Source organism: Oxyura jamaicensis, chromosome 2 (genome assembly GCF_011077185.1).
Source record: "Oxyura jamaicensis isolate SHBP4307 breed ruddy duck chromosome 2, BPBGC_Ojam_1.0, whole genome shotgun sequence".
Classification (NCBI taxonomy): Eukaryota; Metazoa; Chordata; class Aves; order Anseriformes; family Anatidae; genus Oxyura; species Oxyura jamaicensis.
In genome coordinates, this window is record NC_048894.1 from 69,479,291 (window position 1) to 69,550,738 (window position 71,448).

At 43.0% G+C, this 71,448-nt stretch overlaps 1 protein-coding gene and 1 long non-coding RNA gene across 2 annotated transcripts; one reads left to right on the forward strand and one right to left on the reverse strand.

The window, feature by feature from the left end:
* The first annotated feature begins 4,071 nt into the window (after positions 1 to 4,071).
* Positions 4,072 to 17,209, forward strand: LOC118162558. Its single transcript, XR_004748510.1, has 3 exons — positions 4,072 to 4,217; positions 4,473 to 4,615; positions 15,443 to 17,209. It is a non-coding gene; the product is annotated as an uncharacterized LOC118162558 (long non-coding RNA).
* An 864-nt stretch (positions 17,210 to 18,073) lies between these two features.
* On the reverse strand, positions 18,074 to 44,546 carry LY86 (lymphocyte antigen 86). The gene is made up of 5 exons (XM_035318776.1): positions 44,216 to 44,546; positions 29,773 to 29,859; positions 28,679 to 28,807; positions 21,943 to 21,995; positions 18,074 to 18,831 (listed from the first exon to the last, which is right to left on the reverse strand). Exons 1-5 carry the CDS (start codon positions 44,334 to 44,336, stop codon positions 18,736 to 18,738), a joined length of 486 nt encoding a protein of 161 aa, XP_035174667.1. The 5' UTR covers positions 44,337 to 44,546; the 3' UTR covers positions 18,074 to 18,735.
* Between the last annotated feature and the right edge of the window lie 26,902 nt (positions 44,547 to 71,448).

The window sequence follows — 71,448 nt, forward strand, 5'->3', positions numbered from 1 at the left end:
TTCTCCATCTCCTCTCTCACTGCCTGAACTGAGAATGATGTGCTGCAGATCAACCCAATCTGCAGAAAGCTGCAATCCTGATGTGGAGCCATCTGCATTGTCTTCAATGGCAGGGGAATGCTGGGTAGCTTTTTAAGATCAGATAATAGCTGGGTGCAAGACAACCTGAAGTCTGAACATACTTAGTAAGCAATGTTCCTGACTAATGTAGGCAGCAGTTGGTTTAATAGCAATCCACATCTGGTAGCCAAGGCACTATGGGATGTGCTTGGATCAGGTTTGGGCATGCACCAGGTGAAAAACTGCTCTGTTAGGCGAGTTGCTTTTTGTAAGCTGCCATTACAGGTCAGTGCAACACTGAGCCATGTGTGAGGTTTTATAGGTCACACTTCTGTAACCGTGAATTGGCACCCATGGGGTTTTCAGGTGGTCTTTCCGTATCTAGTATCACTCATCAGCTTCTACATTCCCCAGTCTGTTTCTGCACAGCCAAGAGCATGTGCAGCTGTTCATTTCATTTGACAAATCCTGCACCTCATATTCCAGGATAAGTCAACATACTTAAAATTTCTGTTTTGGGTAGAACAGTGAAGCCAGTAAGTGGCAGTGTAGCTTTTACCCCAGTAGTTGCACTGATTTTAAAAATTTTTTACAGCTATGCAGCTTCATTCCTTAAAACATTCCTGAGGATGCAATGTGCCAGACAAACTAATCTGAACGTCCGCAGAAGTCTGTGACACTTGAAAGCGGTTGTATGATTTTATATTGTTTCAGTTTAATCATGTATCAAGCAAGCATGTTCTGTAGGGAAAGTTACCCTTGTACCCCAAATGCTGTACTGCATTATTAGAGCAGGCATCTCTTAAGGTAGAGGTTTGAGCTAAAAATAAGCCACTCAGTCCAAGTGGCCACATAAGGTTGTGCTATGCTACATAGCTTATCTGGTAGCAGTGACTTCAGAGGAACTGTGTTGAAGAATGCAAGAAGAAAATATGGTCCCAGGCTCTGATCTCAGAAGCTCACGTAGGCCCCACAAGTGTATAAAGCAAGCATTTATGCTTGTTTGGTATAGCACTTTATCTTCTTTGCACAGAATATGCCTCAGAAGAATGAGAATCCGGTCAAGTACAGACTAATCCTGGACCTGAACATGATGGCTGAAGAGTTGCTGGACTGGATCCTACAGGCCTTGTTAAAAAAAAAAAAAAAAAAAAAAAAAAGGACAAACCCAACAGTCCTGCTGACACAGGTTGCATTTTTGCTTGAGGGAGACCTACAAGGTTTGACACTTGGTGAATGAAAAGTGAAATAGTTGGGGTGAGTTTCCCATTTTCTTAAAATAAACATGCCAACACTCCCATCAAAAACAATGCTCTGAACAGAACCAGTTTGTCTTCGTCTCTTAGTCAGGACCCACCAGAGAGAATTCTGTCGAATCTTGCCAAGATGCTGGTGGCTGCAATAAACTGGATATAAACAGGGCAAAGGGATGGCCCACAGGACTTCCCTTGCCCCTACCAGTGGAAAGGGATGGGTGAGATTTCCCTGCTGTTCAGCTGCTGGTTAACAGAAGAAGCTGTTTTCTATTTGGGCTTGCACTGGTTGAGCAGCTCCGTCTGCAGCTGTATCGTGTTACACACTGTTATGCAACCCCATCCTCTCTTGCAAACAATGACAGGAGCAACCTAAATCATGAAACATAAAGACTATAATTAAAGAGGGGAAAGTGCTTATTTTGCATTTGGATACCCACAGCCAATTCAGATTAGCTGAACTAGCAAATCTCTTGGCACAGGCTTAATGAGGATAACATTTGCACTGGACTAAATGATGGTTGTTTTACCCCACTGTCAGCCAAGACAGTAGTGTAACCTGACTAATGCTGTCATGGCTTGGACAGTTCTCTCTCTTCTTGACAGACAGTGAGATTTACACCAGGAACAGGAGCCTTAAAGTCAAAGGCTCTGCCTCAGGTTTCACGACTGCTAACACGCAGGGGAGCCCTGGTCCAGGATGATGCTTCAGGTCCATTTCTTATGAAGGGATGTTTGCTGGTCCACAAATCTGACAGCATCAGCTAACACCTGGAGCAGTAACTCCATGATGGGTGTACCCCTGCACTCTGGTTGGGAAGTTTGTGCATCCATACAGCTTGTTGCTACATTTGGCTGTGAAAAGTGGAAGCCCCCAGCCAGGAATTCTGAATTTGAAGGGTGTGTGACTGTGCAAACCCCTTAAAGCTTCAGAAAGGAAAATGTTCCTGAGTCCCCTACCTCCTTCCTCCCACCTCTTATGGAAGAAAAAAGTCATAGATTTTAAGATCTGATATTTCAGATTTTTCTTGCTGGAGGTCTTCCTTGGGGAACTTAGATTAGTATCTTACTCAGGCATTAATGGAACAGCAGCTGTTTAATGTTAAACAAAGAGAGATTTTCGTCCAACTGATTGCTAGATATTTGAGTTAAATAAGAAGTAATTAAGAATAAAGGCCCCGCTTCCCTTTTTGCATGCAGTTTTCACACTTGTGAGCATCTCCATGGGACTCATTTCAGTTTTCTGATTTGTGCGACAGTCGTTTGGACTGCATAAGTTCTGAGTAATATGAAAAAAAAAAAAAGAAGTAAATGTTATCATGTGCTTTGGTGGCACATGAAACTATATAACTGTGGGATCTTCAGTTGACCCCAAGGATAGCCAGTGGGGGGGGAAATAGCCTAAGTGTAAAATGTAAAATATAGGGAAGATGATTCAGCACAATTTTGATGCTGGCAGTTCCACCCATCTCTTTTAATCATACATCTTCCCCTTTTCCTGCTGTAATCGTTTTCTGCATGTAGTGAGAATTATTTTGCAGATCACTGAATGCCAGAAATGATGCAAGTTACACTGTCCCAGTATCAGTGACACCCACATCTTGCTAATTTATATTGGATATGAAGATAATTACCCGTGACTTTAGGCAAGTAGGACAGCAGCTTAGTTTATGGAGAGTTCTGCAAAATACTGATGATAAAACACTGCAGCATCTGTACCACTGGTGACTTTCTTGTCCCACTGCTGTTGAAAGCCTTGTATTATCCCTTGCCACAGCCATCCCATCACAGCCAAAAGCTTATCTATCTGAAGGGTCAGGCAGCTCCTCAAATAGGAAGACGTTGCACGATATTGAATAACAGCTCTGTTTCTACATACACATACATTTTTCACAGTTAATCCCTCATTCATTTTCCTCACTCTCTGAGAGGAAAAGTTCAGGCACTTTAGCCTTGAAAACAGCTCTTTGCTGCCCAGACAGTTAGCTAGATTTGAGATGCAACAGGTTATTCTGCAGAGGCATCGCTAGGGCTGGGGGCTGTGTATAAGAGGGTGCAGTATCACATTTTGCTGACTGCAGCATCAGTCAGACACGAGATCCTGCCTGTGCCAACACAGTGAGCTAGTTCTCCAGCCCAGATGTACCTACAGCCCAGCTTTCCCTCCAGGTCCCACAGCCACCTCCCCCTGGGTTTTGGGGAACCTCCCCCATTTCTGTGCACATTATGGGACAACAACCACAGCACCCCAGGACCAGCCTAGTCCTGCTCCTGCTCAGCTTTGCCATAGGCTTTGGGTGGGAACCGTGATGATTTTACATGCTAACATGCCCTTAATTGCATCTGCTCTTAGATGCCTCCTCCCCCTAGCTTGGCTGAGCTCAGAGCACTGGGTTCATCCTGTGCCTGAACGTATAGCAGGTGACTGGTTTACGTGCTGGTAGAGATGAGGCATAATTTCAAGGCTACAGGGCACAACTGAGCCTGGGCAGGCGGTTTGCCTGGGGAGGCAGGGGGGACTTGCAAAGCGAAGCTAATGGGGTTAACCCAGCGCTCCCTTGCCTTTAGGGCTGTCCCGGCTTGCTCACCTTGCTCACCTGCTTTTAGTCAAGTGATGAAGAAGCAGCTGGTACAAATCACCATTTTCATTACCGTTACATTTGGCCCTGGTGGAGGCAAGAAGCAAATTTTGAGTTGGGGTCAGGGTAGCTTTTGTCCATCCTTTAGAAAGGGGGGAAGTGGAAGACAGGATGGCTGGAAATGCTGCTCCTAGTGCAAATTCCTCTTCTCTCTCCCTCTCATGGAGAGATGAGCTGATATACTGTTTGTCTTCAGGAGCTTCTTCTCTCCTCTTGTAGCTTTTCTCAACCTGAGGGTACTATTTCCAGATAAATTCTTAAAAAAGTATGTTTGCTTTTAATTCTATAACTATGGGCTTAAGTTCAAAGACTACTGTGTGTTTTGTTTTCTTATTTTTTATCCAATTAAAAAAAAAACCAAAAAACCATAAAGGCTGCTCAGAAACATTCAGAGCTAAGCTGATGGTCAGAATGAGGATGTGGTTCTCTGCGATGCTGCAAGGAGGGTAGGGAGCAGCAGTTGCCTATGGAACACCAAAAAAGTGAGGGTGTTTTGTTTATTGTTTCTCTTCTTTACTAGTTGCTGGTGTCTCCACTGCAACAATCCTGGGGAAGGTATTTCTACGGCTCGCAGTGCCTTTTTGCATGGAGGAGCAGTTGTGTATTTGATACGTCTTCAGAAGTCACGTATTTACAAAGTCAGATGCTGACATCAAACACTTAGTAACTTAAGAAGATGGAATTGTATGTTATGCTGGTGTATCCTTCTCTTTTCCTCCATGTCTTCCCTTCCTCTAGATTACAAGTCTGTTTTCTACTTTAACTCTCTACTGCCAAAAGTCATTTAAAGTAGGTTGTTCTCTTTTTCAGCTTTCTTTGACTCCAGTCAAAGAGTTAATCTATTCTACATATGTTAAATACAGAGGTTCTCTTCTGGCTCAAGTGCTGCTTTGCAGAAGTCTGTCCTTCCCTCCCTTCTCCCTCCTCCTCTTTTTTTTTTTTTTTTTGAATCAAATTTATGGTTGCCTCTCCACAGAGCCTGACAGTTTATTTTACTATTATTTTAAGTAAAAAATATAACTGCCGTGGTGTCCCACTTCCTGGATGACATTGGCAACCTTATGTGTGGCTACTGACATTTCAAGAGAACCATCTTGTACGGGCAGGCTGCGTTTGGCTAAATTTAGCAAGCCACGGATCAAGTGGCAAGTATGTTCCACCCTGGAACCTATTTTAGGTAGGGACTCGGCATAGGCACCAAGAGGTTAAAAAGTTGTGTGGGGGAGGAGAAAAAAAAAAAAGACAAGAAGCAAAATATTTTGCAAGAATCGTTGCTATGTTCTAAGCTTCAGCTTGCGAACGCTGAGGCTCTGAATCACGTTCACTGGGGAAACAGCTGCAGCTGTTTAAGATGCTACTGCTCCTCAGCTGTCTGTTACCTTCTTTTTGCAGGCTGGGGCCTTAGCACAAACCTTCTTCAGCAGCTTAGGCTCAATGCACCGGGTTCTAACCTGAAATAAATTAGAAACAGGCAAAGGCTCCTTTCCCCAGCATTATGTGGGAGGGCAGCATCCCATCCCAGGAGGGCTGGGGTGGGCACAGACATTGCAGGCAGCCACAGCAAGGTTTTGTAACAGGTCTGGAAAACTGCATTTATGTGCGCTGAGAGTCCTGACTGTGCTCTGGTGTCCCAGATACTGAAATATGCTTCTACAGTTCATCTGTGACTGGGTTAGTTAAAATTGTTTTGGAAAATTGACTTGGCTAAATCACAGAGAAACCATGGTGTGGACACGCTGGTCTGTAATTAATTGATGAGCGCTAACCAGATAAAAACCGGTTGTCAGCTCGCGTAAGTGCATTCATATGGGCTTGTGCGTGTTTAGCCAAGCAGTTCAAACCCTGTTTTTATCTGAGTGCTTCTAGACCCAGTTTACTCCCTCCTGTAAGAGCGTACGTTTTCAAAAAGAAGGTGGGAGGCTCTCCCAACACAGAGCTGCACATCTGTGTGCCCATCCTCTCCCTGCTGCCAGGGCTGCCCAGAGATGGGAGATGCAGAGCAGACTGCTTCCCTGGGAGCCTTGCCAGTGACTGACTCAAGGCAAAGTATCCTGGGGACTGGCTGTAATGGATAAGAGCCACACCCGCGCTGGTTAAATAGCACACCTGGTGCCGTCTGCTCCGGCAGCAATTGGGAAAGACGCTTGGTGTTTCCTGGCATAGCCCCCTGACAGCGTGCCCGTGGCTCACCTGGGCTCAGCCTCAAGCAGTCCTACGAGCTTGCACAGCTTCGAGGTCTCGTGTTGCCCCAGCCTGCGCGGGTGGGGAGCTGGCACGGCCCCTCTCCTTCCCTGCCGGAGAAGGGAGATGGGTGAAACTCGGCTGGGGGCAGCTGAGTCACTTGCTCCTGGGGCAGCTTGCTGCTTCTCACTTCAGGATCCAGACAGATGTGAGCAATGGGAAGGGACAGCTGGCTTCTGGAGGGGATGCTGGGCTGGGAATGCAGAAGTGTAAGAAATTCCCAGCTGTGCCTCAGTTTCCCTTGGAAACAAAGTAGGGCTAATAACTACTCTATCACAAAGTTCCAGGTCTGGAATATTGAATGTTACTTAAGGGAGTATTCATGGGACTATCATTTGTTTTGTGGTTTTATTACCAGCAATAGCACTTACTAAAATGGAAACAATCTGGGGATCTAGCAGACTTCTCATCACATAGTTTGCTTTCTTTCACGGAGCTCCAGTCAATTGGTGAACTAGTTCAGGGTTTTCTATGCCAGCTGTTAGTGCAGTGTGAAAATAAGCACTGTGAAGATTTTGAAATGTTTTGGTATTGGAGTCACAGGAAAAAGAAGAGGGTGTTCCCCACTTTTTTGTTACGATGCACTAAACAGGCCCTCATTACTAAATGCTAACACAGTTTTTGACCAGCCTGAAAGGCATCCTGGCAATGGGGAAACTGGTGCAGTAAGTGTTTTTGGTGCCCAGTGTTTAGGAGAGATGCTTTTCTAAGCATTCAGTACTCTTATTTGTCACAAAAAAGCATGGCAGCACTCAGCTCAAAAAATAAAACTTTTAATTCTTGACAAAAGCTGCTGTGTTTAGCCATATTCATAATCCTAAAGTTGGGGGGAGGAGGGGAAATAGCCCTGAAAGGAAGTGTGCCTCTTCCTCCTGCTCCTGTCTCCTACCCTCCCTGTGGGGGGGAAGCCCAGGTATTCCTCCCAAACCTCTCAGGAAAAGCAGAAAACCAACTTGATAAGGATGATTTTAAGCTAAGCGAAAGATGGCAGAATTCAACTCCTGAAAATGTCACCTTGGTCTTATCTAGGGAGACCCAGGTAGGAGTACAGTCTTGAGATCAGACTCATTCTCCCCCATTTTAATTTCTATGAATGTGAGCTGAAGAAGAAGGGGCTGTTTGAGTCCCTGCTTTCAGGACTCAGCAGTGTTAAAGAGAAAGCAATACTTCAAGACTGCTGGGAAAGAGAAGGAATTTAATTCCCACCTTAATCAGTGAAATGGGCTCTTTCCTATTGATTTTGGTGAGTGCTGCAGTAGACGCTAATAAACTGGAGTGAAATTGCAAATAGACTAAACCTTGCTGAGACAGGTGGTAGAGAAGGTATCTGCTGCACATTTACGATATGAATGAGGAAAAGGTCTCCAATGGAAATCAAGAGGTGCAAATACTTGAGCCCCAGGTCCAACAACACACTCCTGACTGGTGGCATGGGCTTCTGCTGGCTATTGACTTTTCAAATATGCAAGGACTGAGAAGAGTCAGTGAAATTATGGTGCACTTTTAATGATGGAGGGAGGCTGTCCTAATGTTTAATTGCTGCTGAACATGCCAACTCTCCTTTTGCCTTTCTTCCTTGTCCATGACTCTGAAACAAACCAGAGGGAAGCAAAAATTAACCCTGTGCCTCTCACACCCCCAACAGTATTTTTTTTTTTTTTTTTCCTATAGCAGGATCAGCTTGCTCAACCCGCTTGCTTTGGGATGGCAGGGATGATTGTGCTGGCCTGAGGGAGAAGCACAGCTGTGGATGGGGCTTGTGGGAAGGTAAGAGGCACCACGCTAAGGGTGATTCTCAGGAAAAAGTCTGCTGAACATTGTGTTGGCAGCTGAAGCCATTAATGAACAGGCTATGCATCTGCTGTGGGGTATAGGCAGCTGCATTAATGTGCGGTGTTGACAATTCTGCTGGCACACTGTCCTGTTAATGGAGGTGGCTGGGGTGCAGGTACCTGTCATGGTCAGCTCTCCCCTCTGCAGGGGAGGTCACCAAAGCTGGCAGCACCTGTGAGTCCCATAGCAGGAGTAGTCAGAGCTGCTGTCAAGGTCTGAAGAGGCTTTCAAACAGAGTATGAGCTTCAAAAAGGGACATGAGAATGTGAGCAAATATGTCGCTTTGCGTTGTTTGATCTTTGTGCTCGTGGGAGGGGGGAGAAAAAAGGAATTTATGCATTCTTTGTGAGGGATGGAGGGAACACCTTATTCAGCTACCAAAACGGCTTGTAACGGAAACTTGCCGCTCCCTACATTTTTGGCTGGCTGCTGAGGTCAGATGGGATAACAGCAGTGCTGTGTTGGAGTTAGCATTTGTCCTAGTTACTGAGGAGAGAGCTCTCTGTCTTCTTGACATAGGTTGAAGTCGTCTCCCTCTATGGACACATGATATTTGAGTTATTACTGTGTGAGGAGATATTTATCACTGAGATGTTGAAGTGCTAGGAGGGTGGCTTTGTTACAAATCAAGAGGATTGTTTAACTGGAAGCTTTCTATTTTCACGCCGCTTGCATTGTGTTGATGTGTGACCCTAGATACTGCAACAAGCAAAGGCCCAGCAGGACAGTTCATAAAGCTCATAGCTTGATCATTGCTTTGTGTTTCTTCTTTTCCTTTGGAGGGACCTTCAGAGCCCACCACTCCTACCCTGCAGGTGATGGCAGAGGCAGTGCCTGGGGCACATTTTTTTATTTCATGATGGCCTTTCCTGTAAGAGTCCAGGTGTGAGCCCTTGTTATGGGAGAGGAGGAGCTGCCAGGTCCTCAGGAAAACTGCTAATTGGGCTGGTTGCCAGTGCTTGTGGGTAGCTCCCCTACTAAATTCAAGGAACTCGCAGAAAATGGCTTGCTCATGAGCCATTGCTCATAGCCCAGGACCCCTCTCCTGATAGCCTTGGTGGGAAGCAGGGTAGATGCAGGCTAGCTTGCATGTTTGCAGCACAGGTAATGTTTCTGAGAGGTGTTGAGCAAATTGCATGTACACAAGTTAGTTCTTCCACCTGGGCATGCTGTGTTATGTTCAGGGAGGATCAGATGTGTAGCACTTGCATATGGTGAGAAGAACTTGTGGCCTGTCTGGCTAGAAATTTGGACGCCACTGTCCTGGAGCACATAGTTTGCAAAGCCTCATTTGCTGGTAGTTTCTGCAACTGTGGTAGAGAAGGGCCAAGTTTCAGGGAGAAAAAAAATGGCCATGAGAACTTTTAAATCACTAAAAAAAGACACAGGCACTGCAATCTTAGCTATGACTCATCTGGGCTGAGACAGTCTGATGAGCAGTTGTAGACCTCCTTGCTCAAGGGGAGCAGTACTCATTTGTGAACTTGCTGAAGTCCTGAAAGCAGAATTGGTGTAGGTGAGTGGTTCCCATGCTGAGCCTCTGACCACTGATTTCCCTCCAACCACTGCCAGATGCAGCTTAGGGAGAGCTAGCAGGTCATGGCTGGCTAGTTTCTTCCCACCTGTTGCTTCCACTGCTGCCGAGCAAGTCTAAGAAGTTAAAATCCAGCAGATGTTTCCTTGTGGTTATCTTTTTTTCCTGAAAACAACTAAGGAAATAGTTGCAAGAGCATCAGTGATTCCTGGGTGATAGGCTTTTGCACTGTTCTAAATGTTGCAAAGGGACTGGGGAGGGTCTGCAAGGAAAGCTGTTGCCTGCGTTACTGATGTGAGTGGAGATAACTTCAGGATGTTTCAGCCAAGTTTTTTCCACTTTGTACTTTATTCCAAATTCACTGAGAGTCAAAGCACTGCTGTGAACTGCAGTAGCTTGTTCAGTCACCTCCACAAGCCATGTTCCTGTGGGGCCTTGCTGGGACATGAAATTGCCAACAGGAGTTTTGTTAAGTCTTGCAGCGCTGCTACCTCCTCCCTGGAGATTATGGACCCGTCGAGTCCCAGCAGGAGCAAGTATGTCCCCTCGGCTCAGCAAGTCTTGGTGCAAACTGCTGAGAGAAGGTAGGTTTATGCCATTTCCCTGCCTGGGAGCCTGAGTGGCTGGCACAGGGCAGGTGAGCTGCTGTGGAGGACTGTAGCTGTCCCCTGCCACCACTGCTATTTGCTCAGGGAGCAGGAGCTGGGGTGCTGAGCTGTGATAACGCCTCCCTCGTGATAAAGCGCTCTTGTTGTTTGCCTGCTCGTTCAGAGCCAGGTAGGTGTTCTGCCTCACAGTGCATTGAGGGTGTAGGCTGTTCAAAATAAATTAATTAAAAGGGACTTTGAATGGGCTGGGGCCAGGTGCCAAAGGGTTAAAACAGAACAGTTCTGGTAGTTGCTGGAGGCAGAGAATTGTATAACATCACCTTATAGAGAGTAAACATCTCAGCCAGTCCTTTACAGTTCTGATGTGAGAGAGAAACACTCATGCGATCATAAAGCCATCGTCTGTTTTAGGGAGTCTATATTCTTAATTCAGCTGAGCTTTTTGCGATGGTCTATCGCCATCCTCAAGGCAGGAAAAAAAATGACTGGGGAGGAGGTGGGAGCGAAAACAGACGACTTGTGGCAAGCCTCAGTAGTTTAACAGTGCCACCTCCTGGATGGCCGTGAGAGGCAGGGATGTCCCTTGCTCGGCGACAGGCTTTGCACTGACGTGTCCCACACCGAGGAGCTACCAGCAGAAGACACCGGGTCCCGCACAGCGAGTCGGGGTTCCTGCAGCATCTTGCTAAGTGCAGCGTGGGGCTGCAGGGGGATAATCAGCTGCTGTTTACGCCTAGGTGGCACAGCAGCTAGAGACAGTCTTCGGAGTACAAAGGTGGCTGGCCAAGGCAGGATAGTTCCACTTCATGCAAAAATATCCACAAGACTTTGATACTTTTTCATCTGTAGGGGATCTGCCCTGATCTTACCTCCCTCCAAGGGATGGAGGGCTCAGATCATAAAACATCTTGTTTCATGGGGAGGGGGCAGGGGAGGTCCTCTTTGGTAAGATCAGATCAGTTTGTCTGATACCAATATTTAAACATTATTTATGATTAATTATCAAAAACTGGTAATTAAATGTACCAGGCAGGAAGCTATTTTAAAATGAAAAGCCTGTTCCTATAACACTGGTCCAGGAAGTTTTGACATCAAAGTATTTTTTTTTTTTTTGTTAATTTCTCATGAAGGAGGTGACCCTCTGGATTTTTTCAGCATAACAGTGTTTTCTAACATGCTCTTCCCAACAAGCTGTAGGGACAAGTTCAGCTCACAACTGAGGAAAAAGTGTAAGGGTTTACTGGTGTGAAGGGGTTACCCACTGTCTTGTCCTTTAGGCTCCTAACTTCCCCATTAACACAAATTAATCCAGGGCCTGTGCTCAGTGCAACTACAAATGCCTCCTGTGCCAGGATGGTATTAGGGCAGCGTGACCCCTCCTCGATGGGACATCAGCTCGCCTGTGGGGCTTGGGGCAGTGAGGAAAAGGCCATCCCTGGGAAGCCAGCAGGACATGGCCCCAGCTATGGAGGAAATCTCTGTCTGGGAGCTTTGCTCTGCTGCTGATGCTGTGTCTGTGAGCAGCCAAGGCAGATGTTCAGGCTCAGGGTGGATTTTCTGGGGTACACCAGCTGCTTCAGCATACTCTCACGAGCACCTAGAGATGGTTAGGACATTATGGACAGTATCTTCCCTCTTGAAAGAGATGGTTTATCCTTGCAGAGGCTCTCACTTATGCATATATCAAAGCATCTGTCTGATTTTTCCATCTATTGTACCACTTTGGCAGTGTTCCCTCCCTTCCTCCTCACTTTTGTCCATCCTACAGTGTTTTCTGTGGTGCAGTCACTATGTAGGAAACAGGAATGAGCAACCTGGAATGGCAGAAACTTCTTGAAATTACTTTGTCAGAAAAGCCTGGTAATGTGATAGAGCCTCCTGAATGGCACTTCAGCCTGCAGCAGGGCAATAGAGAAACCTCAGTAGTGCTTTAATCGAAAGGAATGCTGCGGCTGGGACTTTGACCCTTCAGCTGCGCGGAAGGATTTGTGGTAGGAAGCAGGCCAGGGAACTAACTGAGCCTGAAATAAGCAAATAAAGCCACAGCACAACTCCTGTGTGTTGACAGGACCAGGAGCTCCTTCAGCCAGTTCTGCTGCTGAAGGACTCATAGCAGCAGAATACAACTCAAGTGTTGGACTTCCTTCAAATTAGATTGAATCTTCCTACCAGCCCTTTCTGTTGTGTGGCCACCAGTCTGTCTAGGAGGCCCCTCCACTTATTTCATTTTTAGACAGCATTCTATCCCGACAAACTGCCTTGCTAAGTCTGGCTGCTTCATTTTAGATTGAGCAGAAGATGTTCACACCTTAATATTCTTCTGTTGTTAGCTCTGTCTCATCAGTGTTTGGGGTTTCATTTTAAGTAGGAGGTTTAAAAAAACAAAAACAAAAAACAACAACAACAAAACCAAATACAAACCAAAGACAAAACAAACAGAACCAGACAGGAAAAACACAGAAAATCTGCAGAGAATATGCTTCATAATCCTGGTGGAGATCTCAGTTGTATGAAGGTCTGCCCGAAGAGATTGGCTTGACTGCAATCACAATGCAGAAAATTTTCCCTGTACTGCCTCACAGATGGAGTGGAGGACTGGACGTGAAGTGTCGTGCTTTTGTGTGTATGCCACAGAGTACTCAGGTGTGGTTAAAGTCTGAGGTACTTCAGAGTCTACTTGAAAAAAAGCTTATTACCTTAGTTGTTTCTGGGATATGCATCCATGTTGCTCTTTCTGGCTGGCCAGCAAATGCCAGTGTCAGAGCGGTTTGCTATTCAGACAAGATTATGAGACTTGTGTGAGCAAGCAGCAGTGGTGTGGGGGAGAAAAACGCTGCAATGTTGTTTCCTTGCCATGTTCTGCAACTGCAGAAGCAAAACTCATCTTAGCAGTGGCTTCAGGCCTGCTTGTTTGTTTGTACTCATCATCCAGAAGGTAACAATGCATTTATAAACACGTCTTCTGTTGTGTATTTACCTTTAGAGGTGTTGATGAAAGAATTAGGGATGGAAAATATTGTGTATTCCTGATCTGGATCTGCAGTTCCCTAACATCCAGGGAGAACAAACTAAGCAATGAATAATAAATACAAGCTCTGGGGCAAAACTGTTTTCCATTCATAAAATTCAGTAATGACTGAGTAGTAATTTCTAAGCATGCTGAAAAGCAACAGGAACTCCATTTTGGGACCAGAAAGCTTCTGATGGCTTCTTCAGCTTTTGCTATGCCACAGTTAATAGGTAAATTGGTTCAACTTTGATTTTTATCTAGAGACAACAAAGATGTCTCCAGCTGACTGATGCAACTTGGTTTAGTTCCCAACCTGAGTAGTTTGAACTTGAAAAAATAAGGGAAAAACAAAACCCTTTTTTCCTTTGATTTTTCTCTTGGCTTTCAGAATGGGAAAGCCAAATGGGTTAGCGGGAGCATAACTTGAATAAGTCAAGTAGAGAGAACAGATGAAAGTTGTAGCATTGTGTTCTGGGCTGAATTAAAGGCTATTGCGCAGACCCTGACATTTCTGAGATGATGGGGTGGTGATTGGCATCTTGTGATCTGATGTGGTCCTGCAGATACCCATGGGGTTCTCTGGGGCAACAGGCATAATGCTTCTTGGAGGGAGGTAAAGCACCATCATGTGATTTGGGTACTTTAGGATTTGGGTATTTCAGTAAAGGGCATCTTGAGCATTCAGTAGGAAAACCTGATTGTGACTTGCTCTCCTCCTGCCCTGGAACAGCCTGTTGCTTTTCTAACTGTCACGTGGCTAAAGGAGGTGAAGTTTTGCAAGGGACAAGAGAGCACCCTGGATCAAAGTATCTCATTTTTCAAGGTAAGGCTGCATCAAACTGGAGAAACAAATCAGCATGGTGAAGAACAATCCGTGCATTTTATCACTCTGACCTCAGCTGTAAAACTTGCCATAAGAAAGCTAATAAAATGGGAGCCACACAAGCAAACAGAGGGCACGGGATTATCAGCAAACATTTATTTTGGCTCTGGTGGAGCCACTCTCCTGATCAAAGAGGCTGGAGTTTGGACCTCTTGAGTTGTTCCCTGCTTGGTTTGGGAGTGCCTTGCTCCTGCAGCGATGGCATCAGTATGCTCTGTGCAGCTGAGTGGAAGAGGGAAGATATGGTAGGGAGAAGGAAGCTGCGTGTGAGGCTGTTGTACTGCAGTGTGAGACAACAGTAGCTTATTTTAGCTTTGCCAGCCACTGCCTGGGTTAGGAAAACAACCTAAGGCTTATTGTTTAACTATATAGTACAGGCATTATCGTAGGGCCAACAGGGGATGCTTTACCCTCTTGCAGACTCATGCCTGGCAGACTGAGAAGCTCTGCAACCCTTATCAAAATATGCCGCTGGCAGAAATCCCCCAGAGCCTCAGGCAGGGCTCTTTGAGAGCCTCTCCTTCTGTTCAGTCTCTTTGTTCAGACTTTGCCCCAACTGGAGATGCTTGAATCCCTCTTAGCAATGTCTCCTGGCTGATGCTAACTGCTCCTCTGTGATCCTTTCAGGCTCCTTGGTTGGTGTCCTGTGTGCATGGATGGGAGGGGGAGCTCTCAGTGGGTTGATGTGGTGCTCAGTCTCACTTATTGGGGAGCTGCTGACATGGGTGAAAAACACCATAATGGTATGGAAAGAGAGGATGGAGGAAAGTCTTAAGGCTTCACGAGCAGGATCTTTCTATGCAAATATTTTGTTTCACTGTATAGGTTTAAGAGAACAAAGGCAGCTTTATTTCTGACTTCTGTTGCTGTTTTTCTCACTATTTTTATTCCTTCTGTATCTTTTTCCTTGCATGCTGTTGGGGAAATTGTTTTAGACACTGATGTGCTTGAGATCAGGTCTAGTTTAAGGCCACACTCTCATATGTTTAAATCAGAGAGTGCTGAGAGACAAATGGGGGAGCTGGGCTGAGGATATCCGCTCACGTGTTGGCTTTTCTCACTGGGCCAGGACAGCCCTGGAGAACCATGTAGTCCCTGTCTCAAAGAGAGCAGGGGAGTGCCAAGGTAAGAGTTAATCCTGCAAGTGTTAGTCTGTAGAGGATTGCCTCATAATACACATTTATACAATTCTTATTTTTAAATGGCTCTGTGTTACCTAGCCAGAGCTAGGTCAGGGTAATAATATTCTGGGGGGGCCTTCTTGGAGGTGTAGGTATTGGGGGAGAAAGCTACAGCAATCTGGAAGGCTGTCAGAGCATAGAGAGAAACCTCTTTGTCCCAGGGGACTTCATGTGACTTTCTGTCCTCTTATCTTCCACAGCCAGCCTTCGTCATTTGAGGAAGATGCTGCATCCATCACATGAGGTTTTCCTGTTCAAGGCTGGTTGAACACTGACACGTGCTCCACGTCTGGCAGAGGGCTTTCCTGGAGGGGGAATCCTATCCTACTGCTGTGCAGGAAGGGGGGTTTCTGCAGTGTACAGCCACGTAATGAGACTGGGTGGGCGAGAGCTGGAGTTATAGGTAGACCTTTCTGCTCACCTATAGGTACACTGTCTTAGAGTGCTGGGTGCTCTGTTCATGTCTGACAACCTTGAACTTTGCCTGCTATGATGCTCTGGCAAGTACAAGCATGGCTGAAGTCTCTGACAAGGCTGTGCATGACTTGTGGAAACACTGGTAGCTGTTTCACCTAGGCTTTAGCAGATTATTGAATGTACTTGCATGCTGATCATTGCGTTTGCCCGAGCCTTGTGGGAGCTCCTGGGGCCCAGGATCCTGTCCTATCCCTCTCACTGAGGCATTTGTGAGTCCTTGTAGGAAGGCTAATTCAGAAGAATCCACTAAAAAGACAGGTCCATATTCCAGAAGGTCCTTTGTCATAGTTCATTGCATGAGAAAAAAGATAGGTTTGCTTTACCTTCCCTGTGTCCTCAAGGAGAGCCGGCTAGAAGTACTCAGGTGCTTGTTTCTGCAAAACTCAGCTGCCTCCTTGCTTGGGCTGCAAACCCCTGGAGGATATTCATCTCACCCTGGCAGAGCTGAGCTATATTCAGAGTCTGGATGTTGCTGCAGTGCCCTTATTAAGCTTTTTGAGGCTATTTCAGAAAAGGTAACTGCAGTGACTGTCAAGTGTGTTTGAATTCAGGTGTGACACTGTGACTACAGGACAGCAAGGAGTTCATTAGCTTTTCTGGGATCAGGGAAGATGTGCCCTATTTTTTTTGCTGCTTGACTATGCACAATGGTTGCTGATGAGAAACAAGAATTCAAGGAAGAAGCTGAGGCTGGAGGGGCAAACATTGTTCAGCTGGTGCCAGAAGCAAGGCTCTGTAATGGGTTTGAGTAATTCAGGCAGCAAAGGGTCAGTGATGGAAGATCTCAGGGGCAGAAGTCTGATGCTTCCAACTTGAAATTACCAGTTTCTGGGCAGCTGAGACCTCCTGCTTCTGCTGCAGTTGCTTCAAGGGGGCACCATGTGGAGGCAAAAGCTGGCTTGTTTGCTGTGTTTGGCTAGGCTTGCCTGGAGTGTACAGAACATGGCAAATTTGACTAAGAGGTACTTGGCTATTATGGGATCTTTTTTTTTTTATTATTATTATTATTATTTTTTTTAAGTATAAGTGATTAAACTAGTGCAGGTTTGTTTTCCATCTGGTGAATCTTTCATCAGATAAAAGACCAAGAGGCTTGGTGGCTGGCATTTGGGTTTTTCTCATGCTTTTGTTCTGGAGTTTCAGTAGAAGGGAGCTGAGCAAGCAGACTCTTGTGCGAGTACTACTGTTAATGCAGCTTTGTTCATTTCATCTTAAGGTCTGTTTCTTCTGATATGGGAATGGGGAGAGGTGAACCTAAACTACTGAGGTAAAGAGAAACTGAGCTTGTATCTGTGTTGTGGTACAGTTTTATTAGTTATGAGAACCTAAAACATAGCAACTGTGGTGACTTGGACAAACTGCTTCTAAAGCAGCATCAGTGTATTAGAGTTGAATCCTGATCTGGGAAGTGGTGGACAAAGCTGAGATGGGAACTTCCAGCATTTCTTTTCCCTCTCCAAATCTGGCTTTAATAAAACTGGGCTGAAACCACAGTACGTTGTGCTCTCTTATCCCATATTGTGGTGCTTGCTGGTTCATGTTTAGCAGAGGTAAGTCTGCCTAACACAAGTTAGGCCTCAAGGACTTGCTCACCTTTGGGATGGCAGGTGAGAGTTTCATTGTGCAGGAGGGAAGCAAGGGACTATCCATTGCCCAGCAGTTTTTGGCTGCTCTGCAGTGTTGGTTATCTGTGAAGCAGGGATGCTCTTGCTGCTCAGGAATTTGTTTGTGCTGCAAGTATGTGAGTGTGTAGGACAGAGACCATGTGTGTCAGAGCTCCTGTGTGGCCAGCTGTGAGCCACAGCCCCTGCTGCCCTTGGCGATCCATGCCAAGGTGAGGAATGCAGCACCATGCTCATTACTTCATGAACCTGCATTCAGCTCCAGCACCCTCCTGCGGCTCTGATTCATGTCCCTACCTCTCAAAATGAACATTCAAACCCACTCCTGATCCTTCTCCTCCTCTTCCAGTCCCCCAAACAGGTTTCCAGGTCCACGCTCTCCAACCCAAGCTCCTGAGCCCAGGTGTTTTCCCTGTGCTTGGCTATCTACCTACCCATCAGCTATGCCAGCTGCAGAGGCTCTTGAAATGAGAAGTTTGGGGGTGTGCTGCAGCTGGTAGCACAAGTTGTGTTTACTTCTCATATTGCTCTTTGCTCAAAGCAAAGACAGTCTGTACTCTGCTGACATAGAATGCGTATCAGCATAACTCATGTTTCATATTAAAAAAAATAAAATAAAATAATGTGCTCATTCAGATTATTTCCTTCAATATTCTCCCTTGGTTGCTCTTTCCCTCCTAAGTTTGTGGGTATCTTTTTCCCCTTTTAAGTTTCGGAATGATACCAGAATCATGAAGAAAATTTTCTTTTATTACAAATTCATCAAAAAGCAAGACAAGCACATAGATTAGAAGTAGAACAATTTGCTTATCACCGAAATATTAACAAACAAACAAATTCAGGTGGAGTCCTGAAGCCTGAAGTAATATCAATACCATGACTGGACACGGAGTGCTGAGAAGAAGCATGTTCATCGTGTTTTTGTTCTGTAGTTATAACAAAATCTATACAACCAGAGGCTACAGACAGGCCTCAGGGAAGACTGAAAGCATTGAGGGGTGTAACTACATAATACATATGAAAATCTTCTTTAGCCTGTGTTAGAAATGGATACCTCCATAGCTTACTGCAAAAACTGTTTTGGCTCTCGACTGTTCTGCCTCATCCTATTTTCATCCTGAGATGAGAATGTTGGTATCAAATACTTTCTATTTGCAGCTGTATGTATTAAAAGAAAAAAGTGGGCTACAGTGTGCATTTAGAGATAAAATTACCACTAGAGGGTCTACTGACTTCTTGAAAGCAGTGAATTATAAAGAGGAACAGCATCAGAACCACCATATGGGAATTATTTCCTTCAAAATCATTGCAGCATGCAAGCAATTCAATTGGCTTGAATAGTTTTGGTAATCTGTAGCTTTAATGAAATTGGTCTGGGTATGTTATTTTAGTTGCTAATAATAATCTAAATAATTTTTCACAGTAAAATCAGCACAAGCAACAGCGACGTGATCTTCATTAGTCAGCCTTGCTGAAATAGTGTACTCTCCCTGTATGAAACAAACACAAAGCAAGGGATTAGTCCACAAGTAGTAAATAATTGCTTCAGTTTCTATGAGCGAGTCCTCTTCCTAGAAACAAAATAGTACTTTTCCCATCAAGTTCCTCTGAAACCTCTCCTGTACAAATGTTTCAGAGCTGGTAAAGGAGTTGCCCATATTTTCTGCCAAAATATGCTCATCAGAAATATCAATGCTGACAACACAAGTTCAAAATTAAAACAATGGGGGAACAAAATGTTTTGATGTATAAAAATTCCTTTTGAATCTGTATTGCTTCTCATGTTTCTTGTGAGCAAGCACGATATGGCCTGTAACTGGAAGGGGAAGAGGTGCTCAGTTGTCTGTCCGGTCCTTCTTTCTTTGATCTTGTTTACCATGTACACTGTTATTGATGCATATGAATTTCTATAAAAGATGGCATCTTGGGGATGTGTGTATAGATGAGTCAATCTGTGATGAACTCCTATACAGTTAAACAAGTGGTAGTTTAACTTCAAATTGTGCAGTTAAACACTAGTATCTTCTTTTTAGGGACAGAACTTGTATTGTTGAAGGGCAAAAATCTCAACGTTAAATGTGCCATGGCTTTTTTGTGTTGGTCATAACTGCTCTCCCCAGGAGTCTGGAGAAGGAGAAGCAGTGGGCAGGGAGGTGTCAAGGCTGGCCTAAGAGATTCAGAAGAGGTGAATGAAATTTCATCCTCTTGAAAAAAAGGACTTCTTTACTGTGAGCGTGGCAGAGCACTGGAACAGGTTGCATGGAGAGTGTGTGGAGTCTCCTTCTCTGGAGATATTCAAAACCCACCTGGATGTGATCCTGTGCAATGTGCTTCAGGTGACCCTGCTTGAGCAGGTGGATCAGCCTGAGATGTGATGTCCAAAGGCCCCTTTCAACCTCAACTGTTCTGTGACTCTGGGTTGCTAGTATTGTGGCATTTCTGTTTCCTCTGGAGTTTGTAAGGGAGTAAAACCTGGGGTAGGCAGACCAGTAGAAGTGGAGAACTTGGCATCAGTGGCCTCCTGGCCTTGAACCATAGAAAGTTCTTGCCCTGCTCAGGACTTTTCTGGTTGTGAAGCAGAAGGAGGCATATCTAGAATTAATTGTGCTTCTTGCCATTCTCCTTTTACCATGGGATTTCAAAGGCAATATCTGTCCTCTTTCCTCACAGAGAGTATCAAGCTAAGTGTAACATCCAAATTTAGAGAGAGGCCCAATGGCAACATGCTCATGAGAATATAGCCTTGTTGTAATTGCTGTACAGATTGTCTAAATGTCCCTTGGGCTGGTCAGATGAGACTTCTCTGTAATGAGCAGAAGCTGATTGCTGCATGGAAGAATGGCATTATTTGCCTGATCAATTAATTAACAGTGAAGGCTTCCTTTTCCCTTTCTCACAAGCATGTTAATTCTCCAGAAGTTTATAGTTTTATTCATGGAAGTGAGTTTTTAATAACTAATTTCCATTGCTCATTAGTGACTAGATTTTTTTCATTCTCCAGAATAATAATTTCCTTATGGGTAAAAATTGTTATTAAAACAAGATAGTGAAGAGTCTTAATGTCTCTGGCTCCAAATTCAGCTAATTTGCCCATAACTGGAGTTCTGCTGCTCTATGTGAATGTTTCCAAGGCTTTCTCCTTGTCTGGAGACCTGTGTCTAAGTTTCTTTAGAGCCTTTACTACAGAAGTGTCATCAGTATGTTAGCAAAGCTGCTCTTGGAGCAGGTTGTTGAGTGATACAAGCTTGGGTATTCTTCTGTGTGGTGGTGGTGGGAACACACATTAGGCATTACTTGACGTGGTATCTCTAGGCATGGCATTTAGGGAAGCAGACTTGTAAGGATGGGATAACAGCCTGTGTAAGGGAGCCCAGATCTCTGTAGGAGAGCCTGGAAAGTGAAGGCTGTGGTTGCTGCAATCAATGGCGGAAGGCTGAGATGTTAGCTGCTGTTATGGAGGATCGATCTCCCCAAACCCAGCTATCCTTCTTCTAACCTGTACAGGACCTGGCAAGCTTAGCTCTCCAGGACTTGTGTCCTTGTTCTCTATCCCTGTTCTGATCCTGTCATCTTTTCTTGTGCCTGGACCAATCCAGTGCTGCAATCCAGTGCTGATTAGGCCCCAGATCCTCATTTTTGAGGCTGAGGCATAAGTTTTTACATCACCTGTTGAAGAACTGAGAACTGGTGTACTTCTCTATGCCAGTAAATCTAAGGGGTGTTTGACTGTCCATTTGAACTGCAGTGGTGACTGTGGCCCCTTCTTCCCCATGTACTCAAACAGATCTCTTAACAATCCCTATCTTACCTTCTCCCCTTCAATCCAGTCTTTTCAGGCATATGGCTAGAAATCATTTGTTATTGACTCATAAAACACAGCTTCAAGTTGTGCCTGGTTACGACAGACCACATTTCTTTCAGCATTTAAAACCTATCTAGCTTTGCAATGTGATTTGGTTGAGGTTTAGGAAGGAAACCTAGCTGAGTGTGAAGAAGACTGCTTGTAAAGAGCATCTGTAATGGACAACCAAGCAACTCAGTAAGAGCAGTGCCTAGGCACTGCCTGCTTTCTCACCTGTCTAAGAAATTCATCTCTTATCCTCTGGCCTTGTGGAATCTTAAAGTATTCTTGGTCTCATAATTTGTACTTTTATTTGCAACTTAGAAGAAATCTGTTTCTACCTAAAACTATATATGTACAGTGAAATGCATGCAATTGCAATAGTTATCCAAATTGCCTTTATAGTCCGTGAGGATGAATGAGACTCTCCAAATTATTCAGCCCACTAAGGAGTGAGTTGAACTGCAGCTTTGGTCTCAGGAGTCACTTGAAGCTGCATTGTTTGTTGCCAGTTTAAGATAAATAGATAGTGCTGGTAGAAGGGATCTGCTATTTGAAGAAAGCCTGGCTGTCTCTGCATAATGGTGTCTTTGTTGCTTTTTAAACAAAGCCCCTTAATTTCACGTCGACAAAGATTAGCCATGATGCAGAGTGCCAGCTGGGGAAGCTTGGAATATGCTGCTGTTTTTGCTTACGGTCAGAGGACTACACCTCATCCATAAAGCCCTTCTGCTTCAGAGCACAGCTGTGGCAATCTTACCTGTGGGATTTCTTTGATCCCCAATGTGACAGGTCCCTCATAGTAGAGGTGTTCTGAAAAGCAAAAATGAGGGGTGGTTAGATGGTTAGATACCACACAGCACATGAAGGAAACAGGCAGCCGATAGAATTTTTTTTTTTTTTTTTTTTTTGTAATAGCACTTCAAAGTGCTCCAGTGACAAGTGTTACAGAACTGCAAAGTGCTCAATACACAGTCTTGCAACAACCCTCTTGAAAGAAATGTCAGGACATGTACTGCCTTATGGAGAAGGCAGAGCCTGGGCTCAAGAAGGTAGCGGAGGGGGGCCCTGGCTTTGCACAACCAGGTGGGTGTCCTTATGTCAGCATGCATCCTGCAAATGGGGAAATGAAAGGGGAGCAGGAAATTGCTAGACATGAGTCCTTTAGCATGATCTGTTAAACACCTGGGGATTCAACAGCTGAGGTATACTTTTTGCTTAGAATTAGCAGAATGGTAATCTGAGCTGTGTTTCTGTAGGTGTAGAGTTCTGACTGCTTGCTGAACATGACCTTAAAGTAATAAGAACATGTCTATCTCACTGAGAGAGCATTCACCAAGAAGTTACATGATGTGCTAAAGCCATCGTGAGTTGTGTCGGTGACTGGAATGGAGCCCAGGAGTTGCACCTTCCAATCTCCATCTCCTTAATTGCAAGACATGCTTGCTCTTCACTGTGGAAGAAAGGGCAACTTTAGCATTAATGGACAGAATTCACAAGCTGTTCTGCAGTTCCTCCTACTTTTTCATAGCTTACTGGGCCAAACTGTGTAGACTTGACTGAAAATAAAATTCGTAGATGTTTTGGTACAGAATTTCTTGCACAACTTGCCGTACAGAAGTCATGGAAAACTAAGAACTGTTTAAGGATTCTCTTTCGTAGGTGTCATGAAATATTCTTTACTTTGACAGTGACAGAGGAGTAAGTGTTTCATCATGTTTGAGCATGTGCTGGCATTTTGATGCTTGTCAATCCTAGAGAGTTGTTTTAGTCTGGTATCTCTGCGTTGCTTTAACAGTTCTTGTTAAAGGGTGGACAAAAGATTTGTCACATGATTGTCATATGGACCATCCCACCATGCAACAGGTATCTGAAAGGAAAACAAGTGTACAGAATGTCTTCCCCACACATCATGAAATATTAGTCAATGCCTTCACCTAACAAACTTAAATGAAAGAATTGTAACTATAATATGCTCTAGGAAATGAGTAGCAGAAACCTGAGACATCACCAATGTCCCACAGCTTTGTATGAATGAGAAGTTTGTTAAATGTAATGCCCCGATGATTCTGGAAGGTGGAGAAAAAAGCAGGACTTCCCAGTGTCTCCCTGAGAAAAATAATAACCAAAACTGAATAGGATCAGTACATTCTGGCTTCTCACTCCCAAACTGATCAACTATATTATAGCACTCAGGCTGTTTTCCTTCCCCTCTGCTTCCCTGGCCACCTCACCCGGACACCAAGAAGTCTTTTTTTCAAAGAGCAGCTGCCATCACTGCTTGCTTCTGTGCATGAAGAAAGCCCTGGAGTCTGACACATCTCCGCAGCAGAGAGTGGTGACTCAAGAATCTTAAAAATACAGCACAGCCCACTTCTCAGTTCACAACTTACTAGAGCCTAAATAGGAGTTAATGACATTGCTTACTGCATGACTTACATGATGAGTGACTCTCTGGGGACTTGGGATGTATGTGTGTGGATGTGAACTAAGACATGTTGTGAGCTGCACCCCCAGAGTGGTGTGGACCCTGCATTGGTATGGCTTGTGGTTTGTATGCACTTGCTTTTGGTAGAGGGCCTAAAATGGGCCTTGTCTGTCCCTCCTTCAGTCATCTCTGAATCTAGCACATCTTGAATGTCAGCAGAGGAAGATAGAGAGTAAACTGGGCCTTGAACAATTGCCTTTCCCTGAAATCCTTTTCCTCTGGGATATGGAAACTCATCTTGTATCATGTAGCTTTTTGTGTCTCACCTAGGCTGTTGGAAAGCTGTCCAGATTCTAAATGTAGAGAAATGGTATCCAAGCTCTGCAAAACCTATATTTCAAAATGAAATATGAGTCATCAGGCCATATATTTCCTTCTGAAAGGATGGCAATGATGATCTCTCCTTCACTACAGGTAGAAGCCATTTTATCCCTCTTTGCTATGACAAAGTAATGATTACATCAGTTAGATGAAGGCAGACTTAGGGAGAAGTGAGGCAGAGCCCTGTTTTCTTTGGTTACTCTGACTTGTGGTAGCTCTGCATTTGCTTGGTAACAAACATGGGAGGGAGCCAGGTTCTTTCCAGTGGTGTCCAGTGACAGGACAAGAGGCAATGGGCACAACCTGAAATACGGGAGGTGCTGTCTGAACATCAGAAAGCACTTCTGTGCTGTGAGGGTGACTGACTACAGGCACAGGCTGCCCAGAGAGGTTGCAGAGTCTCCATCCTGTGGGATATTCTAAAGCAACGTGGACGTGGTCATGGGCAACCTGCTTGAGCAGGGGGATCGGACTAGATGATCTCCATAGGTCCCTTCCAGCATCAACCAATGTGTGGTTCTGTAATCAGGCCCATTGAAAGCTCCTGTGACCCTCCTTGCTTCAGTAACTGTGAAAAAGGACTGTGCTGCTTTCAATGTATCTTCTGATGGGAAAGAAAAAACAGCTTTACTTTTGATCTATATGAGGCCTGCTATGAAATAATATAGAACTGTAGATAATTTTATTGTTCATACTCATTTCTGACTATAGCAATCTTCTTGGTGCCTACATTGTCTGGATTAGGCTTCTCACAGCCCATTCAGTGTTCCTCTCACATGGAGATTTCTGCTACAGTTCCAGAAGTGTAAACATTCTCCAAGGCTTTAAGGGCTGTAGTTTATCACAGCATCCTTCGTATACTCATATACACTTTTGCATTCCTACACTGAAAGAGGATTAACACATCTGTTTCAGTGGCTGTAACTGTCACAAACGCTGAGCCAAGCTCATTGAAAGAATTCTGTGATCTTCATAGAGCAAGCCCAGATGCTTTTGTACTTGCATAAATGCATGACTGTATATTTACATTATTGGGAACAGCATAAATCATGACTACAATTTTCCTAATTAAAAGTTCCCTATGTCATTATTAGTCTGGTAAGTTATAGCACCTATAACGTGTGCTGTCATCAGTGATGTGCTTTTAGCCTACCTTCCATGTTCAGCTCTTCTCCTTAAAGACTTAACTGAATGTGATTTCTGTAGAGTATCCTGGAAAACGTTTCTAATGCACCATTGATTCAAGGTGATATTACTGTATTTGTATCAGCTTTCCTCTACTATTTCTACCAAAAGTAACTTAGTCCTTTTCCCTGTCAGTGAACAGGCCTCTGGTAGCTTCCAGCCTGATGCAGAGCTTTCAAATGTGTAAGAACTTCCTGAGAATTACTTCAACTTACTAGTTATCATTTACCATGAAGATGCTTCTCATTCCTGACAAAACACCTATAACGAAATTCTCACTCCTCTTTCTCAAATCTTCCTTGCACTGAAAATCTTAAACGTTCTCACACTCTTGTACTATATAAAGGCCCTGTACATCTGCACCCACCTCTTCTTTTTCTATGTTTTAAATCTTTATAGAACTTACTGCTCCATGTTGGAGTTCTTCTAGGACACGCTCTTGTACCCATGCAATTGACACAAAACTTTTGTGAGTTTTAGGGATGCAGGAATGATCTGAATAACTGCCAGCTATAGATATACAGTTGAGTGAGAAAAATGTATATAAATACATAGCTGGATGAGAAACATCCACTCTCTTTACTGGTGAGGAAAAAGTGATACGAAGGGGCTAAGCAAGATGGCATCATATATCAGTACAAGACCTAGCTTTGTGGTGTAGCTGCTTTCTCAGAAAAATGTATCTAAACTCCCAAAGGGATACCCAGTTCTGTAATTTATGCCTCGTTCTCTATTTTTATTCACAAATACCTTTTTAGAAACATGCTCACTGTAAAACCTAGCAAAAGAAGCAATAAGAAAAATGAAAAGAAGCAATAATGCGTAGAGTGGAGGTCTAAAGTCAGGGGTGTTTTTGTATTGTTTGAGAGTGCGCACAAGGAATCGTGCCAGCTCTCTGGTGCTTTCTTCAGTTGGGGCTGAAAGAAAACTTGCAAACTTGCAGAGTATGCTAGCATCTTTTACCAGGAAGTTTTGTTGAAACCTGAAAGCTGTGGTTGGCACACTGCTAAATATTACCATGCTAGGTCTCTTTCTCTGATTTTAGTGATTGCATTGAGAAATCTGTTAAATCTTATGTAACTATTTTCTTTAGAGGAAGTGGAGAATAACCACTTTCTATTAAAATAGAGGAAGAGCTGAGCTCGTGTTATACCACAAAGAATTTAACAGTTTTTTTTTATTGTTGTTGTTGTTTTTATTGCTTTTCTTAAGTGAACAATTTCCTTGCCTATTTCCTTGCAATCTTTGAGCTTGCAACTTCTCAACAGGGATATAACTCAAACAAAAAACTTCGGTCCTATTTGGGATTCCCAGTGAGCTGTGCCAGATGTGAGGTTTGTTTAACATAAACAGTAAATACTATGATTATGATGAACATGAAACCTGCAGCCATATTAGGTATTGTATTTATTATATATAATTATTATACTCTGTGGGGAGGCAACATCCAAAACGTTGCCAAATTCATCTCTTACACATCTCTCTTCCTTGTAACTTCCTCTCTGTATGTCCACACCAATGGACCGACAAATCTGCAGTAGAACTGTTATTTTACATTATTCCTCACTTTGGAAGAGGGAGGCAGAGATAATTTTTGACCTCCTTGTGGTGGGCAAGCATGTTATGTGTAGAACTCTATTTAAGCTCATGTCAGATTTGACTAATGTTGGAAATGCTGTCCATACAACATGGAAACAGGGCTCTGCATGAAAAGCTTCCATTGTAAGAGTCATCTACCCTTCACTTTTGCTAGGCTGCATACTTGACCATTCACAATATTGTCTTCTGTGGTCAGATTTACAGTTGTACTAATATGGTCAAAATATGGTTGTGCTGAATTGCCTCAAACAGGTATTGAGCTCACTTTCTAAAGCATGGGTTAGAATCAAATGTCAACTAATTAAGAAATACCACGCTTTCAGTTTGAACCTTAGTCTGAGAAAGTTCACTTCTTTCCCACTGTGATTTAATTACTAAATAAAAATAGCTACTGAACAAGATAGAGGTGCAGAGGTCCTCATATCAAATTAGGGATGCTTCTAAACAAAGATACGTAATATTATTTCAACAATCAACTATGGCTTTATATCATTGTGTGCTTCAATTAGTAGAAACAATCACCTGTCAGTCTAAGATTAAGGGAACTGGAAACCCCAGGAGGTTTTGGCTTTGTAGCTTAACCTGTGAAGGGCAATTTTTGCTCTACTCAGGACTGGCTCCACTTCTTAATGTGTTCTCTAAAGGACGTTCTTAAGTACTTCATGAAAACAAGGTAGTTTTTCATGAGGTCTGTGGTGGTTATTTTTTTTTTTTATTATAATTTAATACACAATTGAAGAAACCTCTGAAAATTTTTTTTGGTGTGTGTGTCTGTCTGGCTTGCGGGATTTACATAATTGGTTGCTCATGCAGCATTTCTCTATTATTCTTCGTGATATTTCTATGCTGTGTGAAATGTTTTGGTAATTTTCCAGGGGCAATCATAGCAATAGTGTTGTGCTTGATTGTCAGACTCATAGCCCTTGCACATGAATTGTTGCAGTATTATCATGATGGAGATGCAAGTGAATGGAAGGAAAGTGGTGCTCCTGAAACTAACTGATTCTCTAACAGCTCTGTAGCAGACTTCCCTTCAGTTCCGCCTGTTTGTCTTAAAATCAACCTAAAGGACGATCACAATGTAAGAGGGATTTCAAAATTACTGTTTAAGATATGTGAATTTTACAGTCCAGAGGCATGACCATAGCTCTTTCTGGATGTATTGTGGCTAGCTTTGCACTACCTGGCCTGGGTCACAGCAGAAGTACCTTGAGGTGCACAGGCTCACCTGAGAACAAAGATGCCTGCTTTCTGGGGCCAGCTAATGTCACTGTAAACCAACTAGTGTGAGGCTGGCAGCTGCTGGCTGGCAGCTTGACTGGCATGAACTGTATTCATCTGACCACGGCATAGTCACACAGTAGGCAGAAACAAGGTGCAAAGCAGAGATAGTATCAAATACTATCTTGATCCAAAGATCCTTATTCAAGCATAGTCCTTAAAGTGTGTTAGGAACTGCTTTTAAGGACAGGATGTGTTATTTGCTTAATAGTAAAGAATGTGTTCAGAATGCCTTGTTTGTTTGCTCAGCCCTTCCTCTGACAAAAATAAAGGCTAGTTCTGTAGTACTTTTTGCTCACATGACAACCATGTGGCTATAAATAGGGTTTATGAACCTCTCTGCAGTTGGATGTGGTCACATTACTAAACTTACTTTTTGTGGATGTGAAATCTCATGTGTGTGCAATATTCTGTGATTAAAAGAAAAGCAAGCAAACAGGTTAAGGAAATGCAGGCTCTAAAATTAAAACATCTCTGTCCTACTGTGTTTCTGTCATCCATTAACATGCTGTTGAAGTAAACAGAACATTACGATGTATTGGTGCGTTCAGCAGCACAGCGGGTGCATCCTGCTCGGAGTATTCAGTAGCCATCAAACATTTCAGAGTGCTACCTAAATTACCTCCTTTCTTCTTTCCACAGAAAATAAGCTTAGAATGACCAGGCTCGCAAAGTGTGTCTGAGTAGCTTAGGACGGTCTTCCCACCTATGATCAGATCAGCCTTGACGTACAGTTCCTTAATGCTGTGTCCTACACAGAAAGAAGGACAGGGTGTTCAGAAAAAGTGCAAGAGTAAACAGGTTTAATTTATTTTCCATTCACCCCATCCTCCCCTCCAGTTTTTAAGCCATTAAACATTTTCCCTTCACTGAGGATTCCTGATACTTACTAATACATGTTTCAGGAGCAGGTCTCCAAGTCCCTCGAGGTAGATATAACAAGGGGCATAGCTTTTTTTTTTTTTTTTTTTTTTTTGGTAAATTATGCCCATGACCATTCTCTGATCCTGAGACCAAGTGGCATAGGAAAGCTTGTGTCCACACACCTAAACTGTTTCTTCCCTTCTGTCCCTATCAGTGTGGCCATGTCCAGTGTGCTCCTTGGAGAAGTTTGTGGCCAAATGTCTGGCTTGGGATGGTTGCCCTGTGTCAGGGACCAGCATGCAGATAAGTAGTGCTAGGAGGTTGATTGTTTGGGCATTTTTGGCTTGCTAGTGAGGCTACCAGATCTAGAGGGAGGCCCTGTAATCTGAGTTGGTGGAAAGGTATTTGCAAATGCATATAATATGGTGTGCAGGCTTGTTTAACTTTGTAGCCATCTGATAACAGGTGCTCCTCAGGGAAAAGGGCAGCACATCCCTCAGGAGGATGACCTTTGCATGTAATGAAGCATTCCTAAGTGTTAAAAGATGCTTGGCACACAAACTCCTCTTCCCAAATGAATTCTCTGTGAAGACAAGCTCTAGAGCCAGCCCCCACCTTGGCTGTTCATATGTACAGATGAAGGGTAGGAGAGGGATAGGGGCTTAGGGATGAATACACTGATGCAGAGCTGGTAACAGACCTGCCATTTCTCTAGCCTCAAGCAGGTTTTGAAATTTCTCAGAAATGAAGCCCATTTTTATTTTATCAGAGGTTGTCACCCTTGATTACTTAATATCAGCACTTACACGTGAATTACCTGCTTTTGGCACACGGAAATAGCGATTCACTTACTTAGGACCATGGCAGCTCTGATGTTAAAGGTGTGGGTTGCAACATCAGAACAACGGTCAATGCTGAAAGCAAAGTCTTGCTTGGGATCTGTCAGGAAATAGAAAGTAAAGGGTAACAAGAGCAGTAAAACTACAGAAGTGCTTGCAGTAAAACTACAGAAGTGCTTTTAAAAAAACATAGATTTCCTAGAAATATTCCAAGATGGGCTCAAAACTCCTATACGCCATGTTTACTAGCTACTTCTGTCTGTCCTTCCTGCCACTTCAATCTGAAACACGTTCAGGTGATAGCCTACACGTGGCTACTACCTACTGGGTGGAAAATGTAACCAAGTTCAGGGAAAGCAAATTCCCCATGGAGGTAGGTTGTCTGTACTCATTTGACATTGAAGTCCTAGCACTGTTGTTTTTCTTGGGTTCTGTGTGTCACCATTCCTTCCTCGGCAGAAACAAAAAATTTATTATGATAACTGATTTTTAATGAATTTGTATCACAAGATCGCTTGGTGATTATCTGGGAACCTGAATCCTGAAGTTGATTAGAAAGTCCAAAGATGAAAGCAAAATTGTGTTGCTGAGATCCTGCTGTGGTTCATGCTGGGTCCATTACTGTGTGATATTTCTAACCTGTTTCTTCTCTTTGAGACCTTAGCAGAGCTGGGGACAGAAGGAGTCCTAAAGCTGGTGACCAACATGGATGTGTTTCTTGCTATTTTCCATGGTGCCCCTTCCTCAGCACGAGCCTCCAAAACTCTTGAACAAACACAACTGCTTTCCCCTTCTTTCAACTTCTTCCTACCTTTCCCAGGCTATGTGCTATGCCTGAAGGCTTGCTGATGTGTCACTTTCTGGTGACAGCCAGCAGCAACAACTGACAGCTCAGTTGCTGCTGGCACAGCTGCAATGATCAGCACATGCAAGAGGTTTCCAGAGCCGTGGCTGGAGTTGGAAGATGTGGCCAGTTTGGCTGAATGTCATCTAACCCATGGATGTACACTGTAGGAGAGCCTGAAGGTGTACTTGGCCCTCATGGTGGCTTCATGGCCTTGCCCGTGCATCTGATTTCCACTTCTGTGGAAAACCAGGAAGCTGTGGGGGTGGACCCAGGCACAACTGCAGCACACACAGAAGCAGCTGTAGGCTCTATGGTTTACACAGAGCTGTTGGTGACAAATTATAGACTTGAGAAATGAATTCTGTTTCTAACTTATTATTGCTCATGCTTTGAGGTGATCATCTTACTGAATGGAAAATTATGGGTTAGGAGAATTTTACTTTGATGCTGTGGAGAAACGTGAGTCATGAGTGATTTCTCTGAGTCTGAGCTAATGTGTCTGTCACCTTTTTGCTCCTAGTCTGACCCTATTTTTGCAGCAGTGCTCCACAGCTATAGCAGCTGACAGGGAACCAGCCTGGGTGACCGAAGCCTGTTTGTCTATTAGGGGAGTGTGAAAAGAATGAAGTGCTGGGAGGAGCTGGCATCTTCAAGCCAGAATCTGCAGCATGTGGATTGTCAGTGTGGTCCAAAAGGATCTCCCAGGTCCTAACTTATGACAATTTAAAATAACTATTTGTTATAGGTAAAAGGAGGTAAAAGTCACAGTCATTTCCCACAGCTCTGTATCCCTATGCTATATTTTTTCTTCCACACCACTAAACCAGTCTCTACATTTACATGACCTGCTTGGGACGGGTTCATCAGCTACTCAAGTGTGACATGGGTCAGAAGGGGGTCTTTCCTCTTTTTCCATGTTCCTGACGGTTTTTGCTTTGTTATTGCAGCTTCAGAAGCTGTCGCAATCAGGTAGGAGAGCAGTTTCCTGCTCCATCTGGAAAGAGTGTCAAACTTCTCTTTTTCACTCTCTCTCTCTCTCTTTTTTTTTTTCCCCCCAGGACTGTTATGCCTGCTTCCGCTCTGGTCTCTGCCACCTCTCAGGGCTTGGTTTCCGCTTTCTTCTGGACTTCTGCAAGAACCCCTCTCATTTCCGTTTTTGGTGTGTGGTGCGTGGATAAGTTTCAGGAAGCAGCCGTTCAGATCCCGAGCAAGTTGGGTACTGTTGCTTACAAACAGTACTGGTTGTCAAATGACAAAAAATGCCAGTTCCGTTAATTTTAGAGGGGAATGTGATCAAAGATGGCACTACAATGTATACAATGCTCTTTTCTTTTCAAAGAGAAAGAGGCTGTGCTTTAGTCACCAAATTAAATCATGGTATTAGGGCTAGAAGTTTTTTTTTTTTTTTTTTTTTTTTTTTAGCTGAAAGTTTATCTTCCGTAACTGTTTGGATGGAAAGAAGATGTTCATAAAACCAAGCTTCCCTGGAAAACATGTATTTCTCATAAAGAACTCCACCTCAGAGCTGTTTTAGTTTAGTTCATGAGTTGAGCTTTTTTGCCAGGTGAAGTGTTTCATGGTGCAACATAACAACCTATTCCACCACTAGTGATGCAGCACAGAGGGACACTGGTGTGTTGAGGCACGTGTTGGCTGATCCCCAGTGAGGAAGTGTGTGTGAAAACACTCACATGAAGTAGTCCAGGAAAATCTGTGAATTAGAGCACTCAGATTTTGTGTTGGTACTATTCTGCTGTGAAACAAACTTTTCTACTCGTGAATTAAACTCCAATTAATTTTCTGACCATCTCCCTGTGGAAATTCAGGCGATGACTTTGCAATCCAACATCTTGGTTACCATTGTGTACATGGCAGACTCCTGCTGAAATCAATTGAATTTGGTGCCAGGGTGTCTGGATTCAAAAAACAAAACAAAACAAAACAAAACAAAGGGCAAAAAAAAGTAGGCAGAAAGGATGCTACTAAAAGGAAATTAGAGGAAATACTATTTTTTTTTTTTTAACTACTTGATATGCAGAGATGTTTGTAGATTGAGCTGCACTCTGTGAACTAAGGTAGTGTGCCTTACTCCTTTCTTCAAATGTAGAGGAGTCCCTCGTGTGACAAAAGCAACTCAAGGCCATTGCCATTTCTCTGTTGCACAACTGTGAGTCACTGTCTCTCTCTTATGGAGTTTTAATTCTTACTCTTCCTTGTTGTCTCAATCTGAAGTGAGCTGGTTAGACTGAAAAAATACAAGTTATGTCTTTCACATGTGCAGAGCAATAACATTTATCATTAAATCTCTAAAATACGTGGGGCTGCCCTTCAGCCTTCCATTTCCCTGCAACATTTCATAGTGCACAGTACTGTATGTTCCCAGACTTCCCTCCACCCACTCCCTTCAATCTGCTCCCTCTTCCATAATTAAAGCTAGAAACTCTTCAACTGAATGCAGAGTTTTGCTTTTCCAGTTCAGCTTTGATATATTACCAACATTTAAATGTTGCTGGAAATTTTGCAAACATGTTGAGGTTTATTAGTAAAAATCTGCTTATTGGGGAGGGGGGGAAGAATATTTTGTTTGTATTTTTTGTTTCTCTGTACATCTGTGTGAGAAAGTCTTGGGTTACAACATTTTGAGCTATCATGAAGGTGCCCAGGAACAGGATTTTGACTGAAGTTTCTCTATAGACAGTCCTAAACGTTTCAGGCAACTGCCTTCAGGAAGATGTGAGTCTTTGTCCTTTGTATACAGTCTGAAGATCTGAAGCACTGTAAGATCTCTTAGGCCTGCTGTTTGAACTCAATGCCGTGCCTAATGCTGGCCCTTCAGCTTTATCTCACACTGAATGTACAGCTTTTACTAAATAGCACTTTCTGCAGTACAATCCTGGTTTGTGGGAGGTAAATTTAGGATGGTGATCAGATGATCACCAGTTACAAGGTGGAGAGCTGGTTGACCCCTGTATCACACCTCCTGTTTTGCTCTTTCCCAAATACTCTGGTGGAGATTGATGGTGATACTGGTTTGGTATGTGGTTTTCCTCGTGCACAACCTGTAGTGTGGCACCATAGTTCACAATTTCATCCTGGCTTAATATTGTGAGGTGCTTGCAGTGGTGAAGTTGGCTGGGCATTTCTAGATCACTGAGTAGACACAATTAGTACTGCTTAGAAGCTCAGATAAATTCTAGGAAGAAAAGTTCAGGAACTCCTTTTCCTACTCCTGTTCTTTGCAGAAGGTCACGTCCTAGGTAAGTTAGCTCAGACAGATTTACAGTGGTATATCTACATGACCCCTCCTGGCTGCAGGCATTGTACCTTTGACAGAGACAAGGACATGCTTTCATGCCTCAGTTACTGTAGCTGTAGGGCCACCAACTCACCCTCCTGCTGAATACGGGTGTGCACCAGGACACAGGGCTGTGAACTGGAGCTGCCCGTGTGCCCCACACGCCTGTTTGGCCTCCTGTTCTCTAGGAGTTGATCTCCATCAGGGAGATGAAGTGGACAGCTGGGAATGATAATGCCTTAACCTGCTACAGCTGCACCCTGCAGCGCCAGAGCTGTTAGCAGACCACTAACAGGGGATTACAGAAACTGCGTGGTTGGATGGGAAGCACCTGTTACAGGAATTTTGCTGGGCTGCTCTAGAACAGCCTGTCTTATTCTTCTATCTCTCTCCCCACCATCCTGTTAGCTGTCCTCTACTGGCTTTACTCTCATCTGTACTTGCTCTTAAATCCCATTGTTCCCATATGAGTACAAAAATAAGTGGCGTGACTGAACCAACAGCAGCAAGCAGGCAAGCTTTGCTTGCAGGAGGGCACATCTTTAAGTCTTGCAGGGATGAGAAGCCTCTCCAAATTAGTAAGCTTTTGGTCTTCAGAAATTGCACTTTTAGGAGAGAAGATATACAGTTGAGTGGAATAACATATCTGGGCTTGGTTAGAGTCATACAAGGACAAACTGATGCTAGAAGAGCTGGAAATGAGCACAAGGAAAAAACATTTAGTAATTACCCAACACTCCTCACCTTCAAAGCTCTTAATAAAATTAAATCATTAGTCCTTACAACATTCAAGGTGATGAAAAGGAGGGAAAGAATGAGGAACTGTTTGGGATCTCACTCTGTATTCACTCAACATTTTCCCTTTAATGTCTATTTAAATAAATTAACCGGAATGCTCAAGGTTATATTTGACACTGTGGAATCTACTTATGAGGTACCGAGGAATAAGTACCAGCTGAATTAGATTTCTACTTCTTTGTTTAGATTTCCCTGAGTACCTTCAGTTTAATGAACTTCCCTTCAGGTCTGCCTTCACTGTATGCCGCAGCCATGTTCATACATGGCTGGGAAGAGCAGAGGGACCCTCTGTTCAGTGCGGAGCAGAATAAATTTTGAGAATCATGTCAGTTGTGGCTACTTAATCATAAGGATGCTTCATTTCAAAGCACTCACCCGGGCTTTTCCTTAGTTCAGACAGGCACACTGGTTTCCTTTGCAGAAGCCATGGTATGGTTTATCTCCTGTATGTTTCTGACATGATTAGGTAACATGGAGGTTAAGGAACAAGAAAATCACAGTTGATGTATCTTTAACATCCTGGGGGCTACAGACCATGGGAATTCCCCACTGCCAATAGTCCTATCAACTTGTAGTCTCTGAGGTCTGCTTAAACCTGAAGCTCTTGGAGGTGACTAAGAGAGTCAAAAACTCTGCTTCCTTTCTGATTAGACCTATGTGGCAGTTGAGAGGAGTCTGAAGATCAGCCTCAGTACAATCTATAAGCTAAAAACCCCTAGAAGACTAGAAAGAGAAATGTAGAATACGGTTAAAAATGTTCATGCAATATTTAAATCATTTCCACTCCTCTCTCAAGAATACTGAACACTGGTAATGCAAATAGCAATTACAGTTTTGTTAGATTAAGGCAAAGGCATTACTGGCCTGTTTTTATGGCCCTAGCTTTAGAGCCAGGTAATTCCAGCATTTTATGAAATAATTTCAATAAAGGGCTAAGGCTTTGTCTCTTACTAATTCAAATACAGCTCATTGCTGAGTATAACTGATACCCGGTTTTGCAGATATTCAGAAACTAACTCAGAAGACTGGTAACCTCCAAATATGTTGCTGGGGCAATAACTGCAATAGTAACAGCATTTAGGGTGTGAGGACCAGATGTAGGATGGAGGGCTCAGCCCATGAGCAAAGATGTGTGGCAGATGGTGAAGAGAGGAAGAGGTGTGCCCAGTATCAAGCCAAAGAGCTGGTGATGAGCTGAGTGGAAGCCTCTGAAGTCACTGTGGGTGAGGGGCTCTCTGCAATGTGGGACCATGTCTGGGGATAGGAGCGTCATTACCTTGCACAAATCAGCCCTGCCAAAAACTTTACTTGAATTTCCCTGCTTTTTCCTGCCCAAACCACCTTTCTTGACAGCAGGCTTATTAAAGCTATTTGCAAGGGCTTGAGGGGAGGCCCAGTGTCTCAGGGTTCATGAAGGCTTTTCTTGATTTTGCCAGTGGTGATATCTGGAAAGGCGTGGGCGGGGAGATGTTGCTGTGCTTTGTGTGGTATGACAAAGATTGTCTAAGCCAGTTTAAGAAGGCAAAACTGAAAGATGCTGGCTTTGAGAGACAGCACATACAGATCTTCATTTGTATTTGATAATCCTGATTTGTCCTAGTTAGCTTGAGAGAGAAAGGGAGGCAGGGCAGGCTTCAGATACAGCAGTCTAACAAAAAAAAAAAAAAAAAGAACTGCATTAATTTAGGCCCAGCAGGGAATGTATTAGAGAGAAAGTCTTTGTTCTTCTGTTCTCTTGGTAAGAAAATGCCATGCACTGCATGAGTAAGATGCATACAATAACTGCCTGTATTCCTAATCAGATCTGTCTCTTCTCTCTTCACGTGCTTCTTTATTGTTCTTTATATTGTTCTGCTTGAGACAGATCTCTGGGCATCAGGGCTTGCCTCTGTGACTGAGGATTCACAACAGACTTGCAGACCTGTGTCAGAAATAGAACCAAACATTACCGGCAACTGCCCTGCTGTTAGACACATGCCATGCTCTGGGATAGCAGGCTTCACTGCTGATTATACAGAACAGTAATCAGCAGCATATAAATGGACTAAATGTTCCCATTTTCCCAGGATGGGTTGAAATCCACCACAGGAGTGTGGCAGTAAGCTATAATTAGAATGGCATGCTCCCTCTGCTAAGGAAACTAGCAGGGTTCCCGCCTGCCTGATCACCGCTGGATTGTTTGACAGGAGTCATCCATCTTCAGGTGAAGAGGAAACTGGTGCATTGAATTAACTTGTGGTAGTTTTCAGGATCCTAACTTTGGCAAGTGGCAGCTCTCCTGAGTCTAAAATTAGCACTTATGACAGATCAGAGGTTTGTAGTTTGGTATGTGGTGGTTCTTTGCAGGGTATTTGGGCATCTTGTTCCTTGTTGTTACTGTTCCTTCCAAATGCAACAAATGCAACAAATGGTTATGTTGGCACCAACAAAATAATGCAGAAGTCATTTTGGCATTTTTGAGGTGTATTTCCATTTTTCTTGGATTACTCTAGATATTTTTACTGGTGGATGTTAAATTGCTGCAAGAAGCTGATCATAGAATCACAGACAGGTTTGGGTTGGAAGGGCCCTTAAGGATGATCCAGTTCCAACTCCCTGCCATGGGAGAGACACTTCTCACCAGACCTGTCCAAAGCCCCATCCAGCCTGGCCCTAAATGCTTCCAGGGATAGGGCATCCACACCTTCTCTGGGCAAAACCTCCCACGTCTCTCCTATTTTCTTTGGTAAACTGTAGGTATTGTAGGGTCCAGAGCTTTTTTTGGGGCCTTCATAGCAGCTCTAGATGAGATGATGTGGCCATGCCCAGAAAGCCTAGTAATGCTTCATTTGCTTACATAGAAAGCTTTACCCTGGAGCACTTATGAGCTTGTTCTTGTTCCTAACTTGATGCAGTGAACATGCCTTTTGATAATTTCTACTTTATATAACCCAGGAAGTTAATCTCAGTTTTATCACATTGCTAACAAAGCTGTGTTAACATAAAGACTCAAATTCTGCATGCAGTAGCAAATGGTAGTTCTGCCTTGCCCACAGTACCTTTTAACTGTAGTGAAATGCACATTTTTTATTATTTTTTTTTTAGGTGCATCTCTCCTATTTGCTTCCAAATAGGAGAGCACATTTCCCTGTGGCTTGTGGGCTGTTAGCCCTCCTGGTTGTGGTAGCTTAGTGACTCTGTGGCTACAACCGAAGACATGGCAGAAGTCAATAGGAGCAAATGTGTCTATTATTTTAGATTTAGCAGCTGGAGACGAGCAGGATAGACTGTCACAAACAACCTTCTTTTGCAGTATGTGATGCAGGACCTTCATTGATTTGGTGGGGAAAAAAGGGGCACCATGAGGAAATCTCTGAGAACTAGATTAGATGGGAAAATTTAAAGCAAGGTGGCAAAAGTTCAGCTGAGGTTAATTTTCTCCACAACTAGTCTCATTGAAAACATTAATATTGATTTTGCTAAATGGTTCAAAGTCTAGATGCTGAACCTATTTCTTTTTTTGCCGAAGTTCCAAAGAGGTGTGAAATTGTATCCTGTTCCTCCTTACTGTTTACATTTTAAAACTTACAAAATACCCTTTTCTCTCTGAAATGAGGTAAAATTAAGTCAGAACCACCTAAAAGGTCACATAGGGAAAGAAAAATTAAATCCTTTCTAATGAAGCAGAGAAAGAAACAGATGCAGAAATTCCAGTTCATAGGACCAAAACTTTTTGAAAAGTTTTACATGTGCAAAATTAAAGCAAATTTACATGTGTACTCACATACATGCTACCTTGATTCTGATGGTAGCTTCAGTCTGTTAGGATTCAGTGCCAGAAATATGCCTGTCAACATCTGGCGTCCCCCTGGAATAAGTAAGCTACACCAGATGAGTGCAGCAGCCAGGCTGTGACACTAAGATGGTTTGGACAGAGCAAATAAAAAAATGTTTTCAAGTGAAATTCTTAAGTTCTTTGATTGTTTGCCCATTAGCAATCTATGCAACAAAAGATCAGAGGGGAGTTGGTGTCATGTGGCTTTAAATAATTTAGAAGCAGAAGCAATTGCTGGAGACTGCTTGAGGGAAATAAATAAATAAGTGCAAGGAAAGCATCTGGCTCAATCTGTCTGCCAAAAAAACAAAGAATAATGGAAAAAAAACCTTCTTTCACCAAGCATCTAGCAGAACTTTTGCCCTGAAGATGCATGAGGTGAGAGTTTTTGCAGACATTTCTTTGCCGGCTGAAGCTATCAGATTACTGATGTCCTTTAACTAAAGGATGTATGTATTTGTGGCCAGGGAGGAACGGACCAGCAGCATTGGTTGACGTAGAAAGCAGAAAGGGATATGCTATGAAATTAGTGCTGCAACAATGACAATTTAGCAGGATTGCTTACAAGTTGGTATTGTTGATTTAGCAGGATGGGTGTTACATTGTCTATTAGAAAAAGAAAATAAGGAAAAAAGGATTTTTAAAAGAAAGAATATTTGATTTCTGTATGTAGGAGAAAGGATGTGATGGGCCTGAGTGTGTGATGGGGACTCCAATAAGACCAAAACTATTAGCGCGGACAGACAAATCATCAGGATAATGTAATATAATCAGTCTATCAGTCTCCACTTCTAAAACTAAAAAACAAACAACCCCCCTCCTTCCCAAAACAAACAAAAACCAACACTGAGAAGTTCCCTCAACGTGGAGTTTAACAGGAGGGTTAACAGCTTATCTGAGCAGGGCAGATTCTATACCAGGACAACCCTGTTGACTTCAGGGGGCTTTTTCTGGCAAGATCCAAATCTGAGCTCACAAGTTTAAAAAACAATACAAATGAGATTTTCCTCTACCAGTAAATGCAATCCAGTGCACGCTCACACCAAAGTGGGCAGTGCTGCTCTCTTTTACTTTATCAATGTAGGGCAGGAAAAATCTTCATAAAAATGACCCATCTTGAAGTGTGACATAGAACTATGCAAACAGTCATGGAGCAGAGTGGACAACACATGTTCAGTCTAACTGCTCTCTTTAGGAAGAGGCATTGGCATGTAAAAATAATTCCCTGAAGGGGACGAGAGAGGCTTCTGCTATGTCTAGCAGAAGGCATCAATTATAGCAAATGGTTGCCCATATCACTAAGTGTTGTTATTTGTTTGCATGTTTGTTTTTAAATCTGTAGATAGATAAGATTGTAAAGACAGGGTACAGTCAGTTTTCTGTTTAGGTTCTGGAGTTTGAAATGAATGGTGATTGATTCCTCCTCCTCTCAAAACTTCAGCTAGTGGCTTCAGATGAAAAAAAAAGTCAAACGTGACTTGGGAAATCTGCTCGTCTCTGCCTGATAGTCAAAAATCCCATATGCTCTGAACAGTGTTTTATAAAGCCTGGGGAATATCCTTCAAGACTTATCTTTGGCTGGCCTGCAGATCTCCCTGAAATTCTGTGTTATTTACTCCTGTGCTTAGGGAACAAAGTCCTTAATGGTCAGTGTTCTCCAGACCCTTTCTAGGACCCTTCTACCTTAATAGTAGCCTTTTCTGCATTGTCAAGAATTCTCCATTTTCAGGCAGCAGCAGTTCTGAATTCTTCCTAACCTTCGCATAGAGCTTTTTTCATCACTGGGAGTACTGGTCTGGGTATGCTGGCTGAAATAAAAACAGCTATTCTGGAATACTGAGTTGTTGACAGAGGCCCAACTCAATTTTTAAGAAAGAGCTGTAAAAATGCTTGTAAAATGCTTTTCATGCACCTATAATAGCAGTCACCTGTGGACCCTGTGGAGAGGGTCCCATTTGAACAGTACCTCGTAAGAATGTTTTCATGGCTAATTGACATAAGCTTACGTGAATGGTCTAGAGGCAGGTGCTTGTAGATGCATTGAAGAGTTACATTTTGTAGTTTCTGACTGCATTGCACTTTGCACTTTCAGCTAGATGCCTGACAATCAAATACCATTGGAATCTGCTCAGGGCACTCTGCTACTGCTGCCTTGCTGCCTTTCCATTCCCAGAGAATTGCCTTTTAAAATGTAGCTGGAAAGATCAAAAGCATTGTTGCTGTAAAAATCACTGTGAAATTAAAAGGGATAGGAATCAGCCATTTGTGTAGCAGATTCTTTTCACGTCTCTGCATAGACTTGCCAATTATGGTTCTCTTTTCTCAGTTGGAGATGTTAACCTGTGTATCTTTTATCTCAGGATCCCTGCCCAGGTTTATAAAGTGATTTGTGGTCATTTGAGATCTTTCTTCATTTTTGTCACTTCTTCCTGGGAGGAAGAATGGCACTGATGGGAAATGTCTTGCTATTTATAGACAGTCTTGGTGTTGTCTCCTGCGGTTACGTGGAGGAGGCAGTGTACTGTCTATTTACTTTTAGACCACCCATCTCTCAGCCTGAATTTCTTGCTATGGACTTGCTGCTGAGAATTTTCTTCTGATTTCCTTTGGATTTTTTTTTTTTTTTTTTTTTTTTTTTTCCCCAAGTGCATGACATTGATCACTGGGGTCTTATTCAGCCCTTTCTTTTGATGCATGCCTTAGGGTCCTGTTTTTGGAATGCTTAGTCTGACATTGCTGGGTGCAAATGGGGATACTTTCTGTAGGATTCAGAATATGAGGTGACACTGAGGGGTTTGATGCATGTCTGTAAACTACCCCATTAAAGAGGCAGGTTGCAGCTAGGACAAGTGCTTTCAACAGGGAAATGGGACTTGCTCTTGGGTATAGAAGACTGCTATTTTTTTTCTGTCTATCTTCAGTAAGCCAGCTCAGCTTCTCTGCTACACTTATCACTGCTATGTTAACTCTTACTTTTGGCTTTAACCAGATTTTTACTGCTTTATAGGAGAAGATCTGATAAACTGCAAAGCATAAATGAACACACACCTCCATTTTAAGCTCTCAGACTGAACTCTATTAATCTGCTGATAGAGTTTGAGAAATAAAGTTGTGAAGTAGTAGGCTAAAATTCCCCAGACCTTCTTAAATTTTACTTGATTCAGCTCTGGTGTACTGATATATTCGTAGAATTTATAGTAACAGTAATAGTGGTGAAATCGTGACCCTCTTGAAACCATTCTTTTACCCAATATTTCATACTAGAAACCTCCCTGTAGATATTGTATCCCAAAATGTGTAATTCTCTGGCATCTTCAGTGGATCAGGAGATACCTTGAGGATGTATCAGAATGAAGAGGACATGCAGGGGGGAAACTTTCATGGAGGGGGGCTAACATTTATTTGGGGATTGGGTGCCCTCAGTGGGGAGTCAGCTTAAAATAAGTGTGGGTTTAGTTTTGCAACATATTAATATTCTTCAGTAGTTTGTTGGGATGCCTTCTCTGGCTGCTAGGATGTGTTATCATAGTCCCTTTTCCCCAGCTCTGGTCTGTGAGCCAGGAAGCTGCTCCCACTTTTTTTAATCCCATACTAACACCTTGAACAATGAGCAACCCTGTGGTTTTGGAGTACTCCTTCCCTTGAAACACCTAAAGTGTATGGGCAGCTGCCTAACATTGATGCTGTTCCTGCTGACATTACAAAGTTTTCATGAAGGTGTTGGCTGGGAGAGGGTCTTGTCAAAACCAGGCACTAGCATGTCTTTTCCTTCCTGGGTGAGAACAGCTGATGGGACACAGCTAAAGAAAAAAAACTCTGTTCTTTACATCAAATGATGGTTAAGAGTGAAATGAAGTGCAGACAAAGCTTCCCTCCTCCTGAAAGGTTGATCAGTGCCTTTGTCACTGTTGCAAGCTGGCCAGCAAGCTCAGGAAGAGCTGTGTCTTCTCTGAAGTGAGGGAACGCAGACTACTGTATTCTGATTAACCTCCCTCCATCTAGGAGGCCCTCTATAGATTTTTGGGCTCATCCCAAAAGACTTTTTTTTTTTTTTTTTTTTTTTTCATGCAAGCTACCAGACTATGAGATAGATCAGCTAAGATGCCAATGGTGCTTCCTGGTCTGATGCTACAGGTGCAGGTAGCTTCTGGAAAAAGGCAGGGCAGAACACTTTGAGAGCAGCTGTGAGTGTTGCCACAACTGAATTTGCCTGAGCTGTAAGGGGACAAAGAATCAGGTTTCAAACAAGGAATCTGATTTAATTTTTTGCATTGCTTCCATGTTTGTTTAATCCTCTCATCTCCCATAGCTGTGCCTAGGAGAACAGAAAATCACTCTTGTGTTGGGACCTGGCTTGAGATCTCTGGCTTGTGCTTCTCAAGCTGTGAACTCCTCGTGAACTCCTCCTGTTACCTTTCTGTGTGTGGCAAACCAAACAAGTGATATGTATGCTCTAAACAAATGCGTTTTGTTTGTCAGTCCAGTGGTGTGCATAGTAAGAAGCAATGCCTGACTGACACGTGCCCAGCAGACAAATTTCATTATCATTTGAATCAACTCAAACTGTAGCCTGTGCCCTCGTGTCAAGGCATCTCATGCTAACTGAGACCTGTAGAGGGAACAGAATTTGTTTATACAATGAATTCTTAAAATAAAGGTAATACCAGTGCTCATATTCAATATCTAATTAAATATTGTCCTAATGCAGTATACCCATTTTTAATATGTGAAGCCTGACTTTGTTCTCCTGGGAGCAGCCAGTGAAGAATTGTATTACAAATATTTATTTACTTCCCTTGTCCCTCACTGACTTTATTTTAATGGGTGTGCAAAACTGCATGAAAGCTACAGGGGAGAACCCCCCCCCCCCCAACAAGGAAAACCTTTGTATCTGGATGAATTGGAAAAACAAACTCTAGGGTGCTCGTTTGCCATGAATCACTTTTCACATCACGTGCAGAAAATGAATGAGGCGTCTGTGAATCTAATTCCCTTTGTCCCAGTTGTAAAGCAGATCAGCACAATAGGAGAGGCACAAGGCCAGCAAAGCAAGAGGTGGAAAGCAGGCACCATTCAGTGAATTCATTTTCAGTCATCCCAGTGCCACTTGCTCCTTTTCTTCTCTACAGATTTAAAGAACAAACAAACCCTGAGGTCCCTGGGAAATGCCTCTGTTAAGTGCTGCTGCTGAGGTCTTGCTAAGCATGGTGGCAACTGCTGAGAAGGCAACTCCTTCCCACTGTCGCACCAGGTCCCTTGTCACTCCGAGTGGGAGGACAGAAAGCACATCACCACAGCCTAACCACACGGTAAGAAAACAGCAGATTGGTGTGTTGAAGAATCTGTGTCAGAGGTAAAAAACGATAAAGATTTAGGGTCTTCCTATTTTTTGTAACTGAGCTTCAGGTTAAAAATCCTAATAGTTTTTCATGCTGAACTGAATTTTTGGCAGCTATTTAACGATCTGAATTAGGTTACATTATTTCCTCTCTATTATATTCCATCTAAAATCAGTTAGATCTGTGTGTGTGAGAACCAAACCCGTTATATTTGAAAAACTAAAAATGTGCCAGCTGCAAAACCCAGTGCTGGCCTGGGAATGTAACCCTTCCATTCACTGCCTGGTTTATAGGCTTATCTCACTGCCTAAGAACAACTTTGTTGCCCAGCTAAAAGGAAAATGGAAATTTTAAGAATCTCACCACAGCTTTTGTAATGAATTTCCAAGTTGTCCTCTTTGCAGACTGTGTGCGTAGGCCATTCTGTGCTGGCATTGATGGAAAGCAGGACTACGATGAGAACGAGAGCATTTGATGTCTTCATGGTGATGGTGGCAGTTTGCAGGATCAGTTCTCTCTGTCTCTTGCTAACCCTCTGTGGAGGGAGCTGTTCCTTCCCTTCTCCGAGGGAGACAGGAGTTACTACATTCACGCCTGCAGAAGGGTTAAGTGAGCCAAGGCAGCCTCCAGCTTACCACAACGTGGTATAAACAAGAGGCTAATCGGAACTGGAGGGTGCTGTTTCCGTGTGCTCAGACTTCTGCTTTCTGCTTCATGTTAGTTTAAACTAATGACAAATGAGCTAATCACACCTACTCGCTGCACTGCATAGCCCTGCCTTGGTGCCTGCTGGAACAATGCAGCAAACTGTTTATTTTTCTTCTTGCTGCCAGTTTCTTCTCTTGAAGTCAAAGCATTTGGGTCAGGACTTCAGACAAGCTTATTTAGGCCCTCTGGCTGCAAAACATTTAAATCCAAATCACTCCATCTTAATCACACAAAGTCAGACTAAATTTTGCAAGGTGGCCAGTTTGGTTAAAGGGAAGAAAGATTTGTCTGACACAGTTGACACACCAGATAACCAAGACTTGAAACTTTTAGGAATTCTCTCTGCTTGACCGTGCTGAAGGCTGCCTTTTTCTTCATTTTGTTCAATGGTTCTTAGGAACATACTACTTAATAGTAAAGCCAGTCAGGTAAATGCAGACTTCACTTTTTTCCTTCTGTCTTCCTGATTATTTAACTATCCAGTACTGACACTGCATTTGTTATTCATGCTAGCTTTTTCATGAAGCACAGCTTTAAAAAAAGTAAAAAAATGGTGGCTGTTGCAGATGGCAAGGAATGATCAGTAAGGAAAGGAGGGAGTGTTGCCTCATCCCCAGTAAAATTCTCTGATTCAGTTTGAGATCCAGGATTTGAAACAGAATTTCAAAACCCAGTTGCCAAAAAGGACTTTCCTGGACAAAGTATTAACTGGAAAAAACCTACAAGCTAAACTCAGCCATAAAGCAAAAGTCTGGAATAGCTTTCTCTGAGCTAGAGACGAGGGGAAACTGGCCATGTAGTGTGACAGAGTTGGATAAAAGATTGCTTTGGCCATCTCAGTCTTTCTTGCTCCAAAGGCTACAAGTATCATTTGCTCTGTCACTGAGTAAAGTTGAAGAGGGGAAAGCCTATGTACTTCAGCAAACAGGAGAGCACCTGACAAGATAATTATAAAATAATGCTGCACAGTAGAGTTGTTCCTGAGGTGAAATCCCAGCCTGAATGAAGGTAACAAAAGTAATCCCATAGATTAAAGAGGGGGCCAATATTTCAGCCAGGATGTATTAAATTGAAAAGCCACTTTAGTGCAGTCCAAGAGACCTTGCTTGCTTTGAATGAGCTTCAGGCCTGCTTCATGTTTTTGGTTGCTATCATAATAGTGAGTTAAATGTCCAGGGCCAGGGTGAAAATCCAGGCAACTGTCCTTAGGTACATGTGTACAGGTACATGTGTACAGGTCATAGAAAAAAAGATTTGAGTTACAGATCTGTCTGGTTTGACTGGATGTCTGGTGATACCCAGTTGATAGCTGATGAAAGCTAGCACAATTCCATAAGCAGAGACAACATCCAGGATTGCTATAATGCATTTAAACTTGAATCATGTGGAGTAAAAGTCCCTTTCCACTAAGGTCTATGAAGAAAATGAGAACTGGATGTAGTGATTCCTTACAAAATGCAAAACATTGCAAGTCAGAACTGAGAACATAACCTCTGTTTCTTACCTTTTTTTTTTTTTTTTTTTTTTTTTTTAGGTGTGACATCACTATGGTCCTTCATTGAAACATCAGTATGATGCTCAATAATAATGAACAAAGAAAACCAAATAATAGGCTAAATGCTTGAAAGAGAGACCCACTGTTGGGGTGTCAACAAATAAACCATTTAAGCTTAAGACCTCTTGTGAGATGAAAATCATTGGAAGAGGGGAAAATATAGAAATACTACAGATGCTTGCCCTGCTCTTACTCTTCTCTGCATGCCTGTTCATAGACAGCACTGGGACAGGTTACTGAGCAGAATGGAGCCTTGGTCTGGACCAAAATGATTTACCTGGACATTGATCTTGTTCTTTACCCTCCTTGCCTCTCTCTACCCCATCCTGCTGGCAGTGTTTCCAGTGTCAGTGACTGCTGAAGTGCTGACTCAAAGCAGCTTTTCATCTTCATGGAAGCCCTGTGGTGGCTTTTCTCTTGATGTCCAAAAGCCTAGGCCGTGCCTTGCAGAGATTTCAGTCTAAGCACGAGCCTGGGAGAGCAGAACATCAGTGGACTTTCAGGATATGGGTTTTTCTGCTTCACTGAAAGCAGGATGGTTGGTGTAGATATCCTAGCAGAAATCAAATGTGACTTTGTAGCTAAGTCCAGAAGTGCTGTTATACACAGGCAAGTGCCTGCACTGTTTCCCCGTCTGTTGCATAGACTCTCTCTTGCTCTTTTGAGAAAGCTACTTCATCCTTTTTTTTGGCAGTGCTCCTGACACTGACTCAAAATGACAAATCACAAGATTTTTTTGTGGGTGCAAGGTTGGAACGTGTCTCAAGCAGTTTCAATAGCTGCCCTTCTGAGGAGAAGCAGCCATGATGGTGAACGTTTTGGAAAGCTGTGCTGCCGCTTCCAGTTTGCCCCACCATGTTGTTCTCAGTGGGAAGGGAATTATACTTTGGGTGGTTTTAGTTTACAACGTATACTCGAGACACTGTTTCGCCATTTTATTCCCTGTGTAATCCCTGTATCTCCTAGAAAGTGCTTTATTACCAACTCCATCTGTTCTGAGAACTGCTTTCCCTTCAAACAGCCGAAGCCTGTGAGATGAGAAACTACATCTAAATGAAGTGGTATCAGTGCTGGCAGTGGGAATTCTGTTTTGGCAGCTTGCTTAGCTGGCCAACAAGCATGTTTCTTTATCTGATTGGAGGCTATGACCATGGAGATAAGCAGCACAAAATGCCTGTAAAGAAAGCTATTTACTTGAAGAGAGGAAGTGGCTTTGTATTTCTAGAGCACTTTCCACCTTATTTGCGTGATTCTGCAGCACTAAGGAGTGAAAATGCTTGTTACTTAACAAGGAAATTACATCTGTAATGTAAATGGAAAGAGTAAAAAGTACAAAGAGAGGCTAATAAGCAGGTAAACGTTCTATCAATGTCTGTAACTATGTCTTGGGTTTAGTGATACAAGATTGTTATGTAAGCAAATCTTCCCCTACCAGTAGCTTGTACCAGTAGCCTCTCACGTCTCTAACCTCTTAACAATAACCAGTACCAGCTCCTTGGAGAAAGTATAGCAATAAAGAGACTTTTTTTGTTGTTTTTCCTCATTACTTCAGGTCCACCTCTTCCCTTAGATTGCAAGCTTGAGTCATAACTTTTAATAGACAGCAATGTTGTTTAAGCAACACACTATTAAGTAGCCTAATGATAGATATTATGAATAGAGACCCTGCTATAATTAATTTACAATTGCATTGTTTTGCAGTTATAAATACAAAACTACTAAGTATCATTTTCAAATCCTTTAAGATTAACCCAACTATGCTATGATCATTTTGTCACCCTTTCTTTCCACCCACTTGGTGCCAGGGTGTGAGCCTGTCCCTCTTTATTCTCACCACTGAGTCTTTTGGACATGGACCGCTGATGGAGAGGTGTATGAGTTATCCAAGGGGGTTCTCTCTAGCATCCTGGTGTGCTTGGCTGTGCAGGCAGCTTTACTAATATTTCTATGTCTGAGCTCCCGCTGTCAGAAGATCCCATCCTCTTTTGCCCTTTGCCTGATTTTATGCCTTATTCCCCCCCTTTTAACATTGCAGAACCTGCCTTTTTTGCTGCTTTTACCACTTCCCTTTCTTTACCTAAACTCCTTGCAAATATGTAATTCACCTCATTTTTTTTTTTTTTTTTTTTTTCATTGTTGGCCCTGAATCTGCTACTTCCATTCTCAAATTTGGTGTTTCCAATACCTTTACTCACGTCCTGGCCTTATATAGTGTTACTGGTACAGTTGCTTAGGTAAAGGTAGCCTCCTAAGATCCAAAGACTGCATCCCTAAAGCTCCTCTACAATCTTCTGGTTGATACTGACAATGCTTTTTTTTTTTTTTTTTTTTTTTTTTTTTCTTATTTCTCCAGATTTCATACACTCACTCACTAAGGCAAATTATCTTCCTCTAGCCTTTATTCCTTTACCTGCCTCCAATTAATGTAAGTAGTTTCATATCCAAGGCACAGCCTGCATATCAGGACAACAAAGCTACATATTTTTCACGCTCTGTTTTGTGCTCACACAGCATCCCTACCCCTGAATTGCTTTAATTACTCTCTGGGTTCCCTGCAGAGGCTTTAGCTGGTCATGAGACTCAATGCTCTGGTGGGGCCTCTTACTTGCATTCATACAACTGTACCTGCACTCCAACTTTTGCCAGAATAAATATGGGTATGTTGTTTTTTATTTACTCTTAGCCAAGTAGTTACATTTGCAAAACTTTTCCAAACATAGACCTGGATAGCACTTCACCTCATCTCTGCAACCAGTTTTCCCCTTGAGTTTCTCTTTTTTAAAGAATTTTTACTGTATTGTGCAAGTCCAGTGTAAGGTGAGTTCTAAACAAAGTTTATGTCTCTTCTTTCAAACCAAATTATTTCTTCTTGCCTTTGGTATCTTTGGGTACTCCTGTATTGCACAATGGAACATTTCTACAGAGAAAACTTTGCACTAAAAATTTCAATGATTTATTTTCTCTTTCAATTCCCTCTGAACAAAAGCTTTCTGCTTCACATGTGTCTGTGTGGGTCTCCCATGAGTAAAAGATGACAAGATAGATGAGACTTTTCAGATGAGATACCTTCACTAAATGTAAAAGTCAGCTTTTCCTACTGTACTTTCACTAAGGTTTCTAATGTTTTAGTTAAAATACAGCATGGCTTAGAAAAGCAAAAACTGTATTTCATTTGTCCTCAATAAAAACTAATGAAACCCATCTCCCTTTCCAACTGTACCAGCGCAGAGGTGAGTTTTGCACGGTGCAAGGGGGGTGTTTGAGCTGCATCACTGCCAGCAGTGTGCCTGACTGGGCTCACATGTGGGAAGGCTTCTGGGACCTGCCGGCCCTCTTAGCTGTCACCGCAGCACCTGTGAGCACCCACTGTCCCCGCAAGTGCTCTGGGAGCAAAGTGAGTGCCAGAGGGTGAGATGCTGAACAGAGCGACAAAATTTTACACAAGCAAGGCTCGCAGATGGGGCTGCTGTTGTGTGCTTTCTCTGGGCACCACGAAGCTGAGCTTCGCTCAGCCCTGGCAGGCTCTCAGCATGAGCCCTTTGTGGCTGTCTGGAGTTGGGCTGCTTCTCAGCAGTACCCGCTGCTGGTTGGTGTATGGTGTGAGCCTGTGTGGCTTTATACAGGTCATGTTTTAATTAATTTGACACCTTAAATAGTTGTGGACCACCGTCTTAGGTGCTGTGCTAAATTTGGTTGTTCTTTTTAAAAATCAAAGCTTTCAGGAGAAGGAATTACTTCTCCAGGGGTATGGAGGAAAGTTAAGCACATTCTCCTTTTTATCATTTATATTAAATGTTCAGAATGTTCAGAAAACTATATTAAGGTTGTACATTGTTATGACTTTTCAGTACTCACCTGAAGTCTACACTCTGAGACAGACTGGTTTGTCTGCTACGAAGTGAGAGGGTGTGCATTGCATCAACCTACAGCGAAGGCCATGCAGCTGTAAAAGGTACATGTAAAAGTAAGGCCTTACTCTTCTTCCGTCTGGCTAATAATGAAGCTTTTCCAGGAAGAAACTGATGGCCAGTCATGGAGAAAGGGCAAAATTAAGCTCTTCTCATGAAGGAAGCGTGCTGTATACTTCTAGATTTTAACACTTGAATCCGTACATTTACAACATGCAATATTTGAAAGACATTTGCAATTTCTCTGCTGTGATTATATACTGTTTTCATATAAGAACATAGAATATTTGGACATAGAATATTTGTTAAAGCTCTATTTAACTCCTTTATAGAGTGCTGGGAGATAAGATGACAAAATTCTGATTTCTGGGCTTGTAGATTTCTACTGGCAGTAGCAGAGGCATTTGAAAAATAGTTATGAAGCCAATGGGTTTTACCCAGACATGAGTACTTGTCTGGCTTCCAGCTTTCATTTATCGTTATATTCTTTTACTGCCCTTGTTTTTGCCCTGATATACCAGGGGCCCTTCTAGCAAAGCAAGCTCAGTGTTCAGCCCCAAGCAAAGAACTAGGCTATGTCCTGCCTAGACTCTTCTCTCACCTTTCTTCCAGACGGAAAAGTGTGTGAGCAGCAGCAAATGTTTATTCATGGTAGGGTTGGGGCAGGAAGGTGGTACCTGTGTAATATCCCCCTGCCCTTTATTTGCATGTGGGAAAGAAACATAAGACAAGTTTGTTCTGGTGCTCTCTGAAGAGGATAGACATATGTGTGACGTGGCTGTGCCATTTGTCTTGGATGAGCACTGCTGAGTGTGCCCATTCCTCATGCAGTGTGTGCCTTGGAATATGGGAATGGGAAGGAGGGAGGCAGGCTTAGCACTGCTCAGAGCAGAAGCAGTGGTACATGTAAACATATACTCATGTTTGCATTGCCTGTTTTGGATGCAAATGAACATGAGCCTAAGGCTAAAAAGAAAGTCTGTCCTTTGAGCCACGTGGTCTCTCTAACTGTAGTAGGGATGGAAGCAGTGGAAACAGTTTTGGTGCAAAGAGAAAAGCATTTGTCTGCTTCTGCATCTCCCCTCCTTGCTTCCACCAGCCCATCTTAGGAGCTGTGTGGAGCTGTTACTGTGACAGGCAGGTTTTGAGGTGGGTGGAAATTTTCTAGTGAATACTTCTCTCAGAAAATACCACTTCACTGAATCCAAAACTTCTTATGGTACAATTTGGTGGGGATGTGCATACTAGAAGGAGAGTTTTCTCAGTGATGGCAATAAGCATCAATAAGCATTGTGGTTAGCAGAGAATTCCTGTTCCACAGTTTCCTATATGGGCTGGTAAACTTTTTTTGTGTGTCTGTGTGTGTGTGTGTCTGTGTGTGTGTGTGTCTGTGTGTGTCTGTGTGTCTGGAATTCAAAGCAGGGACTTCTATCCACCTTTTTCCTGGGCTAACAAACTCTGAGCTACCATGGGATGTCCTCTGTTTTTTTTTTTTTTTTTTTTTTTTTTTTTTTTTTTTTTTCAGATGAAGTTCAAAATAGGAGAAGCTTTGAAACCTCACACTTGAAAGAGGTGTTTGGTGCTGTTGTGCTGTCCCCCAGAATGTGGACTGCCTCTCAGTGCTTGGCAGTGGCAGCAACGTGGTGAGGAACTGCTCTGGTGGGAAACCTAATGAAAAAAGCCTCTGGCTTAGCATGAACTTGGCAGGTATCGTTATGTCAGAAGTCACTCCTGTTCTACTTTGTGGCTGCGCTCACGAGCAGCTGTTTGGCCAGGCATTATGTTTACCTTGGTGTTGGGATCAGGATTGCAGTGGGCTGGTGGACTGCATCAAAACCTTTAGCCCTTCTGGATGGAGTGAATTTGTTTGCCAGCACTGCAATGCCAATGCACAACTTTGGATTGATGCAGATCGGTGCTGGTTAGGCAGCAAGGAACAGCAGCCACCCACATATGGGACAGATGGACTGGGGCGTGGTGTTGGCTGTTGGAAGTCTGTTGAAAACGAGCATTTCTCCATCTTGGCTAATGGAGTTTCCTGTGTTCATGGGGAAGCAACTTGGTGGAATAAGCTCAGTTTACTGCCTGGGAAATGCTCAGCGGTGTCCAGGCATTCCTCTCATAATACAGCCCGGGGACTTCTGACAGAGCAGACCTAACAAGGCACTGGTTGATGTTTGAGTTTCTGGCCTTACAGATGAATTGTGTTTATAGGTGATTCAAATACAGGGACAGGAAGTGGAATCCATAGATATCAAAGTGAAAAATGCACACAGTGGAGTTTCATAGTCACACAAGAACTTGGAACATCAGCACAGTTTTGGCTTGAATAATGATCCACAAGCAGGGAAAAATGTCCAAAATAGCTGACCTTCTGCTTTTGGATCACCTATCATGGATAGTTTCTCTCTCCTAAAATGATCAAATTGACTTCCACACAGGCATGACATGAAATCTTTAAAAATGTTCTTGTAATCAAATGCTGGCAGGCATGGAAGGAAGTGTGTGCTCCAAGAACACTGTAAAAGGGAGGCAGAGGTCTCTCACCAACAACAGACATTGAGAACAACCAGCTCAACCCATCCAGACAAGAAAGTAGGGCTTTTAAATTAGGCAATAATTCTGGATTTCATCAACCTACTTTGCCACTTGCAGAGGCTGCATTTTGATACCCAAGTGTTCGCTATCCTATATTTATTCTTTCTGATTGATGGTTGGTGAAGTTGGGTTTGTTTGAATGCCTGGAAAACGGGGGTGAAGGAACTAAATCTAAGGGAAGATTAAGTTTAAACTGGATTCTAATGGATTCAGGGGCTGAATTTCAGATTGGTCAGCCTACTGCCAAAAAGTTTCTGATGCAAATGAATTTGATAGCTGCTGCTGACGTTCTTCCAGTTACGTTCCTCCAGCAGAAGTGGTGTCTGGTAAGGCAGTTTGCAGATGCTCCCCATGAAGCAATTCCTGAATTAATCCAGCAGGTCTCAAACTGTAGAAACACAGGATTTTTGAACCTTTTCTTCAGCATTATGCCAATGAAGAGAACGCATGGAGGTCAGTTTCTTGGTGGCTGTTGTTTCAAATACTGCTTCAATGGAAGATATGCCTCCCTCTGCATTGAGCATTATTGTAATTGTGCAGGGGGAGCTCAGCTGCTGCAACCAAATCTAAATCTGACAGGAGGGAGTACAGTCTAGTACCATCTTCTCTCTCCTAGCTGGGAGGAAGGAGGTACTACATCCCTTCCTCAGGAACATAGGACAGAGCTGGCGCAGGGATGGTTTCAGCTGAGAGGGATTTTTCAGGCTTGCTGAAACCTTTTCTCTGCTCAGTCTCCTGGGGGAGCAAGCACAGTGAGCTCTCCTCCACCCAGCTACCTCAGCCAGGCACTCTGACAGGCACAGGTTGGTGTGGATTGCATCTGATGTGAGGGTGGGATAGAGCTGAGTGCAATCTGTGACTGGGATTTGCCAACAAGGCAGCAATTATAGATATGGGATTATACGTGCAAAGGGCCACTTCCACTTCTCTTAACATTTCCAGAAAGAATGACAGGAGCCATTTTAGGATGAGACTGCTAGTTTTGCTCTGTGTCAGGGGTTGGACAGCAGGGATCCTTCCTTAGCAGTATGAGAAAATTAAAAAGTCCGAAAGGAGACAAGTGTAAACTGTGTATTACCCCTGGTTGCTGCTGAGACAAAATAGTGAGAAAAACACCATCTTTGGTCCAGGTTCTGGCCTAGTATCACCTTATAATGCTGACAGTGTCATTGAGTCTATTCAGAAAGCTAAACTTGCTTTCTTTCATAAAAGTTTCTTAGGGATAGGGCAGAGTAGTGTATTAGGGTAGGCTGCTTTTTCTCAATGGATATTCAGAGAGCATCATCTGGGAGAGCTTCCAGCTCATTCTAGATTCTCTTTCCTTAATAGAAGTCAGTATGGATCAGAGCCACAAGTTATTTCTAGTATATGGATTGCCAGAGATCTAAAATTAATATATGGGCCATCTTGTCCCAAGAGACCAGCGTGGCTGTGGATAGCTTTCTTCAGAAAAGCCCATCTATCTGTCTTTGCATGATAGCTTTCCTTCCCAGGTAGGAAGTAAATACAGGGTTTCTAAGTTAGCAAAGACCTGACAGTTTGCACTAGCTAAGCCCAATTTGGATGTTGCTGAGATGAAAAAGTGGGATTTCTTTAGAGTTTCCTCTGGCAGAGAAAAGTTTCACTAGCAGTGTTGGTCAAAGCCTGTCTGAATCTGTTTCCTAGCAGAAACGTGCTCCTCTTTCCTCCCACTTCTGCTGCAATCTCTTCCAGAGGATAGGTGGTGGTGGGAAGGAGTGATTGCATTGGTTTTTAGGACTCAGTTTGATGTGAGCACCCCAGCTCGAGCTCTGTGCTGGCTGGAAAGAATGACGTGAGGAAATAAGATTGCAGAGCCTGGGGAGAAGCTTTGCAGACCACCTGGCCTTCAAATTCCTGGCACTGCTCAAACTTTTCTCTGTAGGAAATCCATGTTCCAAGTCAAGCTCAGGTCACATGAGAAAATGAATTTGGCAGGAATATTATGAGTCCCTACTGATCTGCCAACAAATCCACCCCAAGCATCTTGCTCCATGGCTCTACTCTTAGAATAGAGCAGCACAACTGACAGCCCAGCATAGAAATGTACTTGCAGAAGTGCCTGGAGGTGGCTTCTGCAGGATTTCCCATGAACCAACACTGCTGGAAGCTGACTTTCCTTAGCACCACGTTCTCTTTTTACAGTAAAACCAAACGCAAGGGCTGAGGAGGGGCTTGCAAGCAAAGAGAATTAAGGTGGCAGGAAAAAAGGCATTCGTCCTCCTTAGCTTTGTGTGCTCCTGCTGTACTAGGAAGACTTTAGTTCTCCTGGGTAATGTTTAGTCACTCAAAAATGTACAAAAGTAGGGATAATTCATACTTCTATGCCCACCTGACCTCCTCTGACATCATTAGCAGCGACTGGTGAGACGTTGCCGTGTGCATTTAAGTGCTGTTTTGTGTATTGTTTTTTCCCCAAATATCTCAGCTTTGGAGCAAGGTGCATAAAGAAAACGAAATTCAAAATGACTCTGGAACAATTATAGCAGAAATAAGCAGCTATTGAGCTTAACGTGGATGCCATGATGGGAAATATAATCTCATTTCCTCTTTTTTTCATCTTTTGTGTTAGGTGCTCTGTTATCATCTTTATGTGGGATGTTCAGAAATTTTATTGCATTGAACATATCTGGGAATTGGAGGTCTCTTTATTACAGGAGGCAGAGATTTTGAGATGAGCTGTCAACAACTTTCAATGCTTTAACGTCCCTTCAAGGTGACTGGATGGTGCACTTTGCACAGAAGTGCCCCTTGGGGCACTATAGCTGGAAACACGACTTCCTGTTCAGGCCACAGATTTTTGAAAATTAGAGGCCCAAAATTAGGTATGTAAATCAACCCTTCTATAAGCATAAGCACAAATGTAGCTATGAAAAGTCCTGATTTTCAAGCAGCTGGGATAGGATCTAACTGTGTGCATTCAAGGTTGAAACTCTGAGTTGTTGTGTTTCCTAAAGGAGCTGAGTAACCACACGTGAATAGTTTTCCTTTAAATTTGTGAATGCATAAATTTGTATGTGTATTGATATATTTATTTATATATCTTACATGAATGTAAGACATAATATTTATATTATAAAAAATATATACATTCATAAACAAAGACGCAACCAAGTAAATATATTTTTATATATTTCTGATTAGGTTACCTAAGTACTCCTAGGAGACAATTAGAAATAATTATTCATTGGAGTGGAGAACACTATGAAGAAAAATCTTTTAACATCCATGTATAAGAAAATTGACTAAGACTGGATGGGTCTCTCCCTTGGCAGCACAAACAATGTGGTGAGTATCGTTGTAGTCATTGCACAACTGTAGGTGAAATAGTGTTTCATTTTCCTTCAGATTCTTGTATCCAGTGCTCTCCTGTCTTTTTGGGGTCAGGTAAGGACTACAGGTATGAGGCTGAGGGCAGAGGATGCAGCATATTCGAGGTCTGAAGTCTAGGAGCTAAATTGCTGTTCATTATCTTTATGCTCATCCAGCTCCTAAACACCACACATGTTGGGGCTGTATCTGCTCGGTGACTCCAGGAGGTGGGCAGTGCTCCTGCTCCCAGTTTGCACTCACCAAATATGTGAGCAACGAGGGTAGGCAGCAAAGATGCTGAAGAAGCTGCTGTTTCAAAAGCAGTCTATGGTGAAAGAGCATCTGCCTGAGGCTGAACGGGGTATCCTTTTTCTTCCCTAGAGAGGCAGGTGGAGGTGGCTCCAGCAATGGCTCCACAGGGATTTGCACACTGGGGATAGCTTTCAAAGTGAAAACTTTAATTTGCCAGTGCCCCCCCAGATTTGAAGAGGCTGAGGGGAGGGATGAAGGCTCCTCTCAGTTCAGCACTCTGGTGACCAAGAGCAGGTAGTCTGTTAACGTGTTAGTTAAACTATCTAGTAAAGCTGAGATACGTACACTTGTCAGCAATAAAAAGGACAAGACAACGGATCTGCACAGTGGGAGGAAGGGAAGCTTTCCCTTCTGGCTTTCCCTGGCTGTGCCTTGCTGCCATCAAAGCTTTCTGTGTAAATTTGGACCCACACAGATCCTCCTAGGAGGACCTCTGCGCTCTCCCAGAGCCTGGAAGGGGATGAAGAGAGGCCAGGGATGGCCAAGAGGGTGGCAGGGTGCTGCTGGGGAGGTGGCAGCCCTGGGTGGCTCTGCCCATCGCTTTCCAGACGAGCCACCTGATGGTGCTGTCTGCCCGAGTTCCTGGGCGCGCTGCCTGCTCTGCTCCTTGCGGGCCTCTGGGCCTGAACGGGGATCTGCCTCATCGCTGCGCGTTTAATTAATACATACATGCTAAAAACGGGTCTGCGTCTCCAACCGGGCTCTGGCAGTAGGAGCTCACCTTTCTGCAAGACCCCAGGGGCAATAACTGATGGGTATTTTTAAGCTCGATTTCAAGAAGGCGCTTTGGAAAAGGTCTGGGGGAGGCAGAGCCTGCATGCCTCTGCGTTTTGTGGAGGCTGACGATGGCTTGCTAGGTTTTCCTAATTTATTTTGCATTCTCCTCACAATTTCCATTGTGGAGCTTTCCCGTACGAGGATTAACCGTCACAAGCGGTGCAGTGCAGCGCTGGCAACCTCCCTGGAAATCACGCGTCCTGAATAACGATGAGAGCTGAAAGCAGGACAGAAAATCCACCCTTTGCTCCTGAAATCATCACTGCGCCATTGCACCCCAGGCAAAGAGCAGTGCTTGGGCACACTGCGTGCCCACAACCTGCCCCCCTCACAGCCCCCTCACAGGGGCTCACGTTGAAATGCGTGGGTAAGGCAGGAAATGCAAACGGTGGGGCTGCTTATGCCCAGTGCTGGGCACCCTGTGTGCTCTGGAGGGCACGGGCTTATGCGTGCAATTGTAGGGACCAGGTCCCATGGTTAAGGACTGGTAGCATTGATGCTTCGGTGGAGGTGCAAGGGACCAGGGGTGACTGATGCTGGCCAGCACCTGGGGAGTAAAATGGAGCCCAGCTGCTTCAGCCTCAGGCAAGCACTACCAGTGGGTCTCTCTGAAGTAAACAGGCTGGTTCCTCATTTGTTTCTCCCTGTCAGGATGATGAGTCCAACTAGATTCTTTTCTGTTTGTGTTTGCTGCTTGTCTGTGCTGACAAAACATGCGTAGTTTGTATCTCCCTCGCTTCAGCTGGCTGCTGTTCCATTTTAATGTGAGATGCTTCATCAGAGGTCATTTACTCAGTGTGTTGCTGGGCCATTTACAAATATGGGCTGATGAATATTTCATTGTCGTTCACCAGGAATTCTGTCGAAGGCTAGCGCTTCGTGGCAGTGAGTCAGTATGTGATGTGCTTAACCTGAAATTGTTTCCTCGCTGCATCTCTCATCAGATGTGCTAATTGCTGACGTTGAGGAGGGGAAGTTGATGGGAGGAGAAGGAATAAATATGTATTAATATAATATTAGTCTTTATCACTCCTTGATTCTACTTAAATATTCCTGGAATCACTGCTGGTGAGGGAAGAGGCTCTTCTAATGAAATCACAAGAGCAGACATCCCTTCCTGATCACTCTAAGAGCAATACCCAGGCTGGCTTTCCTTCCCGCAGTGCCACACCTCCAGGAGGGAGGCTCTGCTGGACTCACAGTCCCTCTTAAGAGCCAGGAGGTGTGAGTACTTGCAGCAGAATAGGTGGTGGAACCAATTTATCTCTCTATAAAACACCTGAGTGGAAGCAGGGCACTGTATGCAGGGGACACATGCTGGTGTTAATGCCTGCTAGAGACTGCAAAGAGCCTGGAGCAGTGGTTCTGCAGAGGGGGACCCAGGCCATTTATCTCCAGAGTCCAGTGATGATTCAGGCACCAGCATCATTAGGTATTTTATTGCTGAGCCAGCTGAAGAAAACAGGCTGGGATAGAGTACCAAGGTTGACAGCAGGGATCTATACAAGCAGCTTACTTCTCAGCTACCTGCTGGGAGGGAAGATGTCACTGTACCATGGCAGCAGAAATTCCTAGCTGCATGCTGGAGTTGTACAGATGTGCCAGTGGCAATGCCTCACCTACTGACATGGGAAAAGCCAGTGGGAAGGTATTTTCACGTTAATGTTGTATGTCACTGTAAAATGGTCTGTGTAACACTCTTCTGGATTTTCTGGGCTATATGGATTTAATGGTGGAAGATGTCTCACTCTGATAACTAGTACTATGGGGAGCATTAAGACATGCTGTGTTTCACTAGTGAGAAAATAAACCAACCAAAGAGCTTCTGTAGTGGTACAAGCTTCTCCAGCCCTCTCCCTTGGTGCTGTTGAAGTCGAGCTACAGGGGTCTGCCAGTAACAAAAGTAAATGTGAATGTGTCAAACATGGAAAAGGGAGAGGAGGCCACGTGTACCTTAAAGTCACCCAGTTGTTTGCATGATCAGAAATTTCTCTGCTGCTCAGACAGCAGGGATGGGCTACAAAATGAGCTGGCTTCTCATTTACTGCTGACGGCTGGTCATCTGCTGTTTCAGAGATACAGCAAAGGAAAGAAGCAGTGAATATATCAAATTTGGTAGCTCTGTAGGAATTGGTGGGTGGTCTTAACTCAGATGAGGAGAAAGGTTGGTGTAGTTTGGAAGGCAGAAGAGCGGTGGAGCTTAACTGGGTATGGACAAATGAGAGAGGCTCTTTTCACTTTTCCATCTTAGGCCAGTCTACACTATGCAGTTCATGGCTCTCAATATTGACGTTTGTCTTGCCATTATGCAACAGGCTAGCGCATGCTGCACTGTAGGTAAGGTCCAAGTAGCAAGCCCAATTGGGTTCCCTGTTTTGTGGGAAGCTCATGCCATGCACTGGGCAGAACAGACTGGATCTGGAAAATGGGCAGATGTGGAATTAGAGTTGACTTCCCCAGCCTGCTGGTGTTACTGGGACTGAGCAGGAGTTTCATGCTGGTGACACTGTTTAGTCTTCCACAGACAAAGGGACTGTTCTTGTACTCATGGTACAAGAACTGATGCTGAGGGCCAAGCATCAAACTGCTTGGAAGGAGCTGTAGTCTGAAAAGAGTGTGTTATTTTGTTTTTAAGATTCTGTGAAGTCTGTATTGCATGGACAGTCCACCGCTGTTCTAGTCAAGTCTGCACGTGTCTGTATGTATATATATACGTATATGTATATACCTGTATCGTGTTTTTTCCTATTGTGTGTTTTGGTGTATTTTCTGGAAGCACTCCCAGGAGAGGTCTGGGGCTGGCTCCCCCCAGGCAGAACCCAAACCCACTGAAGACAGCAGGAACATTATTTGCTCTAGAAATAGGGTTAGCTTGGAGTAGATGTTTTGTGTCTGGAAACTTTAATCTTCTTCCAGCTAGAAGCTTCACGTATCTCTTGGAAAATCAACCTTTTGGACTCCTGTTAACCTTTCTGTGCCTAATTTCTACTTTTGCAAGTAGGTTTTGAAGGGATTTTGTTTGCTTGATTTTTAAATTTAACGAATATCTTCAGTTTTGGGGGGGGCTGGTACTCTACGATGCAAAGTGCTCACTGAAAAATTATAAAGGACAGAAGATTGTAGAAGGAGAATACATAAGTCTGGAAGATAGGTGTCTGGGAACTTTATGCCAATACTGATGAAAGAAATAAAAGCTGACAGTGTGGGGGAAAAAGAAAAAAAAGAAAAAAAAAGTGAAGGCACCTTAGACTCTATCATAGTATTTATTAGGCTTTTTAGTAGATCTTTTTCTCTATAATTGGATTTTTTATTTTTTTTTTGACCAATTGTAATCAGGGAATTAAACTGATTCTGTAACCAGCTCTTCCAAAGCAGCTTGATTAAACCTCTAGATCTTTAAAATATAATTAATAACTTTTTGTAGAGAGAGACTTCTGTGGGTATGCAGGCATATGTGGGTGGTTACTGAGAATACATGGTACTCTAACCACTTTTCACTGTCTCTCTTTCACTCTTTCTGATGCATACAGATATTATGGGCCAAAATTTGCCACTTCTGTCATCCCAGAAATAAACAGGACTAGTCATAGGGCAAAACATGACTTACTACAAATACACGTGATAGAAACTGTACCTGAAAAATGAAGAAAAATGTAATTTTTAATAACAGTTTCCAAAGTTAAGAGTGAATGAACAAACTTACATTATGCTCTCTGAGAAGAAAGAACAATACCATTCTAGAGAAGACTGGTGAAGGGAGAGGAATTACAATGAAAATTACTATTTGAGGCAAGATGTCCAAATTTTGATTCAGGGTTGGTTTTCTCAGCATCATAGTTGACATTTCCATTTTTTGTCATGCTACAATTTAACAGTACTCCACCCATGAGTTAAGTTCAGATATTGCACAAAAGAGTAAATAGTGCAGATTTTAGTTTTTTACTGTACTCCATTAGTCACTTTTCTCACCAGACACAGATGCATGCTCTGTCAGCCCATCTTTTGGTTGATGTTTTTGCTTGTCTACCTCTTATATAAGCCTGGACTGTGAGAGCCATAAAATGTGTTTGGGACCTTGGTATGATCTGTTCTGAGCCCCACAACTTTTCCTAATTGTTTCCAGGCTAGTGACTGGGCAGGCAAGGGTGCTGGTATGACGCGTGGAGAAACCTAGAGGGAAAGGGAAAACAAACAAACAAACAAAAAAACAATTTCCTGTTTCTCTTCCTGTTACCAGCCTACATGGAACCGCTTGGCTACTCCTATCTCCAGCAGCCATGTGTTTGGTGTCACTGAAGTTCAACCGCATTCTAAACTGTGTTAGCAGGATCTTTGCCATCAAGCTTAGGGAGGTGGATTTTCCCCTCTGTGTTGCACTTGTTAGGCCATATCTACTGCACCGTGCCCAGTTCTGAGTCCCTAGCACAAGAGGGGTATTGGAAATTGTAGCGAGTCCTCTAGGACAGGTAAGGGTCTGGGGCATATGACGTACAAAGAAAGGCAGGATGTGGTGATTTCTTCATCCTGGAGAAGGTGTGGAGTGGAGGGTCTAATTGCTGTCTGCAACTGAATAATGGGAAATTATAGAGAAGATGTAGCCAGATGTCCACAGCAAAAGGGTGGGAGGCAACAGACACAAGTCATGGCACGAGAAAGTCCAGCCAGGTAGAGGGATGATTTTCACAGGGGGGCAGTCAAGCATTGCAAGAGGTTGCCCAGAAAGGTCTGTGGGATATCTATGTTTAGAGATATTTGGCTTTGGAAGTTGGACTAAGTAACCTCCAGAAGTCCCTTTTTACTTCAATTATTTCATGGCTTCATGACTTTGTGAGAGAGTTCAAGGAGTGTTTTATGCAGTCTGTACTGTCTCTGTAATGACTTCCAAACGAGTCTTTTACATTCCTTTCAGAAACAAAAATCCCTCAGGACTCTTCATACCACAAAAAACTTTGCCAAAACTTTGCAAGCTGCCACTCCTCACCCCATGCACAATCAGCTTTGTCTTTGCCTGTATTTTCCAATATGTGACAATGGCTATTAGAGTAATCTCTAGCTGAAAACATCTGCTTTAATAAAGAGCCTGAAATGGTATAAACTGCACATGAAGATTAGGCCTCCCTTAGCCCTGTGCTTCCCAGGTGTCTCCCTGTGCTCCTCAGCAGATTCTTATCAAAAGCTCTGGCAAGTCACACTGAGGGATTTGTGAGGGAAGGTTCTTTGCTCTTTTTGCCAGCAGATGTTATTGATGAACTCTCTCCTCAATTTTTTCTTAAGGTTTCAGCCCACTAGGCTTAAACATACTGCAAATAACCACTGTGTCAACATTTAAAATGAAACAGAGAACTTGGCTTGGGTCTCAAGAGGTTAAAGTGAGCATCCATTCTCTGAGATCAGCCAAATGCTGTTTAATCCATACCGGCATATCTGAATAGGATACAGAGCAAATAGGATTTTTTCAGGCATTTAATTTTTGAAAAAAGAAAAAAAAAAACTCACCTCCTGTTTGGTAGAACAAATTACAGAGGACTTTGTTTGCAAATCTTGAACATTTTAACAGGATCAGAGGACAAATTAGGTTGGAAGTGATCTTGGGACATCTCTAGTCCCACCTCAGGCTCAAAGTAGGGCAGACAATGTTGTTAGACCAGGCTACTCAGGGCTTTATCCAGTTGGGTTCTTAAAACTCCAGAGAGTGAAAACTGCATCACCTCTTTTTGCTGTGACTCTTCCAAAGAGGTCAATTGTTCCAGTTTTCTGGAAAAATGTCAGTAAGCTGAAGCCCTGGTTCAAAGGAACATGCCGCATTGTCAGCAGAGAACTTTGAGCAACCTGACTATGGCTTGAATAAATCATTAAAATGTCCTCCAGCTTTCCCTTTGTAAAGTGGATCCAGTAGCACTGAAGGTGCCAGAAAGACTATCCTAGTTCGAACTGCAGCTGAGCTCTGATGCAGTGACAAGTTCCGTCTCTCTCTTTTCCTTCAGCCCTGGAATTCATCCAGTTCTGGATAAAGTCATGCTGGCCTTAAAATCCGCAGCTGAACTCTGTGGCAACATATTATTTTATCATTAATTTGGAGTGAATGAGAGAATCAGTGAAGGCACTCCCTTGCTTACAGTTAATAAAATAATAAAGTTCAGGATTTCTGTCTTGAGAACTCCTGAAAAGATATGTTAAGTGTGAAATTAACCATAAGCATTGTAGCATGTGCTAGGTTAGCATCAAGGTGCCACAAGTTTTACTGAGTTTGACCCAGGAGTCCCTGGTCTGAAAGTTCATGCACTGTGCTCAGGGGGAAGTGAGCCAACTACCAAGTTTTGGATCAGCAAAGTTCCTGAGCATGGCATAAGCACTTGCAAATTTCCCTCTGCAAGTCTCAAAATTTTGTGGTCTTAGTATTAGGATCACTTCCATGATTGAATGAATAAGTCTTTGATGGGAGTGTAACAGGAGAGCAGTGTGGTAACTGAGCTAATACTGGTTTCAGAAGCTTTTTTAAGGGTCTGCTCAGAAGCCTGACAAAGACTTTTTTATTTTTATTTTTTTGAAAAAGCTGCAAAAGTTTCTTGTTTCTTTGTCCCTGTCTCCTTTTCTATGCACCAGAACTTGATGAAGCACCTTTTCTGGGTGAGCTTCAACAGGATAGATGAATTTCTGGCATTTATCTTGATGCCCAATGCCAGGAGAGAAAAAATCAATATTTAATAATTCCTTCTTAATACAGCCCTCCCATATCCCTGCTCAGAATATTCAAGGTCACCAAGTGCTGTTCAAAGGCATGGAATAGTAAAAGCTATGCTCTGAATGCTATCGCATACTGCATGTTGTTCATCTCATGGGTTGCCTTCAAGGACGCCCCATGACAGCATATAATAATACTCAAATACTCAATAATACTGACATACTCAAATGGCTTCCTTGTTATATGAGTACAAGAAACAACTTTTTTTTTTTTTTTTAATTTTAACTGAAGTACGTATTTCCTATTGATAACAATGCCCTCCATCAGCCTACTTTAGTATAAGCAAAGTTTAATCAACAGCTTTACTACAGCCCCTCTCCTCCCCCTGGGTCTGGCTCTGAGCTCAGGCATGGTGGCTTTCTCTCATTTGCCCATTGCTGGAGAGGTCTGTCTTTTTGTTCTTCTTAGAAATGGACGGTGAGCTACAATCTTTATTTTGGGATCAGTTAAGGAGATAAATGTAAGATAGTCTCCAGCCTTTGAGTTTACAATGTCACTCAAAGGTAAAAATCATCAGAAGCATGTAAGTAATACTGGCTCCAAATTTAAGGAAACTGGGGTACTTAGAAGCCTAGATTTCACTTGTAGTCATTGATACCTAGACTTGGTGAATTTTTTGCTGTACCCAAATGTAGACATTTCTCCCACACTCTAATTGTAGGACAGTGCAGACAAGCTTACACTTGTCTTCCTCAAGGCACAAAGCCCTTTTCAGCAATGGTTTCATTTCATATTTATAGACTAGACATTCTATTTATTTTATCTGATTTTCCACTTTCAAACTGTGCTGGTGTATATCCTTTATAGTTCTGGGTGTTGTTCCATCAAGGAGCTGAATCAGTACAAGAGTGTTCCCTGTCACTCTTCCTTGGGTAGCTCCCTGTACGATTCATGCAACCTATTTTGCCTCCTGTTTTGGTCAACTCCTCCACTTTTCACTTTTTAAATGGTGTTCCAAGTTTTAGTGATATTTGGTATTTGTAGCCATGCTGGCCTTACTTTTATTTTGTTTTTGTTGTTGTTTTGATTCCCTGTTCCAGCTAATCTGCTATCAAAGCTGTGCTTGAAAAATGGGCAGATAAACTCATTCTACTAAGTAACTGTAGGCCTTTTCTTATGGTTTCACTTACAGAGAGCTGTCTTATAGAAACACCAGTTTTCATAATGGGCAACTTTTTCCATGTTGACTTTGCAAGTAATGGTTGAGAAAGTGCAGAGACCTCTTCTCTGCCTATAAATCCACCAAATGAATCTTTCTTAGCCTCTTCTGAGATCTTACTACACTAGACTTAAACTACATGGTAAAACCCAACCACTGAAGATTTATGAAGCTTGGGTAATGGTAATTTATTGGCTTCAGTGTTCTTGCTTATTTATAAAGCAGTCTGGTGAAGGAGAATCATTCACACTTTATTACTCTTCCTTGAACAATGAAGTTTTTACTTCTGAAGCATTGTTTTTCTTTTTGGTTTAAAAAAACACCCAGAATTTCCCTTAATTTGACACAACAGAAAATTGCTCTGAGAAACTTTGAATTCCTTTTTAATAACTACAAAATTCACAGTCCAATATTACAATCTAATAACTGTGGGATGAAAAGTTGAAAACAGAATGATCATGAATAAAAGTCATTAATGAGATGCATTAACTGCATTTTTCTACAATAAGGTAGATATTTTTGACTGCATCTTCACAAATAATCCTAATTTCAGTAGATACGCTGCTATTACCAGTACCTCAACAAAACCATAGAAACTGTTATGAGAACAGCAGAATTTATTTAAAACCGGGCATCTATGAGTTTGTGTCCTGACACATACACCAGTGCAAAACTGCTAGTGCATCTCCATGTCTCCATGTCCTTCTTACCAGCTTTATTGGACAAGAGAGAAGACAGGCGACGCTAGTCTGCAGCTGTATGTGTACGGGTTCATTAGCTGTCTCAGGCTCACTGGTGTATATATAGTGGCTGAGTTTTGCCTGCCTTTTTCTTAATGGAAAGCACTAATTTTGGTCTTTCTTCTCTCTCCAGCTGCCAGATCTCTGAAACTTATAAAAATATAATTATCTGTGAGACTTCAGCCCTTCTTTCAAAATTGGTTAAAATTAGCTAAAGAAAAAATTCACTAAAGGGAGCTGACAGACAGGAAATCAGCCCAAAAATACTTCAGCCATCATGTCAGTTCTGTGTGTCATGGGTAGCTGTTAATTTAATACCACATTTCTCCTAGGCTGGCCTGTTGGGATAGCTATGCTGGTGTCCAGAAGGTATGATTACTCTGCGCCTGTTTTAGTGAGGAGCTCCTTGGAAATGTTCAAATGTGTCCCTCGACTCTGATCATCATTGCACTCTCAGAGGGGACTCAGCAACCCAGGGTTTTCAGTTTGTTGTGAATTTAGGGGCACATCAATTGGCCTGTGCAAGGCAGGTGGGGCTTGCTTGTGGCCAAGGGCTTTAGAAATGGAAAGGAGGTTGTACCAGTGTGGGACTCCCCTCTGGAGAGAAATCTGTGCCTTCAGTGAGCACTCACCCTCTGTGAACAAACTGGTGTTCTCCGTCATGGGCAGAAATAACAGACCAAAGCTAATGGAGTAAGGCCTTCCCCATGCTCCAGCTGCATTTTTGTCTGAGACACAGTCTGTCTCTTAAGTTCTGATCCCATGTAGAGTTAGGGTGAGTTCAGGTGTGTAGTAACTGCTGCATCTTAGGTACAGCACCCCTGTGTGTCAGGCCCTGTTGCCCTGATAACATATCATCTTGCACAGGCTCTATTGCAGAGATAGCTTTCCATGCGTGGGGGGGTTACCAATTTTAGGCCTACTGCTGCAAAAGACCCATATGCCTGGATTTAATTTTTTTCCTGGGAGCACTTCTGTTGGAGTCAGCAGGCATCTTCATCTATGCAGAGTAAGGCTGCATAGGTTGGCCTGGTTAAGGTCTTCTGCAAGGTTTATTCAACACCCCATGCCTGTAAAGACACCCTAGCTGCTATTCCGTTGGTATAAAGGAGAGAATGGTGTTACTGCCCTTCTCAAGGTGTCCTGTAGTGCTGAAGACTTTTTATTTGTATATATATATTTTTTAATTTCTATTGCACAGTGCAATTTGGTGAAGGGGTTTCAGAGAGAGCCCTAAACTAGTTAGCTTGTCAATATTATAAGTAATATTGTTGCACAGAGCTCAGCTGGATAAATTATCAATGTGCAGCATAGACATACCCTAAATTTCTAGTATGGTTACCTCGGTGACACTTTTTCAAACCACAGCTTAGCAAAAAAATATGATTTTTTTCCCCTCCCAGATACTGTGCTAGGAAAACTTGCATATATTTTGCTTTTTTTATTATCATACTATTCTTTCCTTTCAATTCTTAACCTGATGGCCTAATTTTATTTCATTCATTTTTTTTCTTTTGTATCCTCTCATTCATCTGAGCCTGAATCCTCAGTAACCAAAACTGTTTCAGCCGGGATATGGAAGATACCATCTCTGCATAATAAATATTTTTTCAGTTCCTTCATGATGGAAGACTAGACAAGAGCAGAAAAGGAATGGAGGTTAAACATTATGTCCCTATATAAATCTATGCAGTTCTGAACACACTCTCGACCAGGACACAGTAGGATTTTCAAAAAGCTCAGAAAAGGGCAAAAAGCATGATAGGTGTAGTTTTTATAGCAGGAGAATAAGTCGCATTCTTCAGTCTAGGGGAGAAAAAGTGGCTATGGAGAGACAGGTGTGTGGTGCCATGAAGGCCTGCTGTGGAGAACATGGAGAAAGTGTATAAGAAACTGCCATGGGCAACCACAACACAAGAATATCCAGTGGAATTCACTGGGGAGCAGGTTTAAAGGTCTTTGGGGAATAACCTATCTTGCAGTGATTGGAAAGTTAGTGAAGCTCATTGCTACAGCATGTCAGCAAGACCAAAAGGCATCAAAATGGAATTAGATGGTGTGGATGAAGGTAATAACCTTGATAGTAGCTTAGCAATGATTAAGGAATTTAGTGGGTGGAAATCAGGAGGAAAAGGACGCATTATTCGTTGTAAAGGCAAAATAAGACATTATTGTCCTTTGTTCTTTTAGGTTCTAAGATGACTCTATCTGTGATGGCAAAAATAGCAGTTTACACAGCGTAGGTTCTTAAGCTAAAGCATAAAACATTACTGGCTAAGGTGTATTTGTTCACTTAGTCTCTCAGAGGAAGAATTGCATCATAACTGTACCAATTTTGGAAAGTCTGTAGGAAAATGAGAACTGCCATAGTATGTCAGAGACTGATGCCTACCCTGACATACCTCCCCCTACCATCAGGTGCTTAGGGAATTCCTGAGATGAAAGTTACATCAGGATTGCTTTGTTTAATCTATTACAGTGGCTATTTTAAATCCCTGTAAATTGGGAATAAGGACAGGGAAAAAATGAGATACAGCCAAGTTTATAGGAATGCATATGAGGCTTCAGTTCAGCAGCTGTTTAAATATCCTGGTTAAGGTTTCCTTTCAAGCAACTTACTAAGGAGAAGGTGTTTTTACAAGGAGATTCTTGGTTCAGTAGAGAAAGGACTACACTCAGTATTTGTTGGTCTTATGTGGCTAACTCCTGTACAACTAGTTTTCTGTGGCATTTAATTGCTACATGGTGATTTTTTCTTCCTGGATGCACTATCCGAAGAATTTGAGGAATGAATGAAGTAAAAATCATGGATCATTAGCATTTTCCATGCTCTGAAGTGGTATGAGGCAAAGTTTTAAGCTTATAATTCATATATGGATTTTGGAGTTGTTTTCATGTTTGGTGGAGTAAATACAAAGGCTTTGGGATCAGATTGTTTCTGCTCAGCTGAATGCTCATTCTGGGGCAGAGCAATTACCAGAAGCTGGACTGCAGGCAGCAAAAATCAGATGGCCTGCAATACACAGTCTGGAGTTGGCTAGAAAGATAACATGACTGACATAAGAAATCTGATCCCTGATCTTCGTTATGTGTTAGAAGCAAAAATAGTGTTATTTTTTCTAGAAGAGTTTGTTCTGGCTCTGCCTTTATACCTGGCAGAGAGGCAGTAACTCCGAGGCACAAATCAGAAACTCCCACACACAGCCCTTGATTGCTTCTTTTTCAACTCACCATGCAACTGCCATATGTGAATCTAGCAAGTGACACTTCCTAATGTAAAGCACTATCACTTTCTTCAAAGTACAAGCTTAAATAGACTGTATGATTGTGTAAATGTAATCAATAGCAAGTACAGAATGTGAAGAAGGATGGACTTCTAATAGGACAAGCGCTCTCTTACTAATAACAAATGCTAGTTACTGATACCGGTGGCAAAAGGCCAAGAATTTATATGCCACAGAAACCTGGATTCCTGAGTGTGCAAAATAAAACCTAGCGAACAAAGGATATATTGAAATTCTCTGCTATGGCAGTCAGGTGGACCACATTCTTCTCTCTTTTCATCATCTGCCTATCCTGCTACTGAGATTGTCAACATACAGCTCAGGGCAGAGCAGCAGGTAATCCTATCTGATTCTTAGTGCATTTTTTCCAGTATCTTAAGACCCATTTTTCCTGCATCCTCTCAGCATTCCAGCAATATATGTATAACAAACAGAGTGAAGAAAAAAGTGAGGAGGCCTGGGAATGCCTGTCTTAGTCTTCTCCACATTGAAACAACCGTGCTGCTTCAGAAAAGATCCAGAGCTACATATGCAGGCACTGCAGGGCTGAGCAAGATGGATTTGGGTCTGGATCTCCAAAGCACTGACAGGTAAATTACAAAGGGCAGAATCTTCATTACTAGTGATTTAGGAGGCATAAAGAGACACAACTTGATTTGTGGATCCCAAGCGGAATTTTCAAGGCTGACAATTAATAATATGAAATCGACTTGTAAACTGAATGAATCTGACACAGGGTCATGGAGAGAAAATTAAATTTGGAAGCACCAGTGCCATTTTTCTAGTCACTTGTGAGAACACTATGGAACTGTACTTGCAGATACCTTCCTACTTCTCTCCTCCTTCTGTGCTTCTCTCCTGCCCTCCCACCCCAAAATTCAAACCTTTCTCTGGGGATTTAAGTATTTAACTTCTTAATCTTGTAATCTGAAGTAACAAGACAGTTGGGTGACATTTTACAAGACGAAAACCGTTGAGTCAGCCTCTCATAACTTCACAACTGTTAAAATCCCCACATGACTAATCTCTAATTCCCTGCAGTCTACTGCAAATAAAATCATGTATTGAGCTGTGCTACTTTAATATCCCAAATAAAGCTCCCACACGACTTCCAGTTCGGCTCAGAGCTTGGTTAGCCTAATACCATGGTGATGTTTATACCGATCGCAGACTGCTTTAAATAAAACGCTCCCCATAAACGTTTGTGGAAGATTATATTAAGATAAACAGTCCATAAAATCTCTTTAAAAATGCAGGGTGTCTGGCCTCCAGCAGAATGGTATTTAGCAAGATTAAGCCACAAAAGCACTTCTGAAAGTGTATCTTTAGTTCTTCACAAACGAAGGACTATTCTGAAAAAAAGATTCTTCTGCCTATGCTGATTTTCAGCCCCATCCTTTCCAAGTTATATCCAAAGGGTCCTTTGGGAAGCAGCTTTCTCGGTTTGTTCACCAGGCGCAGGTTCCTGGGCCCAGGAGATCTCATTTGCTCCAATTCCTTTCTAAGTAGCAGGTTATATTAGGAGATATGCGACATTTGTGCTCTCACATAGTTTCTCCATTAGGCTGCAAAGTGATGGGGTGATTTCTGAGTTGGAGGCAAATGAAGAGACAGCAAGAATCAAGCCTGTGCCTGTGCAGAGAAAAGAGGAGGCACAGTCCATGCTTATTTTCAATGGCATTTAACCCAGAGGTGGCCACGGCGCAGTTTCTGGGCATCCTGGGTTTTGCAAGTCATTGAAGTTCAGCTGTTCTGCACAGCACATGAGCTCCTTCCTTGTGCAAGAGCAAAGCATGGTTCCTCTGCTGGCTTTTGGAGGGACCGGTAGCACCCTGGGTAAGAGCTGAGGAGGGCTGGGGCTCTCCAGGCCCTCAGATGCAGAGAGGTTAGGGGATGGATCCTGGCTGTCAGACCCAGAGGTGTTTGGGGGTGAAGCCCTGGCTGGGGGAGGCAGAGAGAACAGTAGGAGGCTGGCACATGCTACATGAAGGTTTTGCTATATGGCTTGCCTGCTAGATCATGAAGGCTGGCCCTTTCTTTCACTTGCCTTTCAAAGGGTAGTGGAAAAATGGTGGCATATTTTAGCTCTGTAATGCATACTCTGTTTTAAAAAATGCATTACATCTCTGCTAGAGGTTGTGTTTCACTTACACTGTGGTTTAAACACTTAGTAAGAAACTTGAGCGTTACCAATTACTGTGCTGAGGAAGCTTCCAGCATGCAGTCAGAGCTGCACTGGATATGACATGAGGCCTTGCATGTTTCTCTTCATTTAGCAAGCACTGTGACTTGAAGGATAACCTGTGCCACTGTGGATTTTCATGGTATTTTTATTGTCTGAGGAGTGAATTGCACAAAGGGAGATCTCTGAAGTGGTGTGTGATGTATGGCCTCCGTGACCACCATCAGCAGTATGTTCCCATTATGAGGTGGGAAAGGGAAATGCAAATAAAATGTTTCTCTCCTTGGAAAGGGCTCTGAAC

What these genes read in the sequence shown, in the direction of transcription:
- LY86 (XM_035318776.1), bottom strand. Translation starts at nt 44,336, where the DNA reads ATGAAGACATCAAATGCTCTCGTTCTCATCGTAGTCCTGCTTTCCATC. An exon ending in CTGTGGAAAGAAGAAAGGAG is followed by an intron (nt 21,996 to 28,678) that starts GTAATTTAGGTA and finishes TTTGCTTTTCAG; the next exon opens with AACACCTCTACTATGAGGGA. An exon ending in GGATCAAAGAAATCCCACAG is followed by an intron (nt 18,832 to 21,942) that starts GTAAGATTGCCA and finishes TGTTTCATACAG; the next exon opens with GGAGAGTACACTATTTCAGC.